Below are 71,238 nucleotides of genomic sequence, written 5' to 3' on the forward strand. Positions count from 1 at the left end.
AGTTTAGCATAAATAGATACAAATAATTCCAATATGAGATGCTTTAAATACAAAGTGATATAAGATTGATTGGTTGCCTGGGGTTGTCGGGAGATTTCAAAACTGAGGCCTAGGCTAGTCCTTGAAGGAGAGAAGAGTGGAGTTTGGCAGACAGAGAAGGGAGCCACTGAATCCACAGAGGCACAGAGGTAGGAAAGGAAACAAGGTGGATGTTGGCAAAATGTACGGTTCATGGTGGGAAGGAGAGTGGACTTGACATGTAGGATGGATAAGCAGGAAAGGTGTTTTAGGGAAGGGGATCAGCATGAGCAGTGGCAGAGAGGTAGAAGTCGTGGTTCCTGACTGCATGATACTAAGTATTATACTGTCTAGCTGTAGCATAGGTGTGTAGTGGAAGGTGTGATGATTAATTTTATATGTCAAGTTGACTGGGCTACGGGGTGGGAAGCAATATTTGGTCAAACATTATTTTCGATGTGTCTGCAAACTTGTTTCTGGATGAGATTAAGATCCGAATCAGGAGACTGAGTAAACCAAATTGCCCTCTCATCCAGTCAGTTGAAGGCCAACATAAAACAAAAAGGCTGACCCTCCCTTGACTAAGGGAGAATTTTTCTTGCCTTCAGACCTCAGAGAGAAAAATTGGCTCTTCCTTAGTCTTGAGCCTGCTGGCCTTTGGACTGGAACTGAAACATCAGCTCTCCTGGTTCTCAGGCCTTCAGGCTTGAGAGCTACACCATTGGCTCTCCTGGGTCTCCAGCTCAGCGACTCACCCTGCGTATCTTGAGACTTGTCCTCCATAGTCATGTGAGTGAGCCAATTATAATAAATCTCTCATAATAAATCTCCTTATGTATGTATATTATATATAGAGAGATTATATATTATATATAATTTATATATGATAATATAATTCTATATATAATTTATTATATATAAATCATTCTATATGTATATATAACCACTCTCTATAATATATAGAGAATGGTTTTATTTTTATTGTTATTTTGAGATGGAGTCTCCCTCTGCCTCCCAGGCTGGAGTGCAGTGGTTCAATCTCGGCTCACTGCAACCTCCACCTCCTGGGTTCAAATGATTCTCCTGCCTCAGCCTCCCAAGTAGCTGAGATTACAAGCATGCATCACAACACCCAGCTAATTTTGTATTTTTAGTAGATATGAGGTTTCACCATGTTGGCCAGGCTGGTCTCAAACTCCTGACCTCAAGTGATCCACCCACCTCGTCCTCCCAAAGTGCTGGGATTACAGGTGTGAGACACTGCGTGCAACCAGAATGGGTTTTATATGTAATATATAAATTATATATATTACCATTCCATTGGTTCTGTTTCTCTGGAGAACTCTGACTAATACAAAAAGAAAGGGAAATCACTTTGGAAAGGCAAAGATCATAGAGGACACAGAATGTCTGGGTAAAGGTCTTAAATTTTTTTTTTTTTTTTGAGATGGAATCTCTCTCTGTCACCCAGGCACTGCAGCCTCCGCCTCCAAAATTCAAGCGATTCTCCTGCCTCAGCCTCCTGAGTAGCTGGGATTACAGGTGTGCACCACCATGCCCAGCTAATTTTTGTATTTTTAGTAGAGATGGGGTTTCACCATGGTGGTCAGCCTGGTCTCAAACTCCTGACCTTGTGATCCACCCACCTCGGCCTCCCAAAGTGCTGGGATTACAGGTGTGAGTCACTGCACCCGGCCAAGGTCTTAAATTTTATTCTGAAGACAAAGGAGAAAACACTGAAGGTTTCTGAGTAAGGCAGTGACCTAATCAGAGCCATGATCTGGGAAGATAAATGCTGTGCTTTGTCAAATGAATTAAAGCAGAGATTCTTTTTTTTTGAGATGGAGTCTTGCTCTGTGGGCAGGCTGGAGTGCAATGGCGCCATCTCTGCTCACTGAAACCTCCACCTTCCAGGTTCAAGCGATTCCCCTGCCTCAGCCTCCTGAGTAGCTAGGACTAAAGGCACATGCCACTACACCTGGCTAATTTTCTGTATTTTAGTAGAGAGGGGGTTTCACTATGTTGGCCACAATGATCTTGATCTCCTGACCTTGTGTGATCCTCCCGCCTTGGCCTCCCAAAGTGCTGGGATTACAGGCATGAGCCACCACGTCCAGCCGAGATTCTTTTTATTTTTTTTTTGAGACAGGGTCTTGCTTTGTCACCCAGGCTGGAGTGCAGTGTAGTGCAGTGGCATGATCATGGCTCACTGCAGCCTCAACGTCACACGCTCAAGCGACCCTCCCATTTCAGCCTCCCCAAGTAGCTGGGACTACAGGTGCTTGCCACCACACCATTAATTTTTATATTTCTTGTAGAGACGAAGTCTCAATATGTTGCCCAGGCTGGTCTCAAACTCCTCAGCTCAAGTGATCCTCCCGCTTCAGCCTCCCAAAGTGTTGGGATTATAGGCATGAGCCACCATGCCTGGCCTAAAGCAGATAGCTTGAAGGGAGCCTCTAGAAATTAGATATGAATTTTGTGGGTATAGGATCTGTGATGCAGAAAAGGTTGGGAACTCCTGGATATACAAGGCTGTAGGGGCCAAGAGCAGACATGGGTGCTTAGACCCTGGAGTAGGTGGGAGCTGGTAGATTATTTTGATGGTGCTGAGTGGCTGGAACTTTGAAAATGGAGGTGGGATGCCAGGTGCAGTGGCTCATGCCTGTAATCTCAGCACTTTGGGAGGCTGAGGCGGGTGGATCACCTGAGGTCAGGAGTTTGAGACCAGCCTGGCCACCGTGGTGAAACCCCATCTCTACTAAAAATACAGAAATTAGCTGGGCATGGTGGCAGGTGCCTGTAATCCCAGCTACTTGGGAGACTGAGGCAGGAGAATCACTCAAACCTGGGAGGCGGAGGTTGAAGTGAGCCGAGATCGCGCCATTGCACTCCAGCCTGGGCGACAGAGCGAGACTCCATCTTAAAAAAAGAAAAAAGAAAAAGAAAATGGGAGTGGGAATAGGGGTTGGAAGAGGTATAGATTTGGGAGTTATTACCTAGAGGGTAAGGACAAGTACCTCATGGGCAGACAAGCAGGGCAGGGGTGGCAGTGATTCATCAAGAGTTTGGGAGTCATAAGTGACAGAAACCTACTCAACCTGGTTCAGGCAGTAGAGGCAATTTATTGCCAATGTTACTGAAGATTGAGGCAAGACTGGATCTGATGGCTCACGCAATGCCACTGAGACTTGGTTTCATGTCTTCATCTCTCAGTTGTTTCCCACTCGGTCTTGGTCTCATTCTCAGGCAGCATCTCTGCTTGCAGTGGGAAGCTGGCTGCCAGCAGTGCCACGATTACATCCTACCCTCAGCAAATAGATTCACTGAACTGAATAGTTCTGACCAAAGTTCCAGAATTAAATCTCATTGGGTGACATGCCTATTGCTGAAATGGCGTGGCAACAGGGCTCTCTATAATGCTGTGATTGGCCAAGCCCGGGTCACGTGTCTGTTCCCACAACTAGAGATAGTGTCATCTCTAGAGTCACATGGATTGAGAGTTGGGGCAGGGGCTGCTCTAGGAGAAATGGAAGTGTTGTTACCAGAAGGAAGAATGGACACCGGAATGGTAGCCACCAGGAAGGAGCTGGAGCCCCACAAGCTGTCCTTCCTGCTAACATGAGGCAGCTATAGCAGTGAGGCAGTTTCAGGGAGGCACTAGGAGGCTGGGGGCTGGGCCGGCAGTGAGGGACATGGTAGATTGGGGTCAAGTAATAGTAACACCATTGTCACTGCTGTTTGGGGCTGTGAGAAGGTCTGGGAGGGTTCTTCTGACAAAAAACCTGACAACATAAAAGACACAGTGCTAAGTAAGTCCTTGTCCTCAGAATAAAGGCAGGAAAAGCTGAACAGTTGGGTGACACCCCATCAAGATATTGCTGCTACTGGAAAGGGCAGACATTGTCTGGGGACATTCATGGGATTGTGAGACAGGATGAAGGAAAGGGCACTGCCAGCTGGACTTATGAAGGGAAGAAACAACCATTTTCCCCTCAAGTTTAAAAAACGAAGCTTATGCATTTTTACAATAGTGATAAATTTACAATAGCCCCAAACAACCCAAATTCCAACAGTAGGAGTCTGGGTAAATATTGTAATGCCCGGAGAGTAAAATGTAGCCTTTACAAATAATGCTTTATTTGACATGGAAAGATGTTCACAATGTAGTTTTTTTGTTTTGTTTTTGTATTTTTTGTAGAGATGGGTGGGGGCGGGTCTTGCTATGTTGCCCAGACTGGTCTTGAACTCGTGGGCTCAAGTGATCCACCTGCCTCGGCCCCCCAAAGTGCTGGGATTACAGGTGTGAGCCACGTTAGAGGTAGGACTACAGCTGAAGCTTATCTTCTTTTTTTTTTTGAGACGGAGTCTCACTCTGTCGCCCAGGCTGGAGTGCAGTGGCCGGATCCCAGCTCACTGCAAGCTCCGCCTCCCGGGTTTACGCCATTCTCCTGCCTCAGCCTCCTGAGTAGCTGGGACTACAGGCACCTGCCACCTCGCCTGGCTAGTTTTTTGTATTTTTTAGTAGAGACGGGGTTTCACCGTGTTAGCCAGGATGGTCTCGATCTCCTGACCTCGTGATCCGCCCGTCTTGGCCTCCCAAAGTGCTGGGATTACAGGCTTGAGCCACCGCACCCAGCCCTGTTTTTTTTTTGAGATAGTTTTGTTCTTGTTGCCCAGGCCGGAGTGCAATGGCGCGATCTTGGCTCGCTGCAACCTCTGCCTCCCAGGTTCCAGCGATTCTCCTGTCTCAGCCTCCCGAGTAGCTGCGATTACAGGCGCATGTTACCACACCCAGCTAATTTTTGTATTTTTAGTAGAGAAAGGGTTTCACCATGTTGGTCAGGTTGGTCTCGAACTCCTGACCTCAAGTGATCCACCTGCCTTGGCCTCCTAGAGTGCTGGAATTACAGGCACTGCTCCTGGCCTTTTTTTTTTTTTTTTGAGACAGAGTTTCACTTTTGTCGCCCAGGCTGGAGTGCAGTGGCATGATCTCGGGGTCACTGCAATCTCCGCCTCCTGGATTCAAATGATTCTCCTGCCTCAGTCTCCCAAGTAGCTGGGATTACAGGCACCCGCCAACACACCCAGCAAATTTGTATGTGTGTGTGTGTGTTTTTTAGTCGAGAAGGGATTTTACCATGTTGGTCAGGCTGGTCTTGAACTCCCGACCTTAGGTGATCCACCAGCCTCAACCTCCCAAAGTGCTGGGATTACAGGCATGAGCCACCATGCCTGGCCTGAAGCTTATCTTCTGATTTCTCTATAATAAGCCTGCTTGATAGTGTGATAGTGTCATAGTCAACTAGAGCCAGCCTCCTGAGTGCAAGTCTCAGCTCTGCCACTGCTTGGTATGGTGGCGATGGGCAAATCCCTTAACACCTCTGAGCTTCAGTTCATGCAACCATAAAGTGGGGGTAACAGTTCTTAACTCATAGGGTGGCTGTGAGTATTAAATTAGCTACTACTGCCTGCAAAGCTATTAGCCATAGCTGCAGTAAACGCTAAAGAATGTAGTTCTTATTCTTGTGTAATTAAAAAGTCCAAAAGAGGGCTGGGTGTGGTGGCTCACACCTGTAATTGTAGCACTTTGGGAGGCTGATGCAGGTGGATCACAACGTCATGAGTTTTAGACCAGGTTGACCAATATGGTGACACCCCGTCTCTACTAAAAATACAAAAATTAACCGGGCATGGTGGCAGGCACCTATAGTTCCAGCCACTTGGGAGGCTGAGGCAGGAGAATCGCTTGAACCCGGGAGGTGGAGGTTGCAGTGAGCCGAGATCGAACCACTGCACTTCAGCCTGGGCAACAGAGCGAGATTCCGTCTCAAAAAAAAAAAAAAAAAAAAAAAAAAAACCAAAAGAAAATATGACTGTAAGTCAATACACTGGAATTAAGTGTCTTTGTTGGCCAAATAGCTGTGGCAGTAGACAATAAATGAGCCGTTATTAAGATAAGTAATTTAAGCAATTTTTCTCTAACATGGGGCAACATCTAAGAATAAGAGAGGGAAGTTCTCTATTTTCCTGAAGCTTTCATACTAACAGAGAAGACAAATAATAGATACTGTGAAGATAGGATGATTGGAGAATGCAGTGATATGAATTTAGGGGAAGAGAAGGGAAGCAGAGCAAAGAAAGTCCAAGGCCTTGGCCAGAAGTAATGGCTCACACCTTGTAATCCAAGCAGTTTGGGAGGCAGAGGCAGGCTGATAGCTTGTGTCCAGGAGTTTGAGAGCAGCCTGGGCAATCCAGCAAAACCCTGTGTTTACAAAAAAATACAAAAATTAGCCGGGCATGATGGCATGCGCCTGTGGTCCCAGCTACTTGGGAGGCTGAGGAGGGAGAATTGCCAGGTTGCAGTGAGCTGAGATCGTGCCATTGCACTCCAGCCTGGGTGACAGCAAAAATGTCAAACAAAACAAAACAAAACAAAAACCCCCAAAAAACCCCAAGGCCTGTGGTTGAGGGGAAGGTTGTAACTCTAAAGAAGACCCATGTGGCTACAGCGAGGGACACTGGGTGTAGGTAGAGATAAGAGTGACATTCAGTTCTCACATCACTGCGGACTGAATACAGGCCTGGGGGAGTGAGAGACCATCCACCCCTGTGATCTTGGGCAAATCACCAGCCCTTTCAGAGAAGCTTCCGTCTTCTCTGCAAAATGGGACGATAATACCTTGCTTCACAAGGCTGCAAGGATCAAAAGAACTGGTAGTGGTTCACGCTGGTAATCCTAGCACTTTGGGAGGCCGAGGCAGGTGGATTACTTACTTGAGGTCAGGAGTTTGAGACCAGCCTGGGCAAAATGGCGAAACCCTGTGTCAGCTAAACATACAAAAATTAGCCTGGCGTGGTGGTAGGTGCCAGTGATCCCAGCTACTCGGGAGGCAGAGGCAGGAGGATCACTTGAACCCAAGAGATGGAGGTTGCAGTGAGCTGTGATCGTGTGCTGCACTCCAGCCTGGGCAGCAGAGCTAGACTCTGTCTCAGAAAAACAAACAAACAAACAAACAAAGAACTGGTAGAGGAAGCGCTTTGTATACTACCGTTCACAGTATTATTACAAATACAACCATTGGGAAAATATGCGGAGCCTAGCCCCGAACTCACGAGCTGCGCTGGCCCGCGCCTGCGCGACAGGCGGGCGGAGCCAGGGCAGTCCAGGCACCGCCTTGACCCGCCCCAGCCTCTTCCCCTTCCCTGTTCCTCCCACTTCCGCGGGCACCCAACTGTGCGTCTCCTGCGCGCTGACGTCAGGTGCGTGCCCCTGTCCGGGAGCCGAGGAGACCCCGCGCAGTGCTGCCAACGCCCCGGTGGAGAAGCTGAGGTGAGTACGGGGCCTGAGGTTCCCTGCGGGAGCGGCCACCCTGCTGTCCGGTCCCCGCCGTCCCCATCCTCTCCCAGTTCTCGGGGACACCCCATCTGCGGGATCTCGGGGGGTTCGGGAGCACCGGTCCTGGGGGAGTGCCAGGCTCGCGCTGCGTCCTTCGGGCGGGCGCGGGTCCGCGTTCTCTCGGGGAGCCGGGGCGGGGTTCGCGGCCGGGGAGGCTGGGGGCGCCCGCCCGCGGAGGGGCGCGCGGCCGGGACTCGGGGCGCGAGCGGCGCCGGGCTGTCACCGGCAACGGCGGAAGGAAGGGGTCACACCCATCCCGGGCGCCCGGGCTCCCTTCCCCCCAGCCCGGCCCCGCGGGCTCGTAAGGGCGGCAGGCGCCTGGGTGCCGGGGGCCTCAGAGCGACTCGCAGGCGCCTGGGCCGGGCTGGGCGCCGGTCCCCGGGGCTCACAGGCTGCATTCTGTGTCCTGCGCTCCGGCCTGGACTTCCTGCTTCGCCGGGCGCCGTCGCGGACATTTTGCGGTGCGGGGGGAGGGGAGCGGCGTTGCGGCCGCGGCAGGGCGGCGGCGGGAGGGCAGCTCGTGGGCTGCCCGCGGCGGTGCCTGTCCGCGCTCCCCTCCGTGCTGGCCGCGTCCTCCCGGCGCGTGTGGCCCCGAGCCCCGGGCTCCAGGCTGCTCTTCCTGGCTGAGGTCGAGTTCCTAGCATTTCCGTCCGCTTCTCCAGCCCGCTCCCTGCCGATTCAGCTGAAGCTTCCCTTTTGGGAAGTTACCTAACCACCTTCCGAAACCGTCGTTCTGCTGCTTGGTTAATTCCTCTTATCGGGGGGAAATTTTCTTTGTTCGTTTGTTTTTCCTCCCCTTTAAGTCCAAGAGAAATGCAGTGTGGAAGATTACGTCATCGCGGTATAAGGAGTGAGACTTAACTCCTGCAAGTCAGGGACTTAACAAATTCAGACAGCATTTTGCAGCCTTGGTCACCCAGTGGCTTGTCCTGCCTACTTCCCAACGCGTCGTATTCACAGATGATGTTTTGAAGCCTTGTTACTTGTGTTCATGACCGCCTTCAGTGCACCTAAAAGCCAGGAAGGTTTAAAATCCCAGCATTAGTTTGTCTAAGGGAATAAAGTGTAAGACAGCACCGTCCACGGCCCCTTGCGTGGGCATTAACTTTAAATAGAGGTCCCTTTGACTATACTAGAATGAAGTGGGTTTATTTGTGGGAACACTTTTTCGGTCCAAAATGACTTTCCCAGACTGTTTGACTTCTCTTTTATGAATTACGGCATGCTGGGAACTTCCGTCAGTTGATTCAGGTGCACTTTTTGTGGCGAAGTTGTGTTAAAAAGAGGATCAGTTTATGCCAGATCTATGCTAGACATTTTAGTTTGGTTATTAAAAACGAGACTTGGATCTTTAAGCCAAAAATTTAATATTTTCATTTTGAGATTACAGTTTTTATTTTTTTTGAGACAGGGTCTCAAAGACATTACTAAATATAATGGATATTGCACTCCCAGGCTGGAGTGCAGTGGCGCGATCTTGGCCCACCACAGCCTCCGCCTCCCGGGGTCAAGTGATCCTCCCACCTCAGCCTCCCGACTGCAGGCATGTACCCCCATGCCCGGCTAATTTTTGTATTTTTTGTACAGACAGGGTTTCGCCATATTGCCCAGGCTGGTCTTGAACTCCTGGGGTCAAGCAGAGCTCACAATTTTTGTGCCGTAGAGTGTTTACATCCTAAATTTTATATCCTTCTGCGACTGCAATAGTAACATAGAAAAATGTTGGCCGGGCGCGGTGGCTCAAGCCTGTAATCCCAGCACTTTGGGAGGCCGAGGCAGGCGGATCACAAGGTCAGGAGATCGAGACCATCCTGGCTAACACGGTGAAACCCCGTCTCTACTAAAAAGTACAAAAAACTAGCCGTGCGTGGTAGTGGGCGCCTGTAGTCCCAGCTACTCGGGAGGCTGAGGCAGGAGAATGGCGTGAACCCGGGAGGCGGAGCTTGCAGTGAGCTGAGATCCGGCCACTGCACTCCAGCTTGGGCGACAGAGCGAGACTCCGTCTCAAAAAAAAAAAAAAAAAATGTTAACACTGCAAAGCAAATGAGATCCAATTGTGTAATGCATTGTTGTAAAGATAATTCATGTCCGAACAAGTGCTTTCCCGCTGTTTCTCATTTCTATAGAGAACAGATTGGTAAACACTTAAAAGGAGTGTAGGTTCAAGGCAGCTTTCTGTAGTGTGTAGACATTACAGACCATTGGTTAAGTGTGGAACTTGGATCTTCTGAAATACATTTGTTAGCCTGGATGTAATATTTTAGGCATATAAAATTGGAACACATCTGCCTTATTTTCTTGAGCTTTCTATATTTAATAACTTTAAATATCAATTTGTATCTTTCCTTTTAGAAAATAACAGTAGTTTGAATTTATAGTTTATACTGAGATGGATTGAGTATATCTGGATATACGAGATTGGTAATCTACTAAGTATTAAATGAGCTCGTTTTCAGTAATTTCTTCAAGACCAGAAAGGTATCACATCCTTTGTTTACTCTTAAAATGTTTTCATGTTACAATCAACACCTCTTCTTACTAAGCTTAATTTTTTGGGACTTTAAGGCAGATGTTATAGCCTAGAGTAGTATGGGGACTTAAATAAAAAAAAAATTTTTTTTTTTTGAGACAGGGTTTTACCCTGTCACCCAGTCTGGAGTGCAGTGGTGTGATCACTGCTCACTGCAGCCTCGGCCTTCCAGGCTCAACTGATCCTCCCACCTCAGCCTCTGCAGTAGCTGGGACTACCGCTGCATGCAACCAGACGCGGCTGATTTTTGTATCTTTCGTAGACATGGGGTTTCGTCATATTGTCCAGGCTGATCTGGAATGTCTGAACTCAAGCTGTCTGCTCCCATTGGCCTCTGAAAGTGCTGGGATATAGGCATGAGCTGCTGTGCCGCTGTCAGACTTTCTTGGAAGTAAAAGACAAGTTGTGCTTTTATTTATAGATGTATTTTAAATGCACTTCTCTATTGTTTTAGAGTTTGTTTGCTTGTTTTTTTTTTTTGAGAGGATGAGAAACACTTAATGAGCACCTTAGGCTACAGGGCTTCCTTTGAAGGGGAGAGAGGGTTAAATATTGCGTTAACATATCTTCCATAAACATATTCCTCTATATTAAAATGCTTCATTTAGGAATTTTATGGTAATGCCTTTTTCAGTGTTCTCTTCCACATAAATTTCATCATTAGATTGTAAGTTCTGTGAGGGCAGGGCTTTGGCCTGACATGGTCACCCCATTGCTAATGCCTGGAATACTGCCATACAAATAGTAGGTTTTAAGAAATATTTTTCAAGTGAATGAATTTGATGATGTCTGAGGGTTAACGTTTTCCCTAATATTCCATGGGTCTTTGTGCTGTGTTTCTTGAGACAACTTTTGTGCTTGGTCAGCCCATATCTTTATTTGGGCTCATTGAAGTAGTGATTACTAATCTACTTTTGCTTGACTTTTTCCATCTGTTTAGTTCAGTATCTTCTGCAGCTTCACTGTCTGGACAACTTACTGTTACTTAGAAAATCTATGATGACGAGTTCCCTTACTCGCCTAAAAATTATTCACTTAATGTTTGTTTCCTGATCTTCCTTTATTTCTTTGTTTGCAAATAACTTTTGCCACTTGTTCACTACTGTATCCGATTCCTCGTCATGTTATGCTTTGTGTCTTACTAGTTTCTTTTAGTTTCTCATCCCTTCAGTCCAAAATATTTTTACTAAAGCAGTTTTCATTACTTGCCATTTCAGCTACCTCTGCTGCTGCTGCTATTTTAAGTCCTGAATGTCAAAACTCTTCTGGGACATTGATCTCAAACTGCTTATTCCATGAGGTGAAACCAGGCTTTCTGCCACCAGTATGGTGTCCCTCCTTGCAATTTTAGAAAAATATTTTTTAAATCAAAGATTTGGCAGTGGCCATTATACTAAAGTCCAGAACAGTTCCTAATAGAGCAGAAAACTGTATTGTTAAGTCATGGTATTCACTAAGCATTGGTGCTCTGTCACCTGAAGAGAAACTCTTGATTTAGGCTCTGTTACTTACTGTTGTTCTGTAACGCTTTACCCTTTAACCTTGCATCCTTTTCTGTAAAATTAAGTCATTGCCATTTGCCATTTCAATTCTTCTGTGTGTTCTTGATTGATATATTGCTACTATAGTGATTAAAAGCATAGACTCTGGAACCAGACTGCCTGGGTTCATATCCTGGTTCTGCCACTTATTAGCTATGTGCAGTCTTAGTAACGTCTTTGTGACTCAGGTTTACTTCCTCTAAAATAGGGGTAGCAATAATGCTTACCTCACAGTGCTGCAGTGTTAGGAAGATTGAATTAGTTCAGGTATGTGAAGTGTTGAGGACTATTCACTGGCACATAATGAGTGCCGTATAGATTTTTGCTCTTGGCACAACTCTGAGGACCCTTCCCCGCCATCTTTGAGAAGCTGTGTTTCCCTCAAAGATAAACATTTTAATAACCATCCTTCTCCCGGACTAATCTGATGAATCCAAAAACATTTCTTTTTTCTCTTTTGACACGGAGTTTTGCTCTTGTTGCCCAGACTGGAGTGCAATGGCGCGATCTCAGCTCACTGCAACCTCCGCCTCCCAGGTTCAAGCGATTCTCCCTCAGCCTCCTGAGTTTGCAGGCATGTGTCGCCACACCCGGCTAATTTTGTATTTTTATAGTAGAGATGGGGTTTGTCCATGTTGGTCAGGCTGGTCTCAAACTCCTGTCATCAGGTCATCTGCCCTCCTCGGCCTCCCAAAGTGCTGGGATTACAGGCATATGCCACCACATCTGGCCCCAAAACATTTCTAAATGAAGTGGACATTGCTTTACTTTTTTTTTTTTTTTTTTTGAGACAGAGTCTTGCTCTGTCACTTGGGCTGGAGTGCAGTGGCATGATCTTGGCTGACTGTAACCTCTACCTCCTGGGTTCAAGCGATTCTCCTGCCTCAGCCTCCTGAGTAGCTGGGATTACAGGTGTTCGCCTCCACACCCGGGTAATTTTTGTATTTTTAGTAGAGGTGGGGGTTTCACCATTTTAGTCAGGCTGGTCTTGAACTCCTGACCTCAGATGATCTGCCTGCCTCGGCCTCCCAAACTGCTGGAATTACAGGCGTGAGTCACTGCACCTGGCCTCCTTTACATTTTTATCCATTATCTTTACCATTGTCATAGAAGCAAGGGTGTAAGGCCTCAGGTATGCAGCATAGTCCATGGACCCAGCAGCATAAGCATCACCTGGGAGCTCATTTGAACTATCAGGATTCTTCCCAGTCTTACTGACTCAGAATCATATTTTAATAAGATCCCCACATGATTTTTATGTGTGTATTAAGGCTTGAAGCACCCTCTTCAGGACTGCTAGAGTGATGTCTCAAATTTCAGAAACAATGTGAATGCTTTATTTCATTTTATTTTCCTGTGGAAGCATAACCTGGTTTATTTTAGGCAGTGTACCAGAATTTATTGCAAGGATCATAATCTGAAAATGAATCTGAAGCCTATTTAGTTTTTAAAGGAATTGTAGTTTCCTGCCTACTATGTAGATTTGCCTCATGTCTGCTCATTATCAGGAGCTAATACGTTGTTTGAAGTTTTTTTTTTTTTTTTTGGAGATGGAGTTTTGCCCTTGTTGCCCAGGTTGGAGTGCAGTGGTGCGATCTCCGCTCACCGCAGCTTCTGCCTCCCGGGTTCAAGTGATTCTCCTGCCTCAGCCTCCCGAGTAGCTGGGATTACAGGCATGTGCCAGCATGCCTGGCTGATCTTGTATTTTTAGTAGAAATGGGGTTTCTCCTTTTTGGGGGGTTTCTCCATGCTGGTCAGGCTGGTCTCGAACTCCCGACCTCAGGTCCCACCTCGACCTCAGTCTGGGATTACAGGCGTGAGCCACCGTACCCGGCTGAATTATGTATTTTTTAATTTAATTTATTTTTTAGAGATAGAGTCTTGTTCTGTCACCCAGGCTGCAGTCTGTGGTATGATTTAGCTCACTGTAGCCTTGAACTCCTGGGCTCAAAGGATCCTCCAACCTCAGCCTCCCAAGTAGCTGGGATTACAGGCACACACCACCACACTTGGGTAATTGTAAATATTTTTTTTTGTGTGGAGATGGGGACTTCTTATGTTGCCCAGGTTGTTCTTGAACTCCTGGCCTCAAGTGACCTCCCACTTTGGCCTCCCAGAGCTGTGGGATTACAGTTGTGAGCCACTGCACTGGGCCTTAGTTTTTTTTTTTTTTTTTTTTGAGACAGAATTTCGCTCTTGTTGCCGAGGTTGGAGTGCAGTGGCATGATCTCGGTTCATCGCAACCTCTGCCTCCCAGGTTCAAGTGATTCTCCTGCCTCAGCCTCCCTAGTAGCTGAGATTATGGGTATATGCCACCACAGCACCAGGCCTTAATTACACGTTTGAATTTAAGTGACATTTTATTGAAAACTAATTGTTGTGAAGAGGAATGGTGTAAGCATATGATTAGGATAATTCATATTATGAAAATTTAGGTGAAATACAGACTTGGCATTTAGCTTGTTGAATGTAAAAATGTTTTCTGCTTTCTTTGCTGACATCATATTTCCAATTTCAAGGGAAAACGTTAAGAACCAAAATCATCTTTTTCAGCTACCCGCCTGAAAAAATTATTGCTATTTTTCTGTTCTTTTTTATTTGAGACAGAGTCTAAAAATTGCTCTGTTGCCCAGGCTGGAGTGCAGTGGTGGGTCTCGGCTCACCGCAGCCTCGCCTCCCAGGTTCAAGCGATTCTCTTGCCTCAGCCTCCCAAGTAGCTGGGATTACAGGCACACACCACCATGCCTGGCTAATGTTTGTATTTTTAGTAGAGACAGGGTTTCACTATGTTGGACTGGATGATCTTGAACTCCTGACCTCAGGTGATCCGCCTGCCTTGGCCTCCCAAAGTGCTGGGATTACAGACGTGAGCCACCCCTCCCAGCGTGTTGTTACTTTTCTTTTTCTTTTCTTTTTTTTTTTTGAGGCGGAGTCTTGCTCTGTCGCCCAGGCTGGAGTGCAGTGGCCGGATCTCGGCTCACTGCAAACTCCGCCTCCCGGGTTCACGCCATTCTCCTGCCTCAGCCTCCCGAGTAGCTGGGACTACAGGCGCCCGCCACCTCGTCCGGCTAGTTTTTTGTATTTTTTAGTAGAGACGGGGTTTCACCGTGTTAGCCAGGATGGTTTCAATCTCCTGACCTCGTGATCCGCCTGTCTCGGCCTCCCAAAGTGCTGGGATTACAGGCTTGAGCCACCGCGCCCGGCCTGTTGTTACTTTTCAAGGACCAGATTGAATTAATTTTTTGATGTTTCCTTTTTCCTTCTTTAACTATTTGGTGTAGGAGAAATTAACCAGGACGGTCCCTGAGAGCTGGGGGATCAGTGTCTCAGGAACACCTGTGTTTATTACCTGTGTCCATTATCTGTGTCTTAAGTGGCCATTTGAAACAGTCTACATCCTTTTCAGTTAAAAGATTATCAGTACACTGAGTGCGGTGACTCATGCTTGTAATCCCAGCACTTTGGGTGGATCACCTGAGGTCTGGAGTTCAAGACCAACCTGGCCAACATGGTGAAACCCCATCTTTACTAAAAGTACAAAAATTAGCCGTGGTGGCATGCGCTTGTAATCCCAGCTACTCGGGAGGCTGAGGCATGAGAATCGCTTGAGCCCAGGAGGCAGAGGCTGCAGTGAGCGGAGATGCACCACTGTTCTCCAGCCTGGGCGACAGCTGAGACTCTGTCTCAAAAAATTAAAAAAAAAAAAAAAAAAAAAGGATTATCGCAATTCGTTACTCCTTGTAGAAGGAGGAGAGGTGTCTGAAAACAGATCAAATGAGGAACAGATGATGAAACCAGAGGGGGATGGAGGTGGAGTAAACGAATATTGTGTTAATTAGTGTTAAGGAATATGAGAAAAGAGGATAAATTTAGTAAAGAAAACAAACAAGATTTCAGCTATGATTCATTTGCTTTGCTGGAAGACAGTTTAGGAGTATTTAATATTTTTAGTTTGTTTTTAAATCTGTATGAAAGCAGATGAAGAGGAGTGGGAAGTTAAAGAATAATGTTACTTGAATAACACTTATCTCTGGTTTCAGGGATTTTCATTACAACTTTACTAGTATTTGTTTCATTAGCTGAATACTATTGTAGAACTCAGTTTTAGATAAATTCTGAAATGGAATTAATACATTCATACTACTTACTTGCCTAAAAGACATTTTTTTTTTTTTGAGACGGAGTCTCGCTCTGTTGCCCGGGCCGGAGTGCAGTGGCCGGATCTCAGCTCACTGCAAGCTCCGCCTCACGGGTTTACGCCATTCTCCTGCCTCAGCCTCCGGAGTATCTGGGACTACAGGCGCCTGCCATCTCGCCTGGCTAGTTTTTTGTATTTTTTAGTAGAGACTAGGTTTCACCGTGTTAGCCAGGATGGTCTCTATCTCCTGACCTCATGATCCGCCCGTCTCGGCCTCCCAAAAAAGACATTTTTATTATAGGGTTTAAGATTAACGAGATTTTAAAATAAGTGATTAGATTTTAAAGTGTGTAAAGTTTGGTTTATCAGATGACTTGAAAGAATAGTTCTATGAATATCAGTGTTTTTTTATTTTACTATTTTATTTGTGCTGCTTATTTGCTCTATTCATCATAGGGGCAAAGGGAATGTTAGAGATCATCCTAATAGTTGATAAGCTGGTAAAGATGAGGGTAGGGGATAATTTTAGAGTAAGGCCTGTGTGGCTTAGTATGTTTCAGAATATCTGAAAGATGTTTCCACGGGCTTGGGTGTCAGATAAATTAGAAACCCAGCTGGGCAGAGTGGCTCACGCCTGTAATCCCAACACTTTGGGAGGCCGAGGCAGGCGGATCACCTGAAGTCAGGAGTTTGAGACCAGCCTGGCCAACATGATGAAACCCGTCTCTACTAAAAATACAAAAAATTAGCTGGGTATGGTGGCAGGTGCCTGTAATCCCAGCTACTTGGGAGGCTGAGGCAGGAGAATAGCTTGAACCAGGGAGGTGGAGGTTGCAGTGAGTCAAGATGGCACCACTGTACTTCAGTCTGGGCAACAAGAGCAAAACTCTATCTCAGGAAAAAAAAAAAAAAAAAGAAACCCTTTATTAGATCTTCATTGTGGAAATCATAATGTATATAAGTTTATTTTAAAGGGTTAGAGAAGTTAGACTGTCAATCATTTTAACTTGATGTTTCCTTTTTTTTTTTTTTGAGATGGAGTCTTGCTCTGTTGCCTAGGCTGTAGTGCAGTGGCGTGATCTCGGCTCACTGCAACCTCTGCCTCCCGGGTTCAAGCAATTCTCCTGCCTCAGCCTCCTGAGTAGCTGGGATTACAGGTGCCTGCCACCATGCCCGGCTAAATTTTTGTATTTTTAGTGGAGATGGGATTTTACCATGTTGGCCAGGCTGGTCTCAAACTCCTGACCTCAAGTGATCCGCCCACTTCGGCCTCCCAGACTGCTGGGATTACAGGTGTGAGCCACTGTGCCCGGCCTAATTTGATATTTCTTAAACTTGTTTGATGGAGTTTCATGCTCCCCATCACCCCCATGGAACACCCTTTTTTTTTTTTTTTTTTGAGAATGGATTCTTACTCTATCACCCAGGCTGGAGTGCAGTGGCATGATCTTGGCTCACTGCAACCTCTGCCTCCTGGGTTCAAGCGATTCTCCTGCCTCAGCCTCCTGAGTAGCTGGGACTATAGGCATGTGCCACCATACCCAGCTAATTTTTGTATTTTTAGTAGAGACGGGGTTTTACCACGTTGGTCAGGCTGGTCTCAAACTCCTGGCCTCAAGTGATAACGCCTGCCTTGGCCTCCCAAAGTGCTGGGATTACAGGCATGAGCCTCCGTGCCCCGCTGTTTGACCCATTTAAAAAATGACTTGTGGTTTATAAGACAAATTGTCTGAGAATCTGATTGTAGGTACTTCTGCCTCATCAGCTAGAGCAAAGAAAGTCTAAATAATCGTTGTTTTGTAGTTGGCATCTCACCTCATAACTTCTAAAAGAAGGGTTCTCAGTTTGTCAGTGTTTGCTGCCTAGGTAATGTAGTGACTTATTTTATGCTGCAAATGTATGCTTGTTTAGGATTTCTGAAATAGGCTGGCATGATTTCATATAGACTTACGACCAAATTACTCTGTACTGATTCTGAAAAGATTTGTCTTTTTTTTTGGTGCATGTGTAAGAACATAAGTTGCCTGGTCTTAAGAGTTTTTTTCTGGTTGGGTGTGGTGGCTCATGCCTGTAATCCCAGCACTTTGGGAGGCCGAGGTGGGAGGATTGCTTGAGGCCAGCAGTTTGAGACTAGCCTGGTCAACATAGTGAGACCGTGGCTCTGTTTAAAAAAAAAAAGAGGATTTTTTCCGAACGTGTCCATTTGTCTGTGGTACAAACCTATCCTCTAATTTTTCAAACCAAAAAACTTCTTTATAACTTTCTCCTTAAACCCTCTACCTTCAATCTGATGACCTATTCTCTATTTCTATGCTACTACCCCAGGACAGATCCTCCATTTCAATCTTAGATTATTACCCTAGTTTCTTAGCTGAGTTCCTTGGCTATCTGTTTGTCTTTGGTAGTCCACCTTGGAATACAGGTACAATATTGATACTCCTAAAATGCTGTTCATGGATATGGAAGAAGTGACTGTTCTGCCTAGCTTTTAGAGTCTATATGACTTGGACTCATAGTTTTTTTTGTTTCTTTCTTCCACTTTGCATGCTTGGTTGTGCCTTTTCTCCTGATACTCCCGTCTAACTAGAGATTTATTCTCACATTGTTCTACAGTACTCTCCCATGTTTACTCTGGAAATCTGTGGCACTTGTAGTTTATAGTGTAGAATTGTAGCAATCTGAGACTACTACAGTTGTTAGTCTGTTCTGCTTATAACCAGTAAAGTATGCTAGATGATGTATGATGAACTTTCTAGCATAGTGTTTGGCACAGAGTAGGCAGTTAGTAAATTATTGAAATGTTTTAAAGGCCTTTGAAAGCAAGATTTCTCTTACCCAGGGTAATGCTGTCATAGGCATTTAGATATCTTACTTTGATAACTTTTGTAATAAGTTAATAGAGTTGGTTCTTGGAAGAACAAAATCCTATTTTAACAGATGTTTTAGGTCCTAATATGTGTCCTAATTAGAGAGGGTCTATTAGGTGCTTGGGATCTTGTTTAACTGCACACATACCGGCACAACTACTGTTAAATTTCTTTTGTGCTTTTTCCCCCTTTAGAACAAAAAAGGGTTTAACAGTTGTGTGCTTTTAATAACATTGTATTACCTTGTTGGTAGCCTCCACAGCTTTTTTTTTTTTTGAGACAGAGTCTTGCTCTTGTCACCCAGACTGGAATGCAGTGATGCCATCACGGCTCACTGGAACCTCCGCCTCCCGGGTTCAAGTAATTCTCGTGCCTTAGCCTCCCAAGTAGCTGGGATTACAGGTGCGAACCACCACACTGGCTAATTTTTGTGTTTTTAGTAGAGATGGGGTTTTGCCATGTTGACCAGGCTGGTCTCAAACTCCTGACCTCATATGATCTTCCTGCCTCGGCCTCCCAAAGTGCTGGGATTACAGGCGTGAGCCACTGCACCAGGCCTTCACAATCATTTTAAATATGTTTAACATTTCATCCTGTGGTGTATTACTACTTAATTTTCTTTTTTTTGTTACATTAACTGTTTTGATGGTATAGCATGTCATTGTTTCTTGATAAAGTATTTTCTTCTTTTTGGATAAATTACCTGAAGTGGGAATATATGTGTAGGGCATTTAAAAAAAAAAAAAAAAAACACCTTATGTTTTCCTGATATTTTGAGGGAAAAATCTTACTGTAATCTTTCTTCCCTTCTAATCAGATATTCTGTGAATGCTCTTTTTTTTAAACTTTATGAGACGGCATCTTGCTCTGTCACTCAAGCCGGAGTATAATGACGTGATCTTGGCTCACCACAGCCTCTGCTTCCTGGGTTCAAGCAGTTCTCCTGTCTCAGCCTCCTGTGTAGCTGGGAGTACAGGTGTGTGTCATCGTGCCTGCTAATTTTTGTATTTTTAGTCGAGTTGGGTTTTGCCATGTTGGCCAGGCTGGTCTGGAACTCCTGACCTCAGGTGATCTGTCCACCTCGGCCTCCCAAAGTGCTGGGATCACAGGTGTGAGCCACTGTGCCTGGCCTTGTGAGTGCTCTTATTTTGTTTTCAGGGGTGTATGATTGACTTTCACTTTGATGGAGTTTAGAACACAGGCTGCTATAGAAGATTGCCTAGAGAAGATTTTTTTTTCTTTTTTTATTTTGAGAGTCTTCGCTCTGTTGCCCAGGCTGGAGTGCAGTGGCGCAAGCTCGGCCTACTGCAAGCTCCGCCTCCCAGGTTCAAGAGATTCTCTGGCTTCAGCCTCTTGAGTAGCTGGGATGACAGGCACTTGCCAGCACGCTTGGCTAATTTTTGTATTTTTAGTAGAGATGGGGTTTCACCATGTTGGTCAGGCTGGTCTCGAAATCCTGACCTCAGGTGATCCACCCACCTAGGCACTCTGGGATTACAGACGTGGTTAGAGAAGATTCTAAATTGCCTGCATATTTGGATTATTGATAGAGTTCATAGTTGAGTGTTAAGTGCTTTTTGCAGAGTGACTAACAACCTGTGATGGTGATACTATTGTCTATTTTACAAAAGAAGCAAGGCTTAAAGAGTTTTAAGTAGCTTGCCCAAAATCACATAAGAATGGGCATATGAGCTTTAGGGCTGCTTGATTGAAAGCGTATCCTCTTTACTGCAACTCTGTAACAGTCTTCCTTGGGCATGTTAGAGACTTGAGAAATACTTGCTGTGTGATTAGGGTATTTTGTCTCTTAAAATAGGGCGAGGTGGGTTACAGCCCTTTCTGTGATACTTTGAATTTCTTGGCTACAAATGTGACACTTATTAAATTAAATTGCTCTTTGAGGTTGGAGTGAAGGGATTTCTGAAAGGATTGATCAAATTAGCAAATAACCCTGTATAGTAGAAACAAGAGTTTTTCTGAATTCCCTCTTATTCTTTTATTCCTTTTTCTTTTTTTTTGAATTCCCTCTTATTCATAGTATTTAGATGCTTTTACTTAACTCTTCTAATCTTTTTAGGGCTATTTCTGCAAGTTTTAATTTTTCATAAGAATAAGGTGCCATATTAGGTATTTACTCTCTGTTATTAGTTGCTTTATATACATTACCTCATTTCTCTGTAGTGGTCTTGTGAATTAGATGTCAGTTTGTAGACGAGAAAGTTAAGGCATAGAAGTGAAGTAACTTGCCAGGATCGTACACATTGAGGTGGAGCTAAGATTGGAACCCATATTTGCTTGTCTTTAAAAATCTCTCTTTTTTTGTTGTCAGAGTCTCTGTCAACCAGGCTGGAGTGCAGTGGCATGATCTCAACTCACTGCTACCTCCTCTTGGGTTCAAGTGATTCTCAAGCCTTAGCCTCCCGAGTAGCTGGGATTATAGGCGTGCGCTACCATGCCTGGCTAATTTTTTGTAGTTTTAGCAGAAACGTGATTTCACCATGTTGGCCAGGCTTGTCTTGAACTGCTGACCTCAAATAATTGACCTGCCTTGGCCTCCCAAAGTGCTGGGATTACAGGCCACTGTGCCTGGGCGTTTTTTTGTATTACTACTTTAGTCAACAAAGTTTTAAAAGACATTTAAGAATTTTATTTTTTCCTGCCTTTAATACATTGTTCAGTATTGTATTGGCTGCATTGGGAGGGGGAATAAAGAAGAATAAGCCTAGTCGTTCCCTCAGAGAGCTTAAAATCTGTTAGAGGGGCTGGGTGCGGTGAGGTGGTGCATGCTTGTAGTCTCAGCTACTTGGGAGGCTGAGGCGGGAGAATCACTTGAGCGTAGGAGGCAGAGGTTGCAGTAAGCACAAATTGCACCACTGTGCTACAGCTTAGGTAACAGAGTGAGACCCTGTCTCCAAAAAAAAAAAAAAAAAAAAAAAAAAATCTGTTAGAATAAACATTAAGCATATGTGACTAAAAATAACATGGTTAATTATTCTGTGATTCATTTATTCAGTGTGTCCGGTATTCAGCTATTTGGTGGGCATACAGCAGTTACTGCCTTTATGGAGATTTCTTATTTTTAAAAGTCTGTTTCTACTGCCATATAACAGATAAATGAGATAATTATAGATTATGACCTTACAATAAAGGAAATAAGGTAATATGATAAGAGTGTAACGAGGGAGGGCACTATTGCCCTGGATAATGTGGTCAGGGGAGGACTTTGGGAGGAGATGATGATTTGAGCCGAGATCTGGAGAGTGAGAAGCCAGAAGCTTTAAGAGCAGGGGCAGGAGTATTGTTGATAAAGACTTGAAGGCATGGCCGGGTGCAGTGGCTCACACCTGTAATTCCAGCACTTTGGGAGGCCGAGGCAGGCAGATCACCTGAGGTTGGGAGTGTGAGATGAGCTTGACCAACATGGAGAAATCCCGTCTCTACTAAAAATACAAAATTAGTCGAGTATGGTGGCACATGCCTTATAATCCCAGCTACTTGGGAGGCTGAGGCTGGAAAATCGCTTGGACCTGGGAGGCAGAGGTTGTGGTGAGCAGAGATTGGGCCAAAAAAGATCTGAGGGCAGGACAGAGCCTGGCACATTTGGGGAGGTAAAGAGACCTGTGTATAGAGCATAGAGAGTACAGAGGAACGGAGCGTGAGAAGGTTTGAGAGCTAAGAAGGGCCTTGCTGTGGGTTCTGTTTAGTCCGTTTAGGCTTCTTTAACAATACCATAGACTGAGTAGCTTGTAAATGACAGAAACTTACCATAGTTCAGGATCCTGGGAAGGATGATACTGGGGTGCTGGCATATTTGATGTTTGGTGAGGGCCTGCTTTGTGGTTCATAGATGGTTGGTTTTTTCTTTTTCTTTCTTTCTTTCTTTTTTTTTTTTTTTTGACAGAGTCTCACTCTGTTGCCCAGGCTGGAGTGCAGTGGTGCTCTCAGCTCACTGCAACCTTCACCTCCCAAGCAAGCGATTCTCCTGCCTCAGCCTCCTGAGTAGCTGGGGTTACAGGCGTGCGCCATCAGCTGATTTTTGTATTTTTAGTAGAGGCAGGGTTTCACCATGTGGGCCAGGCTGGTCTTGAACTCCTGACCTCACATGATCCGCCCACCTCGGCCTCTCGAAGTGCTGGGATTACAGGTCTGAGCCACTGCGCCCAGACCAGTTTGTTCCTTTTTGCTGTGTCCTCTTGCATGGTGCAAGGGGTGGGGGAGCTCTCTGGGGTCTCTCATAAGGCCCCTAATCCCATTTGGGGATGAGGGGACTCTGCCCTCTTGACCTAATCACCTCCCAACAGTCTCACCTTCTGACAACATCACACTGATGATCAGGTGTCAGCTTATGAATTTTGGGACACAGACATTCTTATCATAGCAGGAAGTCAGGTGGTTGGGGCAGTTTTGTCCTAACCTGGACTAGTTAGGAAAGGTCTCAGAGAAGGAGGGGTTTTGTAGTGGAAGGGTAGCTTGAAAATAGGGTAAGTTGTAAGGCCAGGCACCCAAGATTTGGCTGAGATGGGAGGATCCCTTGAGCCCAGGAAGGTTGAAGCTGCAGTGAGCCATGATTGAGCCACTCCACTCTGGCCTAGGTGACAGAGTGAGACCTTGTCTCAAAAAAAAAAAAAAAACAAAAAACCATTCTTTAGGAAACTCGTATATTTGAAGATCAAGGGCTAAAAATTCACTCAGTACCATTTAGCAGAGGATGTATAACATCCATTACACATCCGGTTTAAAAACAGCATGTTTCTAAAATTATACATGTCTTTACAAATAAACGTTACAGTATTAATAACTATAGAGGCACCATTAGGACTAGTTACAAAACATGCTGCTAACTTTCTCAAGGCATCTCTGAGCCATCTCTTAAGGTGTCTATTTTGATCATGGGGCTTTAAGAACATTTTCTTTGCTTTAATTGGTTGTAGATCTCCATTTTCATTGTCTTCATCGTTGGCTTGATCTCCCTTTTTGGCAAACATTTTTCCTGTTGTCCCCACGAAGGTCTCATTTTCTAGCCATTTCTTTTTTTTTTTTTTTTTTGAGACGGAGTCTCGCTCTGTCACCCAGGCTGGAGTGCTGTGGCCAGATCTCAGCTCACTGCAAGCTCCGCCTCCCGGGTTCAGGCCATTCTCCTGTCACAGCCTCCCGAGTAGCTGGGACTACAGGCGCCGCCACGTCGCCCGGCTAGTTTTTTATAGTTTTTAGTAGAGACGGGGTTTCACCGTGTTAGCCAGGATGGTCTCGATCTCCTGACCTCGTGATCCGCCCGTCTCGGCCTCCCAAAGTGCTGGGATTACAGGCTTGAGCCACCGCGCTCGACCTCTAGCCATTTCTTCTAGCCATTTCTTCTTCATCTGACACATAAAATTCCACTGTTCCATCTTCAATCTGCTTTGTTCTAGTATTCATCTGAAGCATTAATTTCTCAACCTCAGGAGTAAATCTGATGAATGACATTCCTTCCATAGAAATGATCTTCACATAACAAGAGATGCTCCTCTTCTGTTAGGAAATTCTTTACTTTTAGTAAGCTCTGGCAAATCTGAGTACCAGTGCTCTTAACTAATTTTATTTTCTTCCTCTTCTAGTCATTTCTTAGTTTCTGAGTCCAACCTTCTTTGCATGAACTTCATGTGCAGGTTCTTGGAGAACTTGGTCTTGTGCTCTGGTGCCATGCTGGCTTCAGCTTGTGCTGTGTTCTGGCCACCTGCTGTTTCTTAGTTAAGAGACTAGAATGAGAAAGTTACATGTGAGGATGTCAGTTGATAGTGTTATTGAAGGACTGTGATGCTTGTTTATTGTCTGTGTACCCCACTGGAATTGTTGCTCCAAGAGGGCGTGAACTTCATTATGCGAATTGTGGGGTATGCCTACATATAGGACAAAGCTTGGCACATGGTAGGTGCTTAGTAAAGGCTTGTTGAATGAATGAGTGAATCTACAAGTCTTGAATATTTTGAGGAAAATTTTATTGTAATCTCCATTTTATTTTATTTTTTTTGAGACGAAGTCTCACTCTGTCCCCAGGCTGGAGTGCAGTGACACTATCACGGCTCACTGCAACCTCTGCCTCCTGGGTTCAAACAATTCTGCCTCACCCTCCCAGATAGCTGGGACTACAGGTGAGCACCTTCACACCTGGAAAATTTTTGTTTTTTTTGGTAGAGACCAAGTTTTACCATGTTGGCCAGGTTGATATTGAACGCCTGACCTCAAGTGATCCTCCCGCCTCAGCCTCCCAAAGTGCTGGGATTACGGGTGTGAGCCACCACTCCTGGCTGAGACAGGGTCTTCCTCTGTTACCCAGGCTGGAGTGCAGTGGTGTGACTACAGCTCACTGTAGCCTTGACCTTCCCAGCTCAGGTGATCTCTCACCTCAGCCTCCCCAGTAGCTGGGACTGCAGGCACATGCCACCACTATTTTTTTTGTTGTTGTTGTATTTTTTGTAGAGATGGGGTTTTGCCATGTTGCCCAAACTGGTGACTTCCTGGGCTCACGTGATCCTCCTGCCTTGGCCTCCCAAAATGTTGGGATTACAGGCGTGAGCCGCCACACCCAGCCTTGGTAGAACTTTTTTTTTATTTTTTGTTTTTATTTTGAGATAGCGTCTCTCTGTGTTCCCCAGGCTGGAGTGCAGTGGCATAATCTTGCCTTACTTGAAACCTCCATCTCCTGGGCTCAGGTGATCCTCAACTTCCCAAGTAGCTGGGACCACAGGCGCATGCCACCGTGCCCAGCTAATATTTGTATTTTTGGTAGAGATGCAGTTTTGCCATGTTGCCTAGGTTGGTCTCGAACTCCTGGCCTCAAGCAATCCACCTGTCTTGGCCCCTCTAAAAGTGCTGGGGTTATACGCGTGAGCCTTGTGCCCAGCCTCTGGGTAGGATTGTCTAAGTAATGTTGTATTCTTAGTTGAATATGTAAGAGGTAAAGTAGAGATTCCTCTTCAGAGACTCCCCCCCATCTAATTTGAAATAAATAGTAACTTCTCTTAAAAGCAAAATTTATTCAAAGACCTGTGCTAACATTCTTTAATATCTGCTAGCCGTAATAAATAAGTCAGTGTACTTTATGTTCTTAGCTCCCACAATTTAGCCTAAATATTTGCCCTGGCATGCTTATACTGGTCCAAGCAAGCATCAGGTCATAGCCTGTTCCTCTTCCTTATTGGAAGGTGTTTTTGCCTTTCTCAGCATTCCATAAGTTACTTCCTCCTTCCTTTGTTCTCCTCTGCCTCTTTTTTTTTTTTTTGAGATGAGTCTTCATCTGTCACCCAGACTGGAGTGCAGTGGCACGATCTTAGCTCACTACAAGCTCCGCCTCCCAGTTTCACGCCATTCTCCTGCCTCAGCCTCCTGGGTAGCTGGGACTACAGGCGCCCACCACCATGCCCGGCTTATTTTTTTGTATTTTTAGTAGAGACGGGGTTTCACCATGTTAGCCAGGATGGTCTTGATCTCCTGACCTCATGATCTGCCTGCCTCAGCCTCCCAAAGTGCTGGGATTACAGGCGTGAGCCACTGTGCCTGGCTGCCTTTGCCTCTTTTTAAAAGTTGTAAGTTGCTAGCCTGTCAGGACAAATACAAAATGTGAGGTCCCGTTCCAGCCAATAAAAACCGGACACAGCAGTAGGATAGACGCATCAGGTTATAAATGACCCTGTCTCCTTTGCGTGGTGTACTTTCATGGCAAAACTACAGGCAAGTGTACCCTTTCTGCAGAAGATATAAATGGCCTTGCTGAGAAAATTAATGTTCAAATGCTATTTCTTTACGGCACCGAGGAACAAGCATTTCTATTTTTTTTTGAGACGGAGTCTCGCTTTGTCGCCCAGGCTGCAGTACAGTGGAGCGATATCGGTTCACTGCAAGCTCCGCCTCCCAGGTTCACCCTATTCTTCTGCCTCAGCCTCCTGAGTAGCTGGGACTACAGGCACCTGCCACCATGCCTGGCTAATTTTTTGTATTTTTAGTAGAGATGGGGCTTCACCGTGTTAGCCAGGATGGTCTCGATCTCCTGACTTTGTGATCCACCCGCCTCGGCCTCCCAAAGTGCTGGGATTACAGGTGTGAGCCATTGCGCCTGGCCGGAACAAGCATTTCTAACAAACATATAAGGCCAGCTGTATGCTTTTTGTTACATATCTTCTGTGATATAGAAGCAAACAAGACAGTTGTTAGCACACCTGCATACATGTGAATGCATGGAATACATTCCTGTGGTTTGAGTACTTTTGGTTGTCTAAAAATCACATGCATGGGCAGATGTTTAAAAAATTGTACATTAGATATGCTACTATAACTTACAGCAGAAGATTATATAAGTTGTATTTTCCAAAGTGGCTGGATTTGACAGGAGAGACAACTAGTTCCGATTTTATTCTGTTTAATCCCACAACCAGACTAGTCCTTCTGTTGAACTGATAAGGAAGATTGTGAAATTGAGTCATTCTCTTGATTCCTGTAGTGCCTCTTCTTTCTTGTATCCTAAGTATGAAAATGGGTTACTTCAGGGGCAAATGTATTTCACATGAAGACAACTTTACTTTTAGTGTGCTTTGGATTAGAGTGAATGTGGTGTCAGAAAAAGAAAATTCAGTTCTGGTATTAACAGTTTACTAACAGTTTCATTCTGATACTCCCACCCCACAGTTTAAGGGCTCAGTCTTGCAAGACCGCCCTCACTTTAGGCAGCAGCTACAAATGCAGTGCCTAGGCTACCTACACCTCTGCCCAGTAGACTACTAATTTTGGGATTCCCATGGCTCTTCTTAGGTTTGATTATTAGATAGAATGACTCACAGAACTCAGGAAAACATTTTACTTACCTTTATGCCTTTGTCATAAAGGGTACAACTCACGAACAGCCAAATGGAAGAGAGATATAGGGCATGGTTGTGGGTGGGGAGGGCTTCAAGTGTTGCCCTCCCAGGACCTGCTTTCCCCTCACCTTGAAATGTTCACAGACCTGGAAGCGCTCCAAATCTCCTGTTTTGGAGTTTTCATAGAGCTCAGTTTCCAGCCCTCCTCCCCTCTCTGGAGGTTGGTGCATGGGGCTGAAAGTTACATCCCTCTAGAGTCACTTTGTCTTTCTGGTGACCAGCCCCATCCTGAGGCTTCCTCGCATGCCTTCCACTGCCACCCTGTCACTTTATTAACATAAATTCAGGTGTGAATTTGTTATGAAAAACAAAAGACACTCATCACTCAGGAAATTTCTAGGGATTTTAGGAGCTCTCTGCTAGGAACTGGGGACGGATACTAAATATTGCCACAGTGTATTACCAAAAATCTGGCTTGCCTTTTATTCACAGTTACTATTAATACTTGACATAGTTTTATAAGGGGTGTAATCTGATTGAGAACATAAGTTTTTTGTAAAACTTATTAGCAAGTATTTAATCTCAGATCTTAAGATTGCTGTATGTTTGTGCCTAGAATGAACGGGCACGGGAAAATAGGGCATTTGTAGCTGGGAGTCTCCCCTTTCTCCATACAGATCGTTTGCTCGGGGATTGTCTGGTGGAGTTTAGATGGCAGCCAGCCAGTCATAATGATACCATAGAGGGGGTTCCATAGCCTTTTAAAAGCTATAGCGCATGGACTTAAAATTTCAGGCGCTGTAGCTCTGAGGTTCTCAAAGGATATTAGAATTCCCCTAGTGTTAAGAACCTAGAAGAGAGCCAGGTGTGGTAGCTCGCGCCTATAATCCCAGCACTTGGGAGGCCAAGGCGGGTGGATCACCTGAGGTCAGGATTTCGAGACCAGCCTGGCCAACATGGAGAAACCCAGTCTCTACTAAAAAAAGTACAAAAATTAGCCAGACGTGGTGGCGCATGCCTGTAGTCCCAGCTACTTGGGAGGCTGAGGCGGGAGAATCGCTTGAACCCGGGAGGCGGAGGTTGCAGTGAGCTGAGATCGCGCCATTGTGCTCCAGCCTGGGTGACAGAGCAAGGCTCTGTCTCCAAAAGAAAAAAAGAAAAGAGAAAAATAAAAAACCTGGAAGATACGGGTATTGGAGGGGTAGATGCCAGGAAGGAAAGAAGGAAGATATACCTTATTTCACAATTTTATTTCCTTATGATTGGCAGAATCATTTAAAAAAAGATTTGAGACAGGGTCTTGCTCTGTCACCCAGGCTGGAGGGCAGTGGCACAATCATAGCCAACTGCAGCCTTGGACTCAAGCAATCCTCCCACTTCAGCCTCCCTGGTAATTGGGACTACAGGTGTGTGCCACTTCACCCAGCTAATTTTTTATTTTTGTAGAGATGGGGTCTCACTCTGTTTCCCAGGCTGGTCCCACACTCCTAGGTTCAAGCAATCTCCCCACCTTGTCTTCCCAAAGTGCTGGGATTACAGGTGTGAACCACCATGCCTGACCCTGCAAAATCATTTTTTTATGCTGTAAGTTGCCCAACTCCAATTCTAAGTTGTGGTACAAATGAACTTCAATGTTAAAAAGAGGTAGGATTCAGTTATTGGTGCAAAATAACTTTTCTTTTCTTTCTTTCTTTTTTTCTTTTTTTTTTTTGAGACCATTCTGTCGCCCAGGCTGGAGTGCAATGGCGCTATCTTGGCTCACTGCAGTGCGCCTCCGCCTGCTGGGTTGAAGCGATTCTCCTGCCTCAGGCTCCTGAGTAGCCAGGACTACAGGCATGTGCCACCACGCCCAGCTAATTTTTTGTATTTTTAGTAGAAATGGGGTTTCACGGTGTTGGCCAGAATGGTCTCCATCTCCTGACTTTGTGATCTGCCTGCCTCAGCCTCCCAGAGTGCTGGGATTACAGGTGTGAGGCACTGCACTTGGCGCAGAATAAATTTTCTGGTTAGCAGAATGATAATTGTTTCTATGTGGCCTCTTTGCTGCCATAGTGGTTTGACATTATTTCAATAGGAAGTTAACGTAGGGTATATGAACATGTCTGAGCTCAAGTGATCTTCCCACTTTGGCCTCCCAAAGTGCAAGGATTACAGGTGAGCCACTGTGCTCTTTAATACATGTGTTAAAGGGCAAAACTACAGCAAATTTAAATCTCCCTTGGCTTTATTGCGATTTTAGAATTCGGCAATGCTTCATTCCACAAAACAGAGTAAGTTCGAAGGAACTGAGCACAAGAGGTTGGCTTAATAGAAGAGCTGAGAAAAGGGGAAGCAAAGAACAAAGGGCCTATTAGTTGTTTCAAAGTTACCTTTCTTGTAAGGCAGGTACAGGGAGAAGACAGAACAATAGAAAAATAACTGATTAGTTAATATCAGGTTACTTCAGGCTGCTTTTTTTGTGTAAGGATTAAAGCAGAGGGAACTTCATTATCATTCCAATTGAAAATTGAAAGTGGCCTGTTTGGAAAACTGGCTGTCATCTCTCCTGTTTCTCCGAAGGTCAGATAACAACTAAATTTAAGTTTAGTGATGTGAAACTTTAGCATGAGTGACTCCATTTTGATTTTTAGTCTGGTCACTTGGGGCCTAGTGCAGGAGATTAGTCTACTACGGTAGCCTTCTATAGTTTTATTTAACACATGAAACAATTGTTAATACATGCCAAATGCTTTGCAGAATAGTCTTAATTAGAACTTGACTCTGAAATGACCATCTTTGTAATGGTAACTCTACATTTGACTACATTTGTACTGAGAACAATTAGTATAATCGTCCCTTGATATCACAGGGGATTGATTCCAGAGCTCTCCAAGGATACAACAATCCTGGAATGCTCAAGTTTCTTATATAAAATGACATAGTACGGTTAGCCGTCTGTATCTGTGGGTTCTGCATCTGTGTAGATGGAAGGCTGACTGTACTGTAATTATCTTGGAGATAAAAGGTGTTATGAGTTTCTAAGAAGTTTGCGAATTGTTGCTGTTTTAAAATTCCTTATATTGACTTAAAGGTACCATTAGTTGTTGAAGACTAATAATTAACATTTACTAAGCATGTACTGTATGCCAAGCACTGTTGCAAGTTCTTTACATGTATTATCTTAGTTTACCTTATGAGAAAGGTAGTACTGTTTTCATTTTTAGAGAAGGGGAAACCGAGCTACACAGAGGATGAATAACACAGAGGTTGAATAGCTAGAGTGTGGTAGAGCCACTCTGACTCCAGAACCCAGGCTTAACAGGGCACTCACAACCAACCAGTTTGTAACAAATTGCTGAGCAGTCAGGTTGAGAAGTCTAACAAGTGGAAGATTTGTAGATAAATAGAAAGGGGAAGAGCAAACTCTTATCTTACTCCCTTCTCCCAATGAAATTCAGTAGTTATGTGCAGGGTGGAAAACAGGAAATGAGCTTGGCCCCTGTTTTTTGCTTCCTCTTCTTTATTTTTGCTTTCCTCTTTGCATTGCTGGTAACTCATGGATATATACTCGTCATTCCACTAGCACAGATTATATTTGTTTTGATTAATGTCACTTCTCAGACAGTGTAGTGTAATGTAATGTTTAGTAAGAGCAGGGACTTGAGGTTGGGCACGGTGGCTCACACCTATAATCCTAGCACTTTGGGGGGCCCAGACAGTTGGATTAGTTGAGGTCAGGAGTTCAAGACCAGCCTGGCCAACATGGTGAAACCCTGTCTCTATTAAAAATACAAAAATTATCCAGTCGTGGTGGCAGGCGCCTGTAATCCCAGCTGCCCTGGAGGCTGAGGCATGAGAATCGCCTGAAACCGGGAGGCAGAGGTTCCAGTGAGCAGAGATCACGCCACTGCACTCCAGCCTGGGCCATAGAGTGAGACTCTCTCTCTCTCTCTCTCTCTCTCACACTGCCCTCCAGCTTGGGCCATAGAGTGAGAGTCTCTCTCTCTCCCACAAACACACACACACACACACACACACACACACACACACACACACGCAAAAACAAAACAAAAAACAAGCAGGGACTTGAGAGTCAGACTGCTTGGGTTTAAATTACAGTTCTACCACTTACTGGCTGAATAGCCTTGGCTTGCTTACTTGCTGAGCTTCACTCTTCTTGCTTGTAAAATAGGGAAAATATAGCACATCATAGGCTTTTTGGGAGGGTGAAATGTGTGAATATGTGTAACATGTTTTGAACAGTACATGGCACTTAGTAAATGCTGTATAAGCATTTGCTGCTTCCTGTTATTATTTGAGAGTGCTTTTAGATTTAACCAGTAATTGATCTTAGGGATCAGGGTTGTTAACCTTTAATGCTGTATTAGTATGGGTGCTTCTTAGTGCATAAAAGGTAAAGGAGAAGGAAAAAGGAGATATAAAAGGAAGTTGAATAAAGAAAGATAAATATGGCTGGCTGCAGTGGCTCATGCATGTAATCCCAGCACTTTCGGACTTTGGGAGGCCAAGGTAAGTGGATTGCTTGAGCCAAGGAATTCAAGACCAGCCTGGGTAACGGTGAGACCCCATCACTTAAAAAAACCAAAACCAATACAAAACAAAAACCCAGCCAGGCATGGTGGCATGTGTCTGTGGTTCCAGCTACTTGGGAGGCCAAGGTGGGAGGATTGCTTGAGTCTGGGAAGTGGAGGTTGCAGTGAGCTGAGGTTGTGCCACTGCACTCCAGCTTGGGGGATGGGAGTAAAACCCTGTTTTAAAAAAAGAAAAATATACTGCAGATAATTTTGATGAGGAACGGGAGAGTGTGTATTTCCTGTAGGTTACTCACACTAGTGTAGTTTCGTGTTCTTTTGTTTCGTGATTTTTGCATCCATTCAACAACTCGCGGTGTGCCAGTCTAGAAGTGCTCAGTGCTAGAAGTATAGTGGTGCTTGAGGTACTATAGGTTCATTTACAGGGATTCATTTATAGGCATTTATAAATTGTTATGATTAATTGTTGTGAATGGTGCTATAGGAGCATGGTGGCATCTGACCAAGAGTTAGGTGGTTCGGTATTTTTATGTTTAATTATAATCCTTTTAGGATTATAATTTAAATTAATTTACATATAAATAAATCTTAAAATTTAGGTATATATTGGGTGGTATTTCTTTTTATTCTTTCAGAAAACTGTTAAAATATTTCATTGAATCTAAGATTCCAATTTCATAGAAGTCAAAATGTGGGGGAAAAATGGCTGATAATGATTGTAAGAGACTCAATAAAGATACATTCTGACTTTAGAGATGTTTAAATGAAAAAAAGCTTCTCAAATTAATGACTCTTTGGTACTTGTAATTGATAGCTTCTTTTTTTTTTTTTTTTTTTTTTTTGAGACGGAGTCTCGCTCTGTCGCCCAGGCTGGAGTGCAGTGGCCGGATCTCAGCTCACTGCAAGCTCCGCCTCCCGGGTTTACGCCATTCTCCTGCCTCAGCCTCCTGAGTAGCTGGGACTACAGGCGCCTGCCACCTCGCCCGGCTAGTTTTTTGTATTTTTTAGTAGAGACGGGGTTTCACCGTGTTAGCCAGGATGGTCTCTATCTCCTGACCTCATGATCCGCCCGTCTCGGCCTCCCAAAGTGCTGGGATTACAGGCTTGAGCCACCGCGCCCGGCCAATTGATAGCTTCTTAAAATTGAGGAGGACTCTAGTAAGAGAAGCTGTAGTATCTGTTTATAAGTCAGTATGCTTTAGAGCAATCTGACTTTTCATTATAAAAATGTAGGTTTTGGACTAGGCATTCTGGTGCTAAAACAGCTGCTGAGGCCAGCGATCACCCTGTTCTTTGTTCAGTTCCTCACGTTACTCATATAATTCATGTGAGGCTCTGCTGCTTGTTGGTCAGAGCCTGAGTAAGGATGAGTAAGGCTGGATAATGAACCATTCTTTAAAGCGGTAGCCTTTGTATTAGAACAGTCTAGTTCACATACATGCATACATACAGGTGTGTGTGCATGTGTAACCGAAGAACAGCTTTCACAAGATAATATTTAGTACAGTATGTGGAATTTTCTCTGATACAGCCTCTTCTCTTTCATTATAAAAAGAAATTTGCTGTTTATCACACCAGTTGGGACCTTCTAAAATAACACTTAAGAAGTTGAAACAGCCAGGGATCAGAAACTTAGAAATGAACCTTATTTGTTATTGTAACTTATAGCAAGTCATTGTTTCTCTTATTGGGTTCTTTTAGCCATAATAATTGTGCTAGTTCTTTTCTTGCTCTGAGTGCATTAACCTGTTGCTAAGTGCGGAAAAAAAAATACATATATAAGCATAAATAAACAAATGTCTTTAATCTTTTTGCAGGTCAACATCAGATTTGAAATATTTAAAGTGGATACAAAACTATTTCAGCAATGCAGACAATTAAGTGTGTTGTTGTGGGCGATGGTGCTGTTGGTAAAACATGTCTCCTGATATCCTACACAACAAACAAATTTCCATCGGAATATGTACCAACTGTAAGTATAAAGGCTTCTTTCTGTTAGTAAAATGTAAAATTTGATACCCTTTTGAAAATTCTTTCTCTGTGTGTACTGAATTTTTTTCTGTTTTCTGCCTTTGTTTCCTGTTTTTAAAGATCTTGACTTCTCATGGGTAAATTATATACACTTTAAAATTAAACAGCTGAAAAATCAGTGGAAAGTCAGAAGGGGTGACACAAGGGTTTACAAGAAGTGCTGGGAGGCAAAACTCCAGTAGACAAGATTCTAACGAGTGGTGATCTCAATTTGGTGGAGTATGCCCTACATCTTGGAATGAGGTGACTTTTTTTTTTTTTTTTTTAAATATTTTGGCCAGTTATTGAACAGTACTTGGAGGTCTCCTGGGATACCATTTGGGGTCCTGTAACTTGAGAGAAAGTAGTATGTCTCTCCACTTTTCTTGTGGAACTATTCTCTTAGCAGTAATGGAGCTCCAAACTGGTTGTTAGGGGCAGAGAAGAGAAGACCTGTTATGTTATGAGAATACCAGCAGAAACCTTTGGGGGTCACCCCCCACAACTGTTTTTTTTTTTTTTTTTTTTCTCCCTGAGACGGAGTCTCTATTGACCCTTCTATCTGGAGTGCAGTGGTGCAATCTCGGCTTGCAGCACCCTCCGCTTCCTGGGTTCAGGTGATTCTCCTGCCTCAGCCTTCTGAGTAGCTGGGATTACAGGTGCCCGCCACCACGCCCAGCTAATTTTTGTATTTTTAGTAGAAACGGTTTCACCATGTTGGCCAGGCTGGTCTCAAACTCCTGACCTCAAATGATCCACCCGCCTCGACCTCCCAAAGTGCTGGGATTACAGGCATGAGCCACCATGCCCGACCCCACAACTGTTTTTTAAATCAACTCTTTGGAATGGTAGAAGGAAGGTGGGAATAACAAAAATATTGAAGTGAGAGAGAGAGACAAGAGTTAGAGTAACACTCATTTGTGAAAGGTAGTGAGACCCTGTCTCAAAAATAAGTAAAGTTTATTTTGAAGGGGGGAGAATTTGAAGGTATTATTAAACAACTAAAGTCACATTGATATTTTAAATTGGCCCATTTGGAGACAAGATAAATGGAAGACGTTGTGAGGTTCAGTGGACTTACAGGGGACGTTTAGAGGTACATGAATCTTGTTTCAGAGTGAGGACAGCTATCAGAGTTTTTCTGTTTTAGTTTCCATTGAAGTTACTTACTTGTAAACATAATTTCTGAGTCTTTTATGACTTTGATTTTCTGGTGTTGTATTTTAAGTGGGCTTGTGGGTTTTTTATATGTATGTTTGTGTGTACATCTCTGGAAAAGTGATAACGTAGAAGGAAGAGTAGTAGAATAAAATTTTAAATGAGCCGATTTAGGTAAATGAATGGACCATGAGGCACAAATAATGTTCTCATGGTACCTGTTGAAGTTAATATGGAAATGGATTTGGTGTAAAATGCATTTTAGTTCCCATCTGTAAATTGGGGCTTGCCGTTTCTAGAGTAATAGAAATTCAGAGTTGGATGGGACAATACACATTGTCTTATCCATCTCTTACGGATGAGAGTACTCAGGCCCAATTTAGGGATGAGACTTAGAAGTCTGACTTTAATTACTTAGTGTAATTACACTAGGGAAAGTAGACTTTGGAATGGAAGCCAGCTTTTCTGATTCTTAGTCTGGTTTTGGATATGAACAATACAGTAAAGGAGGGTTGTTTTTGAGTCTCTTAAGTGCGATTTAAGAAACTTATGTGTTTGATTTGAGAGCTTAACCACGTTCATTCGATTTCTTTGTTCTTGTTTTTAAGAAATGAGGAAAGTCCGTTCTTAAAAACCAGAACAAAGAAAGCACATCTCCCTCATGCCCTTGCTTCTCTTCTTCTTTACATTTAAATAAGCTCTTGAGCAATCTGTTAAAACATAAATCAGAAAATCAGAGTAGATACCCAAAGGTTAAGTAGGGCTGGTCTTAAAATGTGGCATTCTTCTCCTAGTTGGAAAGCTTTGCTTTTCTTTTTATATGTATCATTTAATTTTAAAATTTTTATTGTAAATTGACAGATTATAGTTGTGTATGAAAGCATTGCTTTTCTTTTCTTTTCTTTTTTTTTTTCTGAGACGGAGTCTCGCTCTGTCGCCCAGGCTGGAGTGCAGTGGCCGGATCTCAGCTCACTGCAAGCTCCGCCTCCCAGGTTCCCGCCATTCTCCTGCCTCAGCCTCCTGAGTAGCTGGGACTACAGGCGCCCGCCACCTCGCCTGGCTAGTTTTTTGTATTTTTTAGTAGAGACGGGGTTTCACCGTGTTAGCCAGGATGGTCTCGATCTCCTGACCTCGTGATCCGCCCGTCTCGGCCTCCCAAAGTGCTGGGATTACAGGCTTGAGCCACCGCGCCCGGCCTGAAAGCATTGCTTTTCTATTGTAAACTAATTCTAAAGACTCTAGAATTTGTGTTGGGTCTTTTCCCATTTAGCATTGTTAAACCTCCCATTTTCACAAATAACTTAGTACAACCAATATTAGCATATGCTATACTGAATTTGATAAGGGTTTTATGGTCTATTTACATATTAAGCATCTTGTTAAAGAAGATGTCTCAGGTCATGCAGTTTGTGCCCAATAACATGAATTTTACTCATAAAATTCCCAGCTGGCCAGTCGCAGTGGCTCACACCTGTAATTCCAGGACTTTGGGAGGCTGAGGCAGGTGGATCACGAGGTCAGGAGTTGGAGACCAGCCTGGCCAACATAGTGAAACCCCGTCTCTACTAAAAATACAAAAATTAGCTGGTTGTGGTGACATGCACCTGTAGTCTCAGCTACTCAGGAGGCTGAGGTGTGGAGAATTGCTTGATCCCGGGAGGCAGACGTTGCAGTGAGCTGAGAGAGCATGCCATTGCACTGCAGCCTGGGTGACTCAGTGAGACTCTGTCTCCAAAAAAAAAAAAAAAAAAATCCCAGCAAATAATCTGTCAGCCCTTTCTTGGACACTTTGAGTACTTTGAGGGAACCATTATTTTCTCTCAAATGGGCTTGTTTGTAACCAGGCTCATCTTTTCTAGGACTCTGAAAGGAAGAAAGGTCATGGATCTAGGAGATTTTATTTCTAGATGAAAAGAAAACGGTCTATGAAGAAATAATTTCTTAGGAATCAGATTGAATGTTGAGGTAGACCACTGTCTCAAAAGTTTCAGACTTGAACAGGTTCATTTTGTGTAGCTAGAGGACTCTGCTCCTGTGCCACCTCTAAGCCTTCTCTGGCTCTTTATCCAGGCTGCTGTGGTAGAGCAGAAATCTCAGAACACATTCTTTGTCTTTTTCCAGGAACCGTTTAGCTCACACAAGGTACTTGGTTGGCAAGATTGGTTATGTAAGGATGATGAATGGACTAAGGGACGATTAAGTCTTAGCAAGGGTACACTGCCTTAGCTTAAGAGTTGTTCTGTCCCATTTTAACTCTCCTTGCACACTAACAGTGTTGTATTTTTTTGTTTTTAGGTTTTTGACAACTATGCAGTCACAGTTATGATTGGTGGAGAACCATATACTCTTGGACTTTTTGATACTGCAGGTGAAAACTTAATGTCTTTTATACTGTTTTGATTTTTAACAGTTGCTAGTTGTCTGTCTTTTGTGGACATTTTGAGAAACTAGCACATGAGCAGAGTACTTGCCTTTTGTTATTAGTTAGCAGGATTGACTATAATGATCGTCGATACTTGACCAAGGAGCAGTCCCAGACGTGGATTGGCAAATAGGAGTTTGGAGTACCCTGGGTGAACAGCATAATAGTAGATGAAGTAGAGTGAGACTAGAGTGCATTATACAAGCTCTAAACTGAACTAAAATCCTGATGTGTGCACCTTGCAGAGAATTGGGAACTGTATTAGTGGTTGGGGAGGGACTAAGGGAATGAATTCATAGGAATCATCCCCACTGATTCTCTCCCTTCACCCCTACCTACTCCGTTTTAAAGCCTGGAGTTTGCTAAATATGCCTAAGGTTGTAAGGTCGTAAGCCATTTACAGTATTTATTATTATCACTCTGATATTTGAAAGCGTATTCAATTTGTGTGTCTAATAACATGTTTAGTTTCTTACGATAGCTTACTTATTTTAAACTGTATCTGAAAATAATTTGAGAGTGAACTGTTATCTGCTCACAGTATTGACATTTGTCAACTATCCAAATTGTAAGAACAAATTACTTTCTTCCTCAAATGTACCTAATTCCTCAGTGCTATTTCTTGTTTTCAAGAGTGGCTGCACATCTTAATTTCTTGACTTTTCTTTATGTGCCGTCTTATTGTCAGCTCAGTTAGCCAGAGGAAAATCTCAGAAAGATATCCTTTAGAATATCTTTAGAATGTAGGAATTCTAAACTTTCTGCTTTGAGTTACTCTTTGTTACTGTTTCCAAGCTAACTTGTTGCTCTCATGGAATCTGTTATGCTGTGTACCACGAGGAACTGTTTGGATTTAATTGAGAACATGAAATGGAGAGACAATAAAGTTTAGAGAAAATTTTAATACATTAAAATTATAAAAGTAATTGTATATTAAACTTGGAAAATAGAGAAAACAGTGACCCTTAATCTCTTGATAAATGAGGAATTTTCTTTGTGTTCATTTGTGTCCAAAGGCACAGAGAAAAGATTTTTGTTGTTGTTGTTGTTGAGACCGAGTTTTGCTCTTGTTGCCCAGGCTGGAGTACAGTGGTGCAATCTCGGCTCACTGCAACCTCAACCTCCTGGGTTCAAGTGATTCTTCTGCCTCACCCTCCCGAGTAGCTGCGATTACAGGCATGCGCCACCACACCCGGCTAATTTTTTTGTATTTTAGTAGAGATGGGGTTTCTCCATGTTGGTCAGGCTGGTCTCGAACTTCTGACCTCAGGTGATCCGCCCGCCTCGGTCTCCCAAAGTGCTGGGATTACAGGTGTGAATCACCACGCCTGGTGAGAAAAGGTAATTTATGGCTACTTGTGGTTGAAAATTAATATTGTCAGATTTCAAAGTTTATTTTTTGTAAGGCTTTACATTTTCTGGCGAGTACTTTTTAAAGCTTTATTGATGTGTAGCACAATAAAAATCAATTTAAGGCCAGGTGCGGTAGCTCACACCTGTAATCGCAGCACTTTGGGAGGCTGAGACAGGCAGTTCACCTGAGGTCAGGAGTTTGAGACCAGCCTGGCCAGTATAGTGAAACCCCATCTCTACTAAAAATACAAAAATTAGCCGAATGTAGTGGTGTATGACTGTTAAGTCCCAGCTACTTGGGAAGCTGAGACAGGAGAATTCCTTGAACCCAGGGGGCGGAGGTTGCAGTGAGCCGAGATTCTGCCACTGCCCTCCAGCCTGGGTGACAGAGTGAGACTCCGTCTTTAAAAAAAAAAAGAAAAAAATTGTTTTAAGTGTTTGGTGTGATGCATTTTGCTGACCCTCCACCATAATAACATGTGTAACATTTTTATCACCCTTCAAATTTTCCGTGGTGAGTCCTTTTACCATTGAATGGTCTTGGCACCCTTATCAAAAATTATTTGACCGTATATGTGAGTGTTTATTTCTGGGTTCCCTTTTGCAGTCAGCACTGTCCCTTGACCTGGTTCTGGGCAACCACTGATCTGCTTTCTTTGTTTCCACTGTTTGGCTTTTCTAGGGTTTCATATAAATGGAACCATACAATATGTAGTCTTTTGTGTTTGACTGTTGTTACTTAGCATAATGTTTGTGAGAGTTGTCCATGTTGTGTGTATTGGTAGTTGTTTCTTTTGATTGCTGAATGATATTCTGTTTTATTAATATATCACAATTTTGTTTATCCGTTAACAAGTTGATGGATGTTTAGGTTCCAGTTTTAATACTGGTGCTGTGAATTGCTTCCATGTCTTAGCTCTTTTGAATAATGTTGCTACCAACATGGGTATACAAATACCTTGTTGAGACCCTGCTTTCAGTTCTTTAGGGGTATATACCCAGAAGTGGAATTGTTGGATCATGTGGTAATTCTATTTTTAATTTTTTTGAGGAGCCTCCATATTGTTTTTCACAGTGGCTGTCCTATTTTATATTCCTACCAGCAGTACACAGGGGCTTGGTATAGTCACATTCTTCTCTTTGACACTTATTTTCTGTTTTTTTTTTTTTTTTGTAGCAATCCTAATTAGTGTGAGGTGGTATCTATTTGTGGTTTTGATTTGCATTTCCTTAATGATTAGTGATGTTGAACATCTTACGGCCATATATCTTCTTTGGAGAAAGGTCTGTTTAATCAAATTCTTTGCCCATTTTTGAATTGGGATTTTTTTTTTTTTTGGTTAAGTTTTAGGAGTTCTCTGTAGATTCTAGGCATTAATCTCTTACCATATATACGATTTGCAAATATTTTTTCCTATTTTGTGGTGGGTTGCATTTTTATTCTGTTGATACTGTCTTCTGATGTGTAAAATTTTTACAATTTCCTGAAGTTTTTCTATTTTTTGGTTGGTCTGGTATGATATCCAAACAAATTATTGCCAAGTCCAACTGAATCTTTTGCCCTGTATTTTCTGGGAGTTTTAAAGTTTTAGGTCTAACATTTAGACCTTTTATCCATTATGAGTTAATTTTTGTATATAGCGTTAGTTAAGATTCCATCTTTGTCTTTTGCATGTGAATATGTCATTTTCTCAGCACCATCAGAGTCCTTTTACCACTGAATGGTCTTGGCACCCTTATCAAAAATTATTTGACCTAGGCTAGGCATGGTGGCTCACACCTGTAATCCTAGCACTTTGGGAGGCTGAGGTGGGCAGATCACCTGAGGTCAGAAGTTTAAGACCAGCCTGGCCAACATGGTGAAACCCCATCTCTACTAAAAATGCAAAAATTGGCCAGGCGTGGTGGTGTGTGCCTGTAGTCCCAGCTACTCAGGAGGCAAAGACAGGAGAGTCTCTTGAACCGGGGAGGCGGAGGTTGCAGTGAGCCGAGATTGTGCCACTGCACTCCAGCCTGGGTGATAAGAGAGCGAGACTCTGTCTAAAAAAGAAAAAAAAAAAAAAATTATTTGCCCATATATGTTAAGGGTTTATTTCTGGGTTCTCTAGTCTATTCCACTGTCTTATTTATCTCCCTATGCCAATACCACACTATTTTGATTATTGTAGCCTTGTACTAAGTTTTGAGATCAGGATGTGGGAGTCCTTCAGCTTTATTCTTCTTTTTCAAGATTATTTTGGCTATTTGGGATCCCTTGCTGGGATTTTGATAGGGATTGCATTGAATCTGTAGGTTGCTTTGGATAATGTTGACATGTCAGCAATATTAAGTCTTCCAATTCATGAGCGTGGGATGTGTTTCCATTTATTTATGTGTTCTTTAATTTCTTTCAGCAGTTTTCAAATTTTTGTTGTCCAAGTCTTTTGCCTCTGATTAAGTTAATTCTAAGTATTTTTATTGTTTTGAGTATCCATTAATTCTTGCTAAATTCTTGCTAAATTTTTTTTCTAGGCTTTATCAGTTTCAGATACTGGTGTTACATACACACATTAACTAAATATGTGAACCTGTGTTTGTAGTCACGACGGGCAGTGGGTTTTGTCATCTGGGTTTCACTGAGATGACACAGTGAAATTTAGATGGTTTCACTGTAATTGTTTCTTTACCGTATCTGAGATGGAGTCTCGCTCTGTTGCCCAGACTGGAGTACTGTGACGCCATCTCGGCTCACTGCAACCTCCGCCTTCTGGATTCACGCAATTCTTCTGCCTCAGCCTCCCAAGTAGCTGGGATTACAGAGGTGCACCATCACACCCAGCTAATTTTTATATTTTTAGTAGAGATGGGGCTTCACTCTGTTGGCCAGGCTGGTCTCGAACTCCTGACCTAGGGTCATCAGCCTGTCTTGGCCTCCGAAAGTGCTGGGATTACAAGGATTGATTTTTAACCATTTCTGTAGCAAGAGTTTATTATTACATTTATTATTGGGTTTCTAATGGACCCCAAGATTGAACACCGTAAACTAGTAGTAAAAGCAAATAACGTAATAGTAAATTCATTGCTGTTCTGTGTGCTTGAAGTTTGTAGAATTAGCTGATTGAGAATATTGCTTACATATTATATTACAAAGCCATACATTTTATTAGATAAGTAAGTTACTTTTTGAGTAATGACTAGCATACTTGTAACGCTTTGAGGACACCAAGATTCAGTTGCTGAATTCTCTCCAATATTTTTCCTTTTTCTAGGGCAAGAAGATTATGACAGATTACGACCGCTGAGTTATCCACAAACAGATGTATTTCTAGTCTGTTTTTCAGTGGTCTCTCCATCTTCATTTGAAAATGTGAAAGAAAAGGTAAGCTGATCAGGTATTCTTGCCCTAAGAAGGTCATCTCAGAATTTCTACTGACCTGTTATAAATAGCATTAGAGGCTTGTTGAATAACAAAGGTGTATTTTAAAATACCTTTTTGTAGTGGGTGCCTGAGATAACTCACCACTGTCCAAAGACTCCTTTCTTGCTTGTTGGGACTCAAATTGATCTCAGAGATGACCCCTCTACTATTGAGAAACTTGCCAAGAACAAACAGAAGCCTATCACTCCAGAGACTGCTGAAAAGCTGGCCCGTGACCTGAAGGCTGTCAAGTATGTGGAGTGTTCTGCACTTACACAGGTAAGGATGACATGAAACCCCATGCATATTTATGGTCGAGTCATTTATTAGAGCATTAGGATATAGGAGTTATTTCTAACAGTGATCAGCAGTGCTCAAGGATGCCCAGCAAGAATATGAACAGCTTCATATTGTATATTCTTCTGTTGGAGGCCTCTGTGTTTTTTGGAGAATATTATTAGTTCCTAAACTCCTTGTGTTGGTAAGATCTTGTGTTGTACTGAATGATTTATAGTGGTCAGGGTTGTGTGAAAACAAAAACCTTACAGGAAAGGTTCAGATAAGCACAGACTTGCAAGAGAGGATGTGAATGATTTTTTTTTTCTAGACACTTAAATTTTCATCTAAATATGTCTGATCTTTTCTTGCCAATTCAGACAATTGATACTATACTGTTTCTTGGGCAGTTCAACCAGAATAGGGAATTAGTCATAATAATTGAGACTTCCATGTCAAAGAAGGCAGCCATGGCTATTTCTGCCGCAGTTCTCAAGCATGCTTTATATAGTGTCTCTATTCCTATGTTTTTGGAAGTATTCCTTCCTCATGCATTCTGACCATTTTTGAGTGATTTAATTGGAACTCCTTTTGTAGTTTGATGGGAAACTCAGATTTTGAAGATAGGAAGCAATGTTAGGGTATTTGGAAGGGACTTGTAACTGATGTATATGGTTTAAACTTTTTCACCTTCCTGATATCGCTGATTCCGTCCTTTGAGTACTGTTCTGGAGGCAAAGGAAAAAATTATGGAAATAATTAGCACGAAAGTCTTACGTTCTACTGGTACTGGTGCTTTGAACTTTGAACGGTGAGCAGACATGCCTAATAGGGCAAGATTGAAGGGTGGAGATTTCTAATAATTATATTAAACTCATTATATTTATGCTTACGTTTTCAGGTAATTGTTCATTTTTATTGTGTTTCTAAAAAAACACTTGGATTCTTAACTACACGTATACTAGGGTAAATGGCATATATGATTACTTATTACATATGCACTAGGTATTTAGTTTATAGGGCCTAGTGCATAATTTAATAATCAGTTTAGTACTTGGTTGGATATTTAAAGATAAAACTTTTATGCTTAACTGGGATATTCCCAGAATAACTTCGAGGCCTAATATCAGATGATTTAAATACAATCTTCTAATCCTAGTTTTTTGGGGCAGTTTAGTGCTATTATAAAAGCAGTTATTTAGAAGTTTAGAAGATTTTATATCTTCCCATGCACAGCACTGTTTTGAGAGTTTAAAAAAATGCCTGGTGCTTCTCTCTGTGTTTTAGTAACATTCCCAGAAAAGTGTGCCTGTGTGTGTATATTGGGGGAGACAGTGAAGGTTATGTGTGAAACACTGATGTCCATGTTAGACACTCATTCTGTGTGCTTCTGATGCATACCTCTGTTCTCTAGATATGGGTTGCTTTGAGGGAAGACACATAGGCCCTGTGGATTCACTTTTATGTTACTCGTGGTGCTTTAGATAATTGGATGCTTTTAATGTAAGATTTTTACAGTATCAGCAGGTGTATACAGTAAATCAGTTTGTAGAGAGTATGAAGTTTAAAAGGTCTTAGCAGGTACATTTTTCTTACCAGAGTTTGAAGTATGGAGAAGTCAAAAGAGGGGAAGTTAGAAAATGGGGTCTGTGGTTGTGTTTGGGAGCTAGAACTTTTAGGCTTATAGATTCTGTTTGTTGATTCCTCTAAAACTAAAATCGTTAATATAAACAGATGGTGGTCAAGCAAATATTAGTTTTGTTTCATAGAGCATTTGTTGATCTTTGTCCACTGTAAGCAAGAAAGGAATTCCTTCTTGTTAAGGGATACGCTCCAGTTTCTAATGGTCCTCTTCCTCTTTTTTTTTCTTATAAAGTATATTTCCCTTTCTGTATTCCTTCCTTCCTTTTATATTTGACTGCCAGAGTTGGTTCCTAGATGTGTAGAAAGAATTGCAGAGGAATTTAAATTTTTATATTGTATTTCTACTTTGTAAATGATGTAGAAAGAAGAAAGCTTTTTAACATTTGCTGCTTTTAAATAATTTACTGCTGTTTTTGATTTATTTTGTATCTAACGTGACGTGTGGGTATCAGTCCTGTGGGATGTCATGGATGGGGACAGGGTGGAGGTGGGAACACTTGGGGTGGTCTGGGGTTGGCACTTACAGTTGGAGCTGTGTTCTGGGACTTCTAGGACATACTTACTTGGGATCAAACTGATCAAACTAAAGAACATGTGAAACAACCTTGGGTGGTAAACTTGTGGCTTCAGATTTAGGTGAGTTTAGGTGAGTCTGTAGACCTGGGTCCTAAGTACCACCACTGCTGAGTCACACTGTCATGTTGGAGTTTCTGGCTGAGGTGTAAGTGTATTTCTGTATCTTAATCCCCATAAGATCTGAGAATAGTCTTCGTTTTCACTCCATGCTTTATGCTCTGATACCTATGCAGACATCTTAAAGCACTGGACTGCTTGCTAAAACTCATTCTAGGACCCCATTCTTTGTTTTCTTATGACTTGGGTGGTGGTTACTTGCTCTAATAACATTGCTGAATAACTGAAGTGTATGCTGTTTCTAGAGTCTGTTCTTTAAACTCCTTCTAGTTGGTACTGTTGCACAATTAACACTTTAAATATCTGAACCTTTCTGTTCTGGAAACCCAGTTTACTCTGAAATCTTGATTAATCCCATTCAGATATGTCATTGAACCTAGAAACACGTAGCATGCCTGTTAGTCTGCTATTTGTGTCCTTCAGTTATTCAGGGACTGAATTCACATAAGCCTGAAAGTGTAATAGATTTATTTCCAAAATGTGTTAGAGGTCAACATATTGCATTTTAATAAAAATTGCTTTCCTGCTCAGTTAACCTTGCTTGAGGTGAAGTTTTTCGTCAGTTATCTACTCTCCCAATAATGGGCTTAAGATCAACATTCTAGCATTTTTCTTAAGGCACATTGCTTCTGTGAATTCAGCTCATTTAATCCAGACTGCTGTTGTACCTGCTAGTCTTTCTAATCCTCTAACCTGGCTGCTATTCTCTCTCCTCCCCTCTGTCTTGTAGAGAGGTCTGAAGAATGTGTTTGATGAGGCTATCCTAGCTGCCCTCGAGCCTCCGGAAACTCAACCCAAAAGGAAGTGCTGTATATTCTAAACTGTTTTCTCCTTCCCTTCTTTGCTGCTGCTTCCTGTCCCACTACTGTAGAAAGATCGTTTAAAAACAAAGGAATAAAACCATCCTGTTTGAAAGCCTCTGCGTCTTTTTACTCACCACCTTAGAGCAACCTCTGTATTAGTTTTTGATCAAGAATGCAATATCTTACAGAAATTTTTTGTGATCAGTAGTCAAGTTGGACTTGTTTTAACTTTCTGCTGCTTGAGTTGCCTGATGCTCAGAGCTTTTTGGTTTGGATTACCATTGCAAAAGGGAACTTGGTCTGGCATTAAGAGCGTCCTCTTGGAGAAAATAACAAGAGTTTTAACACTTCTAGATCTTAGTTCTAGATGGAGAAAGTAACACAAACATCATTTTACTCTTATGATCAATTGTTAATTGTAATTGCATGACAAACCTTATGGAAAAGGGGTGACCTTCTAGTAGAGTGTAACGGGGAAGGGAGGATTCTTTTCTGGCTTTCCTTTGTGCAGTGAAACTTTGTGTTGCTGTTGCTTTGGCTGTCTGTGCTGTAGTGGAGTATTTGTCAGTCTGGGGTGGGGAAGATATTGATGTATCTGCTACTGCTTTGAGTTTATTTGTTACATTATCTTTTAAGAATAGCATCCATTTAAACAGTTGACTTACAGTTTGTTAATGTTGAGATGTAAAGCTGCCACCTTTATATTTTCCTGCTTCTGATTTTATTGTGAGGGAAATATACAATTGTGGTTACCTTCAAATTTTGAAATTAAAAATATACAACTGTTTGTATAAATGCCTGATGAAGCTTTATTCCGGTTGCACTGACTGGCTCTAATTTTACGTATGTATCAGGTACCCACATTTTTGCTCCCTTGAATCTCCTTACTCTAACTGGTGGGATAAAGGGAGTTCAAAGTGACTATCTTTGCAGCTACCATAATCTCTCTCTTTGCCTGTGCCTTCCATAGAATAAGGATGCCACTGACCCGTGCCCGTCCTCTCAGTCCTGTTTCATATCCAGCTGTTTCATTTGAATGCAGAGCTGCTTCCCTTGTTTTTATGTAAAATGTTTTAGCAGCACATTACAAAACTCATATTGAATGAGCAAATGACACATGTGCTTGTTTGCTTCTTGTGACCTACATTGGTCTGCACAAAGTTTTCTCAAAGGACCACTGTCTCATGAATATCTGCTCCTCTGCTCCTGAATTGCTGAGTCCTTCCAGTGCCTTGGACAAATCTTGGTGAAGTGAGATTATTGTGTTGAGATACAGGATTGTTTCTAATGTTTCTTTCTTTGCCAACTCTTGGGGGTTTGAATGTTTTAAATTTGAACTCCAACTTTATTATACTGAAAATCAGACCGCCCATTTTTTCTTTCTACCCCTTTTCAGAAAGGCCTAAAGAATGTATTTGACGAAGCAATATTGGCTGCCCTGGAGCCTCCAGAACCGAAGAAGAGCCGCAGGTGTGTGCTGCTATGAACATCTCTCCAGAGCCCTTTCTGCACAGCTGGTGTCGGCATCATACTAAAAGCAATGTTTAAATCAAACTAAAGATTAAAAATTAAAATTCGTTTTTGCAATAATGACAAATGCCCTGCACCTACCCACATGCACTCGTGTGAGACAAGGCCCATAGGTATGGCCCCCCTTTCCCCTCCAGTACTAGTTAATTTTGAGTAATTGTGTATTGTCAGAAAAGTGATTAGTACTAGTTTTTGTTTTGTTGTTTCAAAAAAAAAAAAAAAAAGTGGCTTTTTTTTTTTTTGGTTTAAAAGCAAGGCATGCTTGTGGATGACTGTAACAGACTAATTGGAATTGTTGAAGCTGCTCCCTGGTTCCACTCTGGAGACATCTGGGACATCTTAGTGTTTTTTTTTTTTCCTCCTCTTTTTTTGGGGGGAGTGTGTGTGGGGTTTGTTTTTTAGTCTTGTTTTTTTAATTCATTAACCAGTGGATAGCCCTTAAGGGGAGGAGGACGGTTTGATTCCACATTCCACTTCCTAGATCTAGTTTAGAAAACATGTTCCCCATCTGGTGCTCTTAGGAAGGAGTATAGTAAATGCCTCATTTAATAACATACTCCTTTTTGAAAGTTGCCTTTTCTCTCCACCCTTGAGTAGATCCAGTATTTGATGAAACTTATGAAAGTGGGTGGAGCCTGTCTTGCCCCTCCTCTTTTCTAGGACGCACTATATGTGACTGTGACTTTCAAGGACATTTGTTTGCCATTCACTGTTTTTTTTGGGAAGTTGATTTCTAACTTCTTTCACTGATAAATGAAGAAAAGTATTGCACCTTTGAAATGCACCAAATGAATTGAGTTTGTAATTAAAAAAATTTTTTTCCCTCTCAGTCATTGTCTTATATGCTTAGCATAGATTTGCAGCTCAGTAGTATATGGTGTTCCTAGAATGCAGCTGAAGACCTGGTATCTAGAGGAAATACGAGGGGTGGTGCTAGAAGACAGACATCTGTGGAATGATTCACATCCTCTCAAGTTAAGAGGATGGAGGCCTGCTTCATTAAGAAGCTGGGGGTAGGGTGGGGGTGGGGAGAACACTTAACAACATGGGGACCAGTCAGGGGAATCCCCTTATTTCTGTTTTGCATATGAGGAACCCTAGAGCAGCCAGGTGAGGCTCTCTAGTTTAATAAAAATCATGGAAAGAGTCTTAATGAAGACTCTTAATAAGTGCTAATAGGGATTTTATCAGCTTATTTTGGTTGCAGTTTCCAATTTTTAAAAATGTTGAGGTAATCTTTCCCACCTTCCCAATCCTAATTCTTGTAGATTCATTAGTGTTGAACCAATGCTTTCTCATGTCTCAATTCTTTGTATATGCATTCTTTTCAGATGTATTAAACAAACAAAAACCCTTCACAAGCCAGCCTGAGGGTTGTTATTTTCCCTCCGTCTCTTACTTTTCAGATACATAGGAGTAGGAACTTGACTCTTGATAACATCAATTTCTAACAAACTTTGAGATAAAATTTTAAAGCTTTATTATTTTTATTTTATTTTCTGGCATTTAGTTTGAGATAATATTTGGCCCTCTATATGTTCAGGTTTGTGCTTTCTCCCCTACGTTTGACACTTCCTTTAAATACCAAGTAGGTCCATAATAATTCTTAGTGAAGCAGTGTTCAGGAAGCTCACTGCTCATGGTGGAAGGAAATGTTAGTGTACCTTTAATCCATAGATCATTGGAAAGCAGCTCATTTCCCAAGTTTTCTGTATCATTGGTTCTCAAACTTGGCTGCTTACTGGAGTGCAGCTTGAACAATGTGATTTTTAAGTTTTCCAGGCTTTCTAAAATGTAGCTAAGTTTGGGAACCAGCACACCTAGGTGGTTATCTCAAACTACTTCTATCAGAATACAGATTGTATGCTGTGAATCTGAATATGGGATATCTTTAGGTAGCAAGAAAGGTTTATTTACCTTCAGACATTATACTGATCTGCTTGAGAATCTTAGAAACTAAGAACCCTTAAAATCAGTTAAGGTTGATACACTGTGGTGTCATTTTGATAGTTCTCTGCATGGAGTCATGTTTGGCATGATTTGCATACTGTGCTAGAATTAAGCTGGGTTGGTTGAGAAGGGGTTAGGAAGAGGCAGATGTAAGCTTTAACAGTTCTAACCAAGAAATGCATCTTATTTATTCCTTGTTGACCATACTAGGGAGAGATACCTGGATCATGTGATAACCCTGGAAAGCAGAGACATATGTATCCTTAGTGTAGTCAGGGACATATAGGTCCTTAATTATTGCTCTATCTTTGTCCTAAAGCAATGCTTGACATGATATGGCTCTAGAAGTAGTCATTGGATGGGTGTATTATTTTATAAATGAGTAAGTGAAATAAAGCAGGTCAAACAGTTGTGTCAATGAATTATCCATGTATCAGAAGAACAAGGATGACAAGGGGATTGATTGAAGCTAATATTTTCTTAAATATTTTCAAATTGATTTCTGCGTGTCAGAAGAACTTGGGTAGCAAATGGATGCAGCTTAGGTTTTCCATTTAAATATTGTTTTCCATTTGACTTAACAAACTTGTTTATAGTGGTGACTTAGAAGGTGAGTAATATTCTCCAGGGGGTATGATATAGAGGCTGGAAAGGGTTATAGGAAAGTCCTTACAGGCTTAGTTTGTGTCCGAATTTACAGCATTTAATACAGTGTTAATATATTATTGCTAATTGTAAGTGTCTTACGGAACATCTTAGAAACAGGTCTTCTAGTTTGTTAAAGCGATGTTCTTCAAGCTGGACTTCATGCCACAAGGGGAGTGTATTCTAAGGGGGAAGAAAAGGATTGTGGTTTGAAAGAACAGTTGTCATATTTCCTTCATTCTGAGGTGTATTTTTCTCACGTTTTCGTATTGTAATCAGGATACCTCTTAACATTGGTGTACATTTTAATGTAGTAGTACTTTTTTCCTTTTGTCCTACAAGTTGTCACTAAATTTGTGCTATCATAATTGTTGCTGTCATAGAATGCATAAAATAGTGGTACTTCTTTTACTTCATTGTTAGGTTTGGACTATTTTCCTTTTTCCATTTGTGAGGTTAATTAGTGGTTATTTTGGTGCTGGGTGCTAAGAAACTCAGAGTACAAGGGCCCTGCTCAAGAAGGATTGAAACTTAGTCCCTGCTGGGTACACATTTAGAAATTTGTTACATAACTGCGGGGGAAGGGACAACATTTCACCAGGAAGTAGCAACCCCATGATCTTTCAGGAAGGGCTGGTGGTCAGGGCATCTCTGAATGACTATTGGAGGCAAGTGGCTTTATGTCACACTTGTTTTCTGTAAGTCTTACTCTGTAGCTACCCAAGTTCAGAGCATGGAGATTTAATTACATGACCCAATCATGTTTTCTTTCCAGGGCTGCTGGAATACTTTATTTTTATTTTATTTTATTTTTTTATTTTTTTATTTTTTTATTTTTTTGAGGCGGAGTCTCGCTCTGTCGCCCAGGCTGGAGTGCAGTGGCCGGATCTCAGCTCACTGCAAGCTCTGCCTCCTGGGTTCATGCCATTCTCCTGCCTCAGCCTCCCGAGTAGCTGGGACTACAAGTGCGTGACACCATGCCTGGCTAATTTTTTGTATTTTCAGTAGAGACGGGGTTTCATCATCTTAGCCACGATGGTCTCAATCTCCTGGCCTTGTGATCTGCCTGCCGGCCTCCCAAAGTCCTGGGATTACAGGCGTGAGTCTCCATGCCCGACCAGAATGAATACGTTTAATTACTACTTCGAGTCTTTTTTCTAAGTGCCTCCACCTTAAAAAAAAAAAAAAAATTACTTATTTTATTCACTTGCCAGAATAATGTTGCATTTAACCATGCCAACAGTAGCTTATTAAAACAGCATTTATTTTTCTGATTCAAGGGTCAGCCGAACTTGTCTCTAGCCTTCAGATTGGGCTCAGGTGGGCTTCGTGTTTGTCATTCTGGAGCCTAGTTCCAGAGAGCAGTGGCTGCTTGAGTGTGGACTTGCTTGTGGTGGGCCAAAGAGGGGCAAGGGAAAGCGCATTTACACTTTCTCGTATTCCATTGCCCAGAGATGACATATAGCCAATCCCAAGTCAGTGCTGTTTGTTTATTTTTTTTTAATTAAATTTTTTTTTTTTTTTTTTGAGACAAGAGTCTTGCTTTGTCACCCTGGCTGGAGTGCAGTGGCGCCATCTCAGTTCATTGTTCACGCCAGTTCAAGCTGTGCCTCCCGGGTTCACGCCGTTCTCCTGCCTCAGCCTCCCAACTACCTGGGACTACAGGTGCCCACCACCACGCCCTGGCTAATTTTTTGTATTTTTAATAGAGACTGGGTTTCAAGCCAGGTCTCAAAACTCCTGACCTCCTGATCCGTTCTCCTCAGCCTCCCAAAGTGCTGGGATTATAGGCATGAGCCACTGCGCCCGGCCTATTCATTCATTCTTATAGTCAAGTAGTAAATTCAACAAATAGGTTTTTTAAAGCAATTAAGGCACTGAGGATATACAGAGAGTAAAACAGATGTCTCCTGACTTCTACTTGGAATTTTCTTTCCCTTACAATTTTGGTAGCTGCTTTCTCTTGAATAACTATGTTATCTCTTTCCACTTTGCATTGCTCTCAAGAGAGTAATGTAGAAGTTTTATCTGTGCATATCCATGACACACATTCGTCATTATTTATCAAAAACCTGTTCCCTTCCCTGGCACTGGAGACATTGGAGAATGACAGTCTCAAGCAGTGCAGCGATGTAAGCAGGCAGAGGTAAGGACTTTGGTCTCAGTGGCCTACATGGTGCTCCATCCACTCACTGTATTCTGTGTGCCTGTGTTGTGGTGTGGGTGGTCAGTTGGAACCCCTGATGGGTATCTGGGCCACTGTCTAGGCCACACACAACCTTTGTGCAAATTTGAAAAGGCCCTTCCAAAGACACTTTGTGAACGACTTGTAATAATTTAGTGATTTTATTTTTCGAAGAACAAGGCATTTGGTTGCCACCTGCTAGAACTGTTAGAATAAATACACAGATCTATTTGTGCAGTGCACAATTTGGACAGTTCATACACAATGTTGTATTGACATGATTGTTATTCTACATTGTATTTATTTAGATAGTGGGATTTAAAATAGGCTAAGATGGAGAACTGGATGGGGAACAGTTTTGTAATCCTTTTTAGTTCATAGTTCATATGTCACAATCACAGAATTGAGACTAGCTAGTTTAAATCCCTGTATCTTGCACATGGTGAGGAAAGGTGAGGACATTTAAATGACTTTTGCCTGTCACTACACAGCTGTATGGTAGCAGAGCTGGGTGTGAAACCTGCATTCCTGGCCTTTCCTTTTGTGGTACTTACAGTGCTGTGTTAGGTCCAGTTTACCTCTTAAATCTGTATTCTTTTTTTTTTTTTTTTTTTTTTTTTGAGACTGGGTCTTACTCTGTTGCCCAGGACTGCAATCTCTGCCCCCTGATTTCAGGCAGTTCTCATGCCTCAGCCTCCCAAGTAGCTGGGACTACAGGCATGAGCCATCATGCCTGGCTAATTTTTGTATTTTTAGTAGAGATGGGGTTTCACCATGTTGGCCAGGCTGGTCTCGAACTCCTGACCTCAAGTGATCCGCCCACCTCGGCCTCCCGAAGTGCTGGGATTACAGGTGTGAGCCACCGTGCCTGCCCTGAAATGTGTATTCTTAAGTCCCCCTGTCAAAGTCGAGTTCTGTCTTCTTGCGGCTCTACCTAGTTTCTCTTAGAATCTCTGTATACGTCTTGTTTTGCTGCCGTCAGGTAATTTGTGCTTTAGAACTAACTTGTGACAGAACAGTTACACTTCTGTGAAGTTAGACACTTACCTCTTAGAAGCATATCCAGTGGGTCATTAAACCCACTGCGTTGTAGAAAATTGTGAAGTATATCTAATAAAGGAGTACAGTGGGAGGTTTAAAAGCACATTGCTGGTTAGTGGGGTCAAGATGGGAGGAAAGCCCTGATTTTAATGCAGTGTCATAGTCTCATAGGTGATTTCCCCAAAAGCAAATAAATGCTTGATGGATTTTGGGTTCACCATGCATTCCTTCTCTGAAGTAGAAGTGACAGATTTTTGGCCGGGCGCGGTGGCTCAAGCCTGTAATCCCAGCACTTTGGGAGGCCGAGATGGGCGGATCACAAGGCCAGGAGATGGAGACCATCCTGGCTAACACGGTGAAACCCCGTCTCTACTAACAATTATAAAAACTAGCCGGGCGAGGTGGCGGGTGCCTGTAGTCCCAGCTACTCGGGAGGCTGAGGCAGGAGAATGGCGTAAACCCGGGAGGCGGAGCTTGCAGTGAGCTGAGATCTGGCCACTGCACTCCAGCCTGGGTGACAGAGCGAGACTCCGTCTCAAAAAAAAAAAAAAAAGTGACAGATTTTTCAAGGCAAAGGTAAGCATAGCGTTTTCTTAACGCTATTAAAATAGAGCATAGCATCATAACCGTTACGTTTGCTCCAATGTATCCCACAGAGCAGTACTTTTCTTGGTGTGAACTGTGGGCCACTTGTCTCAAGTCATCAGGATTCCTGGACCCTGTAGGATTTACTCTCAATCTTTAGGGGTAGAGACTAGGCACCTACATTTTGAACAAACATCTTTTTATTTTAATGAAGTTTGCATTATTGCTCCTAACAACGTGCCCTTTGGCAGGTAGCTTCCACGTTTCTGGCCTCTATCTGTAAAATTGCATACTTATCGTTGAGGTCTCAAATGCAGTTCCGGTTCCTGGTTGGTCAACAATTAGATGGGAAGGCTTAAAAAAAATGCTCCCGAGATTCTGAATCTGTAAGTTTGTGATGGGACTTGAGAATCAATCTAATTTCTAAAAGATTCCCAAATAGAACTTTGGTTAGCTATGTTTAGGGACCAGTGCACACCTTGGTGATAGAACCTTTTTGAAACTTTCAAAAGTTAAAAGGGTTCTCTGTTATGTTACCTAAGAGGCTTATTTTTAAAAAAGGAAAACAGTGCTTAGGGCTATATTGTTTTGAAATAGGATCTGAGCACCATTTAAGTTTTCATAAAAAATTATTTTTTGGAGGCATCACTTCTTTAAAGCCCATCAGACTAATGCGCTATTGGTTTGAAACCCATGACATGAGATGATTTCTTGCGGATTTATTTATGTCAAACATGAATTTTAGAGTATTTCTGGGCTATAGGTCATTACAACTTATTTATTTTTTGGAGACAGGGTCTCACTCTTGTCACCCAGGCTGAGTGCAGTGTTGTGGTCTTGGGTCACTGCATCCTTGGCCTCCCCAGCTCAAAAACGATCCTCCCACCTCAGCCTCCCAAGTAGAAGGTACTACAGGTGTGTGACGCCATGCCTGGCTACTTTTTGTGTTTTTTGTAGAGATGGGGTTTTGCCATGTTACCCAAGCTGGTCTCAAACTCCTGAGCTGATCACCCACCTCGGCCTCCCAAAGTGCTGGATTACGTGAGCCACCCTGTCCGGCCAGGTGTGGATTTCTGAGTGGTGGGAATGTGAACAAAGGAGGGCCCAGGCATGTGTGCAGAGTGGCTGGGGACTCTGCTTCGCCACCGCATAGGGACAGGTGCAGTAGGAAGAACGGTAGCCTCAAGGCCCCCGTAAGTAAATTAGTGCATTAAGGAAGGAATGTTACTCACATCCAGGAGGGCTCTGCCCTAACTGCTAAGGATCACAAAAGAAATGGGGACACACTCTGGCGAAATAACAGCTTTGTTAATTGAACTCTTACTGTGTGCTTTGCACTGTGTTAAGCACATGGTGTTATCACACTTGGTACTCACAACAGCTCTGAGGTTGATAGTACAGGTATCTTCTTTTTATGGAGTAGGACTCTGAGACACCATCATTGCTTGGTGTCTGCAGCCAGAGTTGGAAATCGTATCTGTCTGATTTTGAAACCTATGTGCTTATTCATTACATATCTTATGTGGAAATAAAATGTATGTGACTAATTACAAAGCTGGAAATTGTAGTTCAAGCATCATATAGTGCACAAGGCAAGCAAAGCAGCATAAAAGGCTTCATCTGTAAGGGTAGATTTATTGGGTAGGAACTTTTTGGGGGAGGTGACTTTAGGATTGGTTGTAGCATGAGAGAATGACATCTTCCTTTAGAGGATCTAAAGGTGTAACTTTAGAGGATTGTAAGGTACCTTTGTCCATTGTGTCATTTGGTCCTTTTAAAAATTTGAGTGTTTATTCTGTATATGACTCTCATTCAAGCCCTTGTGTGAATTAACTCAGTCTTCTCAACAATCCCCCGTTTTTTCATATGTGGAAACTGAGGCATGTTATGATACGAAACTTGTCCAAGAATTCAGAGCTAGTAAGTGAGGGAGCTGGGATTTGAATTTAAGTAGTCTGTCTCTAGAGTCTGCTCAGTTGATGTTTTTTTTTTTTTTGTTGTTGTTGTTTTTAATTATAGTAGGCCTGTGAGTTGGGAAGAGCAGGGTTTGTTTGGTGAGAAAGTTGCACTTTAGTGAATACCCAAGGTCTGAGGAGGGCTAGGAGCCAGCTCTGCAACCTGGCTCTCTTCTTTCATTCGCTTGACCCAAGCATAGGGAGATGACTGGGGCTCTGGCTACATCTTCGCAAACGGTCAGGGATCCTCATGCAGTTTTTGAGTTTAAGTAGTAAATTCCTAAACTTCAAATCGTGTTTGTGTTAGTGATTTCACTTGACCTCAGTACAACTCTGTAAAAGAGGCAGGGATGGGTGATGTCATTTGTCAAATGGCAAAAACTGAGGCGAAACAACTTGGCATTGTTGGTGTTATGCAAAGTACATGCATTGCCTTTGGATTTGAGTTTGGCTCTGCCACTAACTTGATCTGTGTCTTCAGGCAAGTAACTTAAATGCTCTGAGTGTTGCATTCTCTGTGAATGGAAATAGCTGTACTTTGCCCAAGAGTTGTGAGAACTACATGAATTGCTATATGTGAGGCTCTTAGCACAGTGCCTGGCAAGTAGAAGGTACTCATCTGTGAATGGGGTAGATAGCAGCTGTCAGCATCACTGTCATCATTTTGGCTCACATCAAATCAGAACCAGAAAACGCTGTTGACTTCTGGGTCTGAGGCTGCTGTATTAGTGAGGGGCTTCCTCCTCATACTCATTGCCAGGAGTAGGGTAAGGCTTTTAATTTCACCTCTGACCAACTCTGATAGGGCTGGAAACGTGTATAGAGTTCCAGACCCACTATGGGGCCCCAGTGCCAACTTCTTAGCCCTCCTTTCTAAGGTTTGGATTAGTCTGATGGGAGAGGAATTTTTTGTCTTGATTCTGAAGCTCTTAAAGAAATGCTCCTTTTTCTCCATAACTTGAGGATTTCACAGTTGTATTGGAATTATTGGTGTTAAGCAGTTAGGTCCATCCTTTGGCAGCTTGTGAAGGGTGGGCAGGCACCTGTGAATTCTTCACTGGCTTCGTGTAAGAATGACTTTACTGGAGGGTGTTGAGTTTGTGATTATCTCCTCTGCTGCTAGAAAACTCTGTGAACCCTGGTACATACAGCATGATGAATCAAGTCCCGTTTTTGCTCCTAGCTTGCATTATATGGTGTTTGATATTATATCTTCATTTCTCCCATGGTAGTAATAACACTGTTGGAAAGAGCTCTCATTTGGGAGTTGAAGACCCAGGTTCTAGTTGAGGCATCAGAGTTTCCTTGGGTGAGTTGCTATACCTTTTTGGGCCTCGGTTTCCTCATCTCAATAAAATGAGTTTCTGTTCCTTTTTGGTTTGTGTCTTTTTTTCAGTGGTCTTTTTGGTTTGTGTCTTCTTTTTCCTAAACAAAAGCTTATATAGAGCCCCACTATAGAAACAGAAAAGGTGTATGAAACAGAGTTGCTGTAGTCAAGGCAGGCCCAGCAGTTTTGCTGTTCCCACTGCCTCCTCGTCACAGAGATAAACTTTGTGCAGCCCTAGTAACCTCTAAGATATTGCCAAGGGATTTGGACACCACCAGTGCAGGATCGTTTCTGTAGCCTCTTATGTTTCAGGATTTTTTGCTAGCAGGTAGTTAACAAAAATCTATAAAACCTGTATACTAAATATACAAGTAGACTAGTGAGTCTGTAAGAATTTTGTGATTATGGCCGGGCGCGGTGGCTCAAGCCTGTAATCCCAGCACTTTGGGAGGCCGAGATGGGCGGATCACGAGGTCAGCAGATGGAGACCATCCTGGCTAACACGGTGAAACCCCGTCTCTACTAAAAAATATAAAAACTAGCTGGGTGAGGTGGCAGGTGCCTGTAGTCCCAGCTACTCAGGAGGCTGAGGCAGGAGAATGGTGTAAACCCGGGAGTCGGAGCTTGCAGTGAGCTGAGATCCGGCCACTGCACTCCTGCCTGGGCGACAGAGCGAGACTCCATCTCAAAAAAAAAAAAAAAAAAAAAAAAAAAAAAAAAAAAAAAAAAAAAAAAATTGTGATTATTATCCATATAGGGATCATCTTTGATGAGTCTAGATTTTTACTGATATAGTTGAGAGTTTCTAAGTTTGGTTCAGTCTGTAGTGTTTTAAAGAGTTGGTTTTTGTTTATAGGATAAATATGGCTGCTGCTGCCTTTTTTTTTTTTTTTTTTTTTTTTTTTTTTTTTTTTTTTTTTTGAGATGAAGTTATGCTCTTGTTGCCCAGGCTGGAGTGTAATGGCATGATCTCAGCTCACCGCAACCTCCACCTCCCGGGTTTAAGCAGTTCTCCTGCCTCAGCCTCCTGAGTAGCTGGGATTACAGGCATGTGCCACCACGCCCAGCTAATTTCTTGGTATTTTTAGTAGAGATGGGGTTTCTCCATGTTGGTCAGGCTGGTCTCGAACTCCCGACCTCAGGTGATCCTCCTGCCTCGACCTCACAAAGTGCTGGGATTACAGGCGTGAGGCACTGGGCCTGGCCAAATACGGCTTCTTAAACAGCCACAGACAGCATATTTTTCTACCTTATGGATCACTGCGTTTTGGGAGTACCAGTAGGATCCAAGCATAAATATAACTCAGTGGTAAAACTAGCTCCCTTTATACAGACTTAACTGTCTCCCTTCTTGTAAGTATCCTGGCATTCTTTATTACAGTTTATGTAAAATAGCATATTTCCTGTTCTTGTTTCAGGAATCATTCTAGTGTCAGTTCTATATAGAACCTTTTGATTTTAAAGAGAAAAACAGTATTAAATAGTAGAAAAAGCACATATATTTTGGAGTAGAAGGACCTAACTTTGAATCTGGCTCTGTTAATGACTAGCTGTGTTTGGGCAAACTGCTTTAGTTTTTGAGTCTTGATTTACACATCTGTAAAATCAAGCCAATTATGCCTGCTTACTTTTTGCAGAATTGTCATTAGGATTTAGGGATAAGCTACTCTCCTCCAATAAGCACTCAGGCAAAAGGATAGACAAAGCTTTGTATGATAGGGAGTTCTCATAGAAGAACAGCCAATTTTATAATGTTAGTGGGTACAAAATGGTAATTTGTCACTGTGATTTACTTTTGTTTAGGCATTTATTCATTTCAGGAATGCTTGTCTATATCTTGTCTGTTTTGTAGGAGGCAGTATAGAGTAGTATTAAAAACATAGACTCTAGAGCCAGACTGCCTGGTTTTGAATCTTGGGTTCACTGTTTACTGACTGTGTGATACTGGGCAAGATATTTAACTTGGATGTTTTTCTTGTGAGGATAGTAGCAATACCACCTCACGGGGTTTCGTGAGGATTAGACAAGTTCATGTGCGTAAATTGCTTAGTACAGTGTTTGGTTATTTTTGTTAGCTGTTGTATGATTATCTTGAGGGAAGCTTGCTGCTTAGAGATCTTGAGATTTACGGAGCTAGCCCACGTTGCACATATGTTTGAACTGAGCATTTCATGTAGTCTGTGTTGAATAGTTCAGATGGGTAGAAATGCAGTTCAAAAAACCTGTCAAGCAATCCCAGCAGTATTTTCTTTCTGGATAAGAGTGCTGAAATGTGGTGAGACCTGTGTTTCCTCCCTGAAAATAATGACCAAGATTTGACATTTGCACAGTGTTTCACATTCTTTCAGTTTATCCCCACAGTCTGTGAGGTGGGTAGCCAAGGGTGGTAATTAATTACATTTTAAAATAAGGGTATGGTCGCTGGGAAGGAAAACAATTTGCTCAGAGTTGCACAGCTGTTTGGTGACTAAACTCCAGGCCTCTGTTTTTAGGCCAGTGTTCTTTTATGCCAGCCTGATCCTGCTCTCTTCTGATAGAGGTTCTAAGGAATTGTTACCATGTAGTAACCAGTGATCTATGAATCATGACCTTGGGGTTGAGAGTTGTAACCAGTGCCTTTTTAGCTCATAGAGCTCTTGGAGGAGCTAATGGTGCTTCCCCATGGGGTCAGTGATGGGGTCTGATGCACCTCTGGGAATAATAGTAATAAAAGGAAGAAACAAAGTGTGATTTGCCTGATTGAGGGTGACTAGAAGTGACTTTGGGAACACATCTAATTGTCTGTCAGTAGACTTATTTTGCCACATTCAGTCACTGTCTACAGTGATTTACAGCCATATTTCTTAACAAACAACATTTTTCTTTGGTATGCCTTAGGGGTATACCTGGTATAGATCTAAAGAAATTGTACCTTTCCCTACATAACACTAGCAATGCAGTTCATTCATTTGTCCATAAATTCGTTTATTTAACAAACATCTGCTTAGTACCTGTATTAGTGTGTTCTCAACGCTCCTTATAAAGACATACCAAAGACTGGGTAATTTATAAAGGAAAAGAGGTTTAATTGATTCACAGTTCAGCATGGCTGGGGAGGCCTCAGGAAACTTACAGTCATGGCGGAAGGGGAAGCAAACACGTCCTCCTTCACGTGGCGGCAGGAGAGAGAAGTGGAGAGCAAAGTTGGGGGTGGGGTGGGGGAAGCCCCTTATAAAACCATCAGATCTTGTGAGAACTCATTATCACAAGAACAGCATGGAGGTAACCACCCTCGTGATTCAGTTACCTCCCTCCAAGTCCCTCCCATGACACGTAGGGACATGGGGATTATGGGAGTTATAATTCAAGATGAGATTTGGGTGGGGACACAGCCAAACCACATCAGTAACTCTCATGATGCAGCAGGATGACCAAGACAAAATTCTTACACTGGTGGGACTTACATTCTCGTAGGGGGAGGCAGACAGATGATTAAAATGTGTATGTCAGAGATGGTGTTAAGTGCTGTAGAGAAAAAGTAGGGGACTCCACAGTCCCATCAGGTCTGATTACTTACACTTCTGGGATTTAAAAAACGAGATCCTTGAAAGTCTTAAAAGACTATAAGGAAATAAAACTCCTTCTCAAAATCTAGGTTTTGTATATATCATAGAACCGTAAGTATTTTAAAGAGCTAGAAGATTCAGATTATGTTTGTTTATTCTCTGATTTTAGTTGCTTTGAGGATATTATAGTTGTACTTGGTTCAAGTTAGTTGAACTTGGTTCAGGCCAAGTTATCAGCGATGGGAATGATAATGATAGGTGAGTCAGCTTTAAAAAGACCGTGGGAAGGACTTTTAGAGGTTACTTAGACCAGCCCTCTCAATTTTGGCAGGGTAGGGTGAGTATAACAGCTTTATTGAGCTATAATTCCTGTACCATACAATTCACTTATTTAAAGTGTACAAGTCAGTGGTTTTTAGTTTATTCACAAAGTTGTGCAACTATTACCTGACAAATTTTAGAACTTTCTCTTTCCTTCAAAAACTCTGTATCCTTTCTTTAGCTATCATCCCCTGAAACTTTCTGTCCCATCTGCCCAGCCCTAAACAACTGCTGAACCACTTCCTGTCACTGTAGATTTGCCCATTGTGGATAGTTCGTATAATTATAATATGTAGTCTTTTTTAACCAACTTGTTTCACTTAGCATGTTTCAAGGTTCATCCGTATGGTAGCATGTGTCATTACTTCATTCCTTTTTATGGCTGAATAGTATTCCATTGTATGGAGACACCACATTTGGCTTATTCATTCTATCAAATGATGGACACGTGAGTTATTTCCACCTTAGGTTACAATGAACATTGTGTACACATTTTTACGTGGTCTCTCAGTTTTCAGATGAAGCAAATGGTGTGGGGTGATTTGCCCAGTTCCCAGTGTAGTGTCCAATGGATTGTGGGGCTAGAGGAGGCAGTGGTGCCATCTGCTTGACCAAGATCGTAGCTAGCCGTGAGGAGCTTGGAGCATGTAGGGATTTCTGGAAGAATTGAAATTATATTTAGTTTTGGGGCCTTCTGTTCCTTCAGGAGGAGTGATACAACAGCATGAGGATGGACCTTGGTGTCACATTTTCTACTGAGCCTCTGTAACCCTGGACAAGTGCTTCTATAAGCCTTGGCTTTCTCGTTTGAAAAATGGAATTAATAATGTACCTTGCACTGTTGTGAAGACTAGCAATAATATAGGTAAAGCACCCACCAGTATACCTAGCTGTCTAAGTGGTATCATCATTTAGGAAGTTACTGGAAGGACCAAGGAAAATGACCATGAGGTGGGCCTGTAATGATCCAGAGCAGCCACTAGATGGCAGAGAAACAGCAAGAAAAGAGTCGCTGGTTCTGCACCTGGAACTTAGCAAGGTTTCTTAAGCTTCTTTCTAATTGTCCGTGAGAGGAGAGTACAGGCTCCCACATTGCTGGGAAAAGAGCCCACTGCCCACAGAATGTCATCACCTCATACCTGTGGCCTGTGCAGATACAGAAACATTGCTGCGCTCCAAAGCTGATGATCTTGCTTCTCATTTCTTAAAATAATTGCTGCCAATTCCCTAGACACCAGTGTGCTTAATGGTCATGAAATTACCTTTCAGTTAACCTTCAGCCAAGTATCAGTCTTCATTCTCCTTGTTTGTTTTATTTATTTTTATTTTATTTTAAATTGGGTCGTGAGCCAAGCCTTGGTGTAGATTCTGTTGTTGGGGAACTTGCAGACCAAGACATCCCCTGTTTTAGACAGACACATTCCATCCCTACAAGCAGAATTAAACTTAGACTGTCAGGGAATAGTGAAATGTCTGTGTGTGGGATGGTGCTTGGAGAAAATTGGTCGATTTTAGGGCTGTTTAGGTTGTTTGAAATAGGTACAAGCAGAGAACTTTTGAGGGCAACCATTGGGACTGTTATACCAGATGACCTCTCCCTTCTTACAGAGTTCTGAGTCTGTGTCGCCAGAATGGGTAAGTCAGTGGAAGGTTCACCTTTTCCCTGGGCCATTTAGGAGGACTTCCTGCTCTTGGTTTCTCTCAGTCCCCTTTTGCTGCCAAGGAGGGCAGTTGTGTTTCTAATGGAGTTGAGGCTGCCTGGTTTGTAGAGGCCAGTGAATTGAGGATAGAAAAAGCAGATGAGTTAGGGGCAAATTGGTGGGCTGGAAGTAGCCTTGAAAAAGATCATGTGGTCCAGCAATGAATGTCTGACTTACGAATCCTGACAATAAACCTCTAGTGCCGAGGCCCTGCAACCAGGCTGAGAGGGTTGTGGGCAGGCCTGAAACTTAGACAGAAGTATACGACTGAGGTCAGTTCCTGGGCCTCAGCAGGTCTGGTTCTTGTTCATTGGGAACCAAGTGGCTCTGGTCTCACACTGTCTGATTTTCTTAATGTCTCTACTCTCTTAACCTGTGGTTGAGCCTCCCTGTCTAGCATGCTGTTGAGCACATAGTTCAGTTGTGTGAACAGAAGAAAGGGAGAAAAGAGGGGAGTCAGGAATGCAAAAGAAGGCAACAGGGAAAAAGCTTGCACGGGTCGTAATACATTCTATTTATAAGGCTGCTGAGAAAATGCTTTCATGTTCATCTTCATAAAAGACTGTGAGGCAGGTAAAACAGGTGTTTATTTTACAAATGAGAAAACTGGCTTAGAGTTGAGTTTCTACAAGATTTTACAGATTGAACTGGAGTCTTTCGGTTCTAAATCCAGTGTTCCTTCTACTCAAACACCTTACTTTTGTGTGGGTGGTGCCTCTTCTCCCTTTTCTGTGGTTAAGAAGGCTAGAACTGGCCTTCTACTCATTCATAAAGTGGATAAGAGTCATCCTCGGAAGTATGTAGGGATTTCATCCTTAGCACCTCTCAGGTCCCTGTTTTCCCTCCATGAAGCCACATACCCTTGGGACAGGCTGTTGCTCAGATTGAGGTAGAAGTGACTTATGGAAACTGGCCTGGCAGCGGCTGCTTTAGGTTCCAGATTAAGGAATCTGGGTTTTGCTTCCATCATATGAATTTTTCCCTTTATGTGTTAAAGGGAGTCCTCCTGCCCTTTCTGGGGTTGAGAAATTGGAAGAAGGAACTTTCTTCTTTTTTTTTTTTTTTTTTTTTGAGACGGAGTGTTGCACTGTCGCTTGGGCTGGAGTGCAATGACACGATCTCAGCTCACTGCAGCCTCCGCCTCCCAGGTTCACGCGATTCTCCTGTCTCATCCTCCTGAGTAACTGGGATTACAGGTGCATACCACCACACCCAGCTGATTTTTTGTGTTTTTAGTAGAGACGGGGTTTCACTATGTTGGCCAGACTGGTCTTGAACTCTTGACCTTGTGATCTGCCCACCTTGTCCTCCCAAAGTGCTGGGATTACAGGCGTGAGCCACCACGCCCGGCCAAGAAGGAACATTTTTTTTAAAAGCAGTTTTCAGGTTACCACAGAAGTTACAGGTTTTGGGATAAAACAAATCTAGGTTTCAAACCCCTTTGTGCCATCTAATAGCTGTGGCTTTGGAGAAATCTATTGACCTCTAAGCTTTAGTTTCTTTATCCCTAAAATTATTGCTGTGTCCTAGGGCTGGTGAGAATTAGAGATGTGTGCACGAGTATGGCATGTAGTGAGTGTCTTTACGTTCTAGCTGTTCATGTCTCTACTGTGTGCTTCCAAGTTACCTTCTGCTTTGGGGTGCTGAGAGCAGGAATCCCGGGCCAAGGCCTGGTTTTTGGGAAGTTCACCCCAGGGGCTATAGAATCTGGTGCATTTTTATTTTCCCAGGAGAAGGGGGAGGATGTCTTTAAACTTTTTGCTGGCTGCTGGGCCCTGGGACAGAGGGGAGACAAGCCCCAGGGCTGAGACAATCATGTCTTTATTATCTCAGATGTCTCAGGCCTGTCCCCCGCCTGGAGATATATGGCTGGGAAGGCTAACTCCGTGGCCTCGGCGCGATTCCAGGTCCTAGGAATGTCTGGCTGTTTTATAGCAAACAGAATCACGCACAACAGCCCAGCATCCAGGCATCTCCACCCCAGCAAGCTCATTCTCCCCGCCAGCTTGTAAAACAGTGGGACCTACAGCAGTGTGACACAGGCCTCATGGCTCTTGGGGTCTCAACACCTTGGCATAGGGCAGCAGTCGTGGGCAATGATGAACCCATCTAAGGCTTTGGGCACAGGGCCAGCAGTGCAGGCCTGGCTGTATCCAGGGACCACCTTTCAGACCAGGCCCTGCCTGGCTTAGTTCTCAATTGCAAGCTATGGGCTGCCCTAATTCTAGCCTGTTTCTCTTCTTTTGACCCATTTGGGGAGCAGCTGCAGGGAGCCACTGAGAAGGCTTGTTTACAGATGCACTTGGCACAGGATGGGGAGACCAGCAGCGATGAGTCCTGAGTTCCAACTTCCAGCTGCTCCCAGGTGCTGAGAAGCCTTCTACTTTGGGCCCCGAAAAAACAAGTCCACACTGTTGTCTTTGGCTAGGGCTTCAGGAACTTGGAGATGAGGAGACTAGAAGACAGTGGGTCAGATAGCTGTCCAGGATGTCATCTATAACAAAGCCGTGTGGGCTGGCCCTCCAGGGAGGCCTTGCACAGGGACCGTGGGTTGTAGACCCAGGCTGAGGCTCTTCTCTGGGGCCCTGAAAGGGGCATTAAGGGGCCTTGAAGTTCAGGAATAGTAGTGGGTAGAGATAGTTTAATCTGTTCCCTGGGCTTGTTTATTATGGAGAAGAGTCCAGAGTAACAGTCATAGACCTGTAGCATTTTAGAAAAGGGCTGGAGCCCACTCCTGTGTGGCCATTCATCAGAGAGTCAGTCTATCTTGTACTTCTCTGATGGTCAGTAGATGGTTATGTTTTCTCCCCTAACATGCATGCCTCAGTTCATTTGACATTCAGTGCATCCTTCCCACCCTCAGAAGTTCCAGATCCCACCCTGAAGATGCTCACAGTTTAATGGGGGGTATGAATGTGTAAGCAGTAGTATGTGTGACACCATGTGGCTTGTACCTCGGGAAGCACAGGTCTGTCAAAGGAACATCAGCCCTTTTTTTCTGTAAAGTGTGTTCTCTGCCCAACTGAAGTCTTGGGGAGCCTACTCTTAAACATCTACTGGCTCAGGATTCTCAGGATTGGAAGTGGGGGCAGGAACATTCTCTGATGTTGAAAGCAGTAATAGCTAATGACTGAGCCCTGGCTATGTGACCAGCAATGTGCTAAGGGTTTTACATGCTGTATCTTCATGATAGCTTTGTGAGATGGCTACTCTTTTCATTCCCAGTTTATAACTGAGGAAACAAGTTAATGACTTGCCCAAGGTTCACAGCCAGTCCGTGGTAGAGCTGAGGTTATTTGACTCCACAACTTAAAAAAAAATTATTTTTGAGAATGTTCTGAGCTATGTTTTCTTGTAACTGGTGCTGTTGGTGGGATGTTGTGGCTAACTTCTTTACAGAAAATGTAAAAATTTCTAGAATAGAGTTGACATTAAGCCTCTTACAAGTCAATAACCAAATTATTAGTTTACTTAAGTTGAAATTAGTCAACTGGCAGTTAAAAGTGGTGTTCAGTATTTATTTCTATAGAAAAGTGGTAAGGTGTGGCTGGGCACGATGGCTCACACCTGTTAGACCATCCTGGCCAACGTGGTGAAACCCTGTCTCTACATTAAAATAAAAATAAAAAAAAATTATAAAGACAGAGTCTCACTCTGTCACGCAGGCTGAAGTGTAGTGTGCAATCATAGCTCACTGTAGCCTTGAACTTTTTTTTTTTTTTCTTTTTGAGGCTGAGTCTTGCCCTGTTGCCTAGGCTGGAGTGCATTGGTGCGATCTCAGCTCACTGCAACCTCTGTTTCTCCAGTTCAAGAGATTCTCCTGCCTCAACCTCCCAAGCAGCTGGGATTACAGGCCTGTGCCACCATGCCTGGCTAGTTTTTTGTAGTTTTAATAGAGACGAGGTTTCACCATGTTGGCTAGGTTGGTCTCGAACTCCTGATCTTGTGATCTGCCTGCCTCGGCCTCCCAAAGTGCTGGGACTACAGGCGTGAGCCACGGCACCTTGAACTTGAACAAGCTGGCCAGCCTTGAACTTCTGACTCTAGAACTTGTACTACCAGCTCCCCTTGGGGGCAGTAACAGAATAGCTGGTGGACAAATGATGTGTAGAATTTGAAATGCTTATTTTATCACATGAGAATAATAGAAAAAAACTTATTTTAAAATCACTATTGTGTTGATTTGTTTTTAGTCACAAGATTTATTTTGAAATGACAGATTTAACAAAGCAGGGGTTTGTCTCTCAAAGGCGGGGGACATAGGTTAAAGGTTGAGAATCTCTTGCTTGCCAGCAAGTGGCTGCTTCACTGGGTGAGCTGTACAGAGCTGTGACCCTTGAGGGCACAGTGGAGGGGAGTAACCAGCTTTTCCCCTTGCCATACTGGGGTCCCCCTATCAAACTGAAGCCTGCTGTGGTTGGAAATGGGCACCTGAGCAGCTTGGGGACCAGGAATCACACCCACATTGAGTGTATCCTAGATTCTGAGATGAGAGGGTCAGGGTGTGTAGAGGGTTGTCACGCAGCATCTGGCTGTGCTTACTTGCCCCGGTGGAAAGGGTGAGTGTGTGTGTCCCAGGTCAGAAGTAAAGGGAATGGGAGAGGGAACTATTCATTGGATGCCGACCTGCATTGTGGTTCAGTTCTCACGGGAGTTCTTTGAGATGGGACAGATGGGGAAGCTGTGCAACTTCAGCTCTCAGGCTTTTCCCACCACACTATTGCCTGTTGTTTTGGAGAGCAAGTCTCAAGTCCCCTTTCCTCACACCCTTCTGATTTGAGGGATTGAGCCGCTCCTCTCAGCCTGCCTCTTTCCCGATTGAAGCTGTCTGAATTCATAGCAGCAGCCCTGGATCCTCTTGGTCACTTCTCTGGATCCACTCCAGCTCTATGATGAATCAGAGGGGCAGCAGCTCGCCCTGTCCTGGCTGTGATAACCATCAGCCATTCTTGAAGCTTCCCAGGTGGCTCCAGCCGCTGTCCAAGAAGGGGATGGGGGAGGCGGCCCAGGTTGCAGGAGGTGCTGGAAGGAAGGAGGAGGAGAGATGGGAGAAGAGAGATCCAGCAAGCAAATTCTAGTGTCACAACCTGATGAGACCAGGAGCCTGGAATGCCATCCTTCACATGCCCAATACACATTTCCCTCACCCTTAAGGAAAGAGCCGGTGTTCTGGCCAGTGACTACCGTCAGTATCCCTGATAGCCCTTCCCAGTCCATAGAGCACTTCCCCATATAGTGTTTCACTTGGGCCTCCAGCAACCATAATGGTGGAAGTGTGGGGTCAGGAAGGCTGTGTAGAATGGAGGCTTTAGAATTAGAACTGGGTCCAGTCCTGGCCCTGTGGTATCTTCATCTCTACTTTACAGATGAGGTTGAGAGGTTTATGAACTTGCTTCAGATTCCTCAGGCTGCCAGCAATGAGGAATGACACCCCAAGTCTTCTGATGCCTAGAAAGAGGCTTCATGAGGAGAGAAGGGAGAAGCAAGCATCTATAGGGCTCTGGTTAGGTGCTGGTTAAAGTCCTGCTTAGGAATCTGCTTGTTGCTGTGTACTTACGATCTGTTTGTTTTCCTTCAATTTCCTAGTAAAAGATGTTTTTGAAAAATACCTCCATTTGGCTGAACTGAAGGGGAAAAGGACTTGTCAGCTCATCTATACCTTGGTTCAGGCGAGATGCTCTAGAGCCAGGTGTGGGAACAACTCAGAAGGGGTTTGGACTGGATTGTCAGCCCCTTCCTGCTGCAGGCAGGCACCTGACAGCCAATCTGACAGGCCTGGAATTGGGCCTAAAGTTCTTCTGCCACGCCAGCCAGGGAAAGGGGTGGGGGGAGGGCTGCTGTTTCCAGCTATGGCTTTGTCAGCTCTAGCAATGTGAGTCCAGGCTTTCTCATCCCCTGCCTTAAAGAGAAAGTTGTAGAGCGATGTGTAATTCTCTAGCAGAGTGACGGAGTTCAGCTTAGCTCAGCCAGAGACAGATTTCATGCTCCTGTGTGGGGAGGGGTGGGCTCAAGGCTCTGAAGCCCTTTGGCGAGGAAGCACCAAGGGTAGGTCCACGCCAGTAGTGGAGTGAGGGAAATGGAGGGTCTGTGGGATTGAGGAGGGGCTCTGGTGACATATTCCATCCTGACCAGGTGCTGAAGCCTTGGGTTCCACTCTTGGGCAAGTCTCTTCCCTTCTGTAGGCCTCAGTCTCACCTGTAAAATAGTGATGAAGCCTACACCTGCCTCTCAGTTGGTGTATCTGATAGGAAATGTTTGTGTTCACTTGCTTGCCTATGAACATGACATGGGATAATGCTAGTAAGTCCACTTACTTTAGTGCAGGCCTGACCCACAGTCGGTGAGTGGCTCAGTAGATGTTGTGGTGTTGAGTATTGATAATTAGTAGTGTCCTGCATCGCTGTCTCAGGGAGGTCATGTCTGTTGCTTTCTCAACTAGAAGCTTCAAGGAGGCAACTGTTCCTGATGTTGCTACAAAGTCCATTTTTGACCCTTGTATCTGGCAGGAGGCCTGTGAGGACTTAGGAAAAAAAGAGAGTCCTTTGGTAGGTGAGGAACCAAATTGAAGATGGAGGTTTTGGCTCAAAAGGGGGATCAGGGCTGACGAAAGTAGAGTTGGTCTGGAATCAAGGGGCTAGGCTGGGTGCGGTGGCTCATGCCTGTAATCCCAGCACTTTGGGAGGCTGAGGCAGGTGGATTACTTGAGGTCAGGAGTTCGAGACCAGCCTGACCAACATGGTGAACCCCTGTCTGGGTGTGGTGGCGGGTGCGTGGAATCCCGGCCACTTGGGAGGCTGAGGCAGGAGAATCGCCTGAACCCACGAGGCAGAGGTTGCAGTGAGCCATTATTGTGCCACTGCACTCCAGCCTGGATGATGGAGTGAGACTCTGCCTCAAAAATAAAAAGAAGCGGGGCTACATGAGAAGGGCCATGCCTGGGGCCTGCGTTCTCCTAGTGGCCGCCGAGTTGAGCTAATTAAGCCCAGAGGAGCCACTGCCTGGTCCAGGACCAGTCTGGCAAAACCTGTCCTGGGTCCTTCCCGCTGGCTTTTGCACCATCTTCCACAGTGATCAGTCTCTGGGCCTCAATTCCTTCTCCTGGGTCCCCCTTTCCCTTTGTTTTGAGGGTTCTACCTTAGCCTTCCCAAGTCTTGGGGTGCTGGTGGGGCTAGAGACTGGCACTGCTCCAAGGTCATACACACCATCTGTTCTCTGGCTTGACTGAGCTCCTTGAGGGCAGGGGCCAGGTCTGAGTTGCCTCTGGCCTTTCCCTGTCCAGCATTGAGCCTGTAATCCTTGGGCCCTGACCAGAGGGCCCAGCCCTTGCTGGTCTCAGTTGTTGGGCTGGCCAAGGTGGCACAAGCTTGCATGAGGCCTTCTTTCTCACAGGTGGCACGAGGAGGTGGGGTGTGTGCTGAATTGGAATACATGGCTCCTTGTGCCCAGCTTCCTCTTCCCGACTGGCCCAAGGCTTGGGAACAGTGGCTGCCTTTCTGGGGCGGCCGGGGCACCTGGCCAGAGTGTGCTCTGTCGGGCACTGTCAGCTCTTCAGCAGGCCCCGGTCCTCCTCTTAACCTAGAGAAGGCCCTGGGTTATTGGTGTTGTTCTTGGCGGACCACCGAGCCCCTCAGCAAACAGGGCGGCGAGTGTGCACCCGGTCTGGGCCTGTTTGTGTTGGCCTCGCCAGGCGGGGGATTAGCTCAGCTGGGCTGCTAATTGCCTCCGAAGTGCCGGCCGGGATGCTGACAAGGGCTGGGCCTCTAGTCCCCTCCTCCTGCAGCAGGCACTGTGCCAGGCTTGGGGGCCTGGCCCAGAAGGGCCCCTTCTCTCCCCTGTCAGCGCCTGCTTGGCCTAGACCCTTGAGATGTGGGCAAGGGTCACCAGGACTGGCGGCTCAGGAAGGCATCGGGGGAGATGCTTATGAAGTCATCGACTGGGCCAGGCCAGGCCGTGTTCCACACACCCCTCCCCCACATGCCTTAGACTGCACCTCCCCAGCTCCCTTTTTGAATCAGACACTCTCTCCTGAAGCTCAGCACTTTTTTCCTCTTACTAGGAAGCTGCTGGGCTCCTTTGCCCAGACGCCCTCACCTCAGTCGCTGCTCTGAGCTCCCGCAGCATCTTCTCTCTTCTTATCTCTTTCTCCCTGTCTTCCTCACGTCTGTCCTCCCTCTCTGCCTTTTCCTCACTCTGTGTCTAGCCTTTCTTAGTCTCCCACAGTTGTCTAGTTCCTAGACTTCCCTTCTGTCCTGTTTTCCTGTGTTCTCTGGCCTTTGCTTGGCCTCTGCTGCTCCCCAGACTTCCCATGGACTGGTTGTTCTCAGGAAGAGGCTGAGAAGGAGGTCTGCTTTGTCACTGCGTTTTCATAGCTCTCCCAGAGAACTTCAGGCCCAAACTCTGAGGGCAGCTACAAGGATGGAGCCTGGACACAGGCTCTCTGCAAGCGGACCCAGCCTGGGAGCCTAAAAGCCTTCCTTCCGTCCCCACAGACAGAGCACTTGGGGCCCACTACACCCTTTCCTGCAGCTCTGGCACTCCTGTCTGCACTTCCGACTTGGCTCTGCTCTCTGGCCTTGCCCTGCTTTTCCCAGACATTGGGATCCCAGTCAGCCCTTCCAGCTGGTGCGTAGGGACAGCTTTGCCATAACCTTGTTGGCTACTGCCTGGGTATCCTGGCCCCTGGGATTCTCTGCTCTCCTACCTGGGGTTTTCTACTTTGGGTAGAGATCTACCTGCTTCTCAGCTCTGGGTAGGGCCAAAGTCTTGGGGCACCTGCCTCAGCCCCCAACCTGTTCCATGTGAATTAGAGGGATTGAGCCACTCCTTGTTTCATCCCCCTCTTGCT

At 43.7% G+C, this 71,238-nt stretch overlaps 1 protein-coding gene and 1 pseudogene across 2 annotated transcripts; one reads left to right on the forward strand and one right to left on the reverse strand.

The window, feature by feature from the left end:
• Positions 1 to 7,218: 7,218 nt before the first annotated feature.
• On the forward strand, positions 7,219 to 48,500 carry CDC42 (cell division cycle 42). Of its 2 annotated transcripts, none has more exons than XM_010364350.2 (6): positions 7,219 to 7,351; positions 33,671 to 33,825; positions 37,317 to 37,389; positions 42,045 to 42,154; positions 42,275 to 42,472; positions 47,006 to 48,500. In XM_010364350.2, exons 2-6 carry the CDS (start codon positions 33,721 to 33,723, stop codon positions 47,093 to 47,095), a joined length of 576 nt encoding a protein of 191 aa, XP_010362652.1. In that variant the 5' UTR covers positions 7,219 to 7,351; positions 33,671 to 33,720; the 3' UTR covers positions 47,096 to 48,500. The 2 variants fall into 2 exon arrangements, with proteins under 2 accessions (XP_010362652.1, XP_030798525.1); XM_030942665.1 differs by lacking the exon at positions 7,219 to 7,351 and adding an exon at positions 7,927 to 8,045.
• LOC104663241 lies at positions 15,220 to 24,255 on the reverse strand (annotated as a pseudogene).
• Positions 48,501 to 71,238: the final 22,738 nt, after the last annotated feature.

This window comes from Rhinopithecus roxellana, chromosome 12 (assembly GCF_007565055.1).
Source record: "Rhinopithecus roxellana isolate Shanxi Qingling chromosome 12, ASM756505v1, whole genome shotgun sequence".
Taxonomy (NCBI): domain Eukaryota; kingdom Metazoa; phylum Chordata; class Mammalia; order Primates; family Cercopithecidae; genus Rhinopithecus; species Rhinopithecus roxellana.

Excerpts from the sequence above, each read along its gene's own strand:
- CDC42 (XM_010364350.2), top strand. The coding sequence starts at position 33,721 with ATGCAGACAATTAAGTGTGTTGTTGTGGGCGATGGTGCTGTTGGTAAA. Across the intron at positions 37,390-42,044 it reads TGGACTTTTTGATACTGCAG|GGCAAGAAGATTATGACAGA; the intron begins GTGAAAACTTAA and ends TCCTTTTTCTAG. Across the intron at positions 42,473-47,005 it reads AGTGTTCTGCACTTACACAG|AAAGGCCTAAAGAATGTATT; the intron begins GTAAGGATGACA and ends ACCCCTTTTCAG.